This window comes from Lycium ferocissimum, chromosome 9, assembly GCF_029784015.1.
Source record: "Lycium ferocissimum isolate CSIRO_LF1 chromosome 9, AGI_CSIRO_Lferr_CH_V1, whole genome shotgun sequence".
NCBI classification, from domain to species: Eukaryota; Viridiplantae; Streptophyta; class Magnoliopsida; order Solanales; family Solanaceae; genus Lycium; species Lycium ferocissimum.
This window is the reverse complement of record NC_081350.1, coordinates 12,974,298-13,035,590: the sequence shown is the minus strand read 5'-3', so window position 1 is coordinate 13,035,590 and position 61,293 is coordinate 12,974,298. Positions and strand designations below refer to the sequence as shown.

At 35.1% G+C, this 61,293-nt stretch overlaps 1 protein-coding gene, 1 long non-coding RNA gene and 1 pseudogene across 5 annotated transcripts; 2 read left to right on the top strand and 1 right to left on the bottom strand.

Moving 5' to 3' along the window:
- Positions 1 to 14,568: 14,568 nt before the first annotated feature.
- Positions 14,569 to 29,954, top strand: LOC132031585 (lysine-specific demethylase JMJ25-like; annotated as a pseudogene).
- A 1,085-nt stretch (positions 29,955 to 31,039) lies between these two features.
- Positions 31,040 to 33,481, top strand: LOC132069226 (uncharacterized). Of its 2 annotated transcripts, XM_059462639.1 has the most exons (4): positions 31,040 to 31,175; positions 31,274 to 31,438; positions 32,288 to 32,452; positions 32,529 to 33,481. In XM_059462639.1, exons 1-4 carry the CDS (start codon positions 31,068 to 31,070, stop codon positions 33,222 to 33,224), a joined length of 1,134 nt encoding a protein of 377 aa, XP_059318622.1. In that variant the 5' UTR covers positions 31,040 to 31,067; the 3' UTR covers positions 33,225 to 33,481. The 2 variants fall into 2 exon arrangements, with proteins under 2 accessions (XP_059318622.1, XP_059318623.1); XM_059462640.1 differs by lacking the exon at positions 32,288 to 32,452.
- Positions 33,482 to 34,681: 1,200 nt separating this feature from the next.
- Positions 34,682 to 44,043, bottom strand: LOC132069225 (uncharacterized). Of its 3 annotated transcripts, none has more exons than XR_009417706.1 (4): positions 43,903 to 44,043; positions 42,379 to 42,780; positions 42,065 to 42,291; positions 34,682 to 34,772 (listed from the first exon to the last, which is right to left on the bottom strand). It is a non-coding gene; the product is annotated as an uncharacterized LOC132069225 (long non-coding RNA). The 3 variants fall into 3 exon arrangements; XR_009417705.1 differs by lacking the exon at positions 34,682 to 34,772 and adding an exon at positions 36,121 to 36,469; XR_009417707.1 differs by lacking the exon at positions 34,682 to 34,772 and adding an exon at positions 36,121 to 36,317.
- Positions 44,044 to 61,293: the final 17,250 nt, after the last annotated feature.

The following is a 61,293-nucleotide window of genomic DNA, read 5'->3' as shown; positions in this document are numbered from 1 at the left end:
CTACACAACCTTACAATAGCCCAACCAACACACAACACAACATATAATCTTAATTACCATTAATCTTCCAAGCTCAACAAGAACAACAACAACACATTAAACAAATTCCTAACTAGCAACGTAAGGATGCCTTGTATAATTTCACGAACGTCTACGGACATGCCAAACAAACCATCTACGTTTATTATACATTCCCTAATACATTCTTTTTCATCCAAATTCATGAGCTACACCAAAGAACCACACGACAACAACATCATCCATTTAAATGCAAGAAAACTATATTAACATCACATTAAGTTCTACTGACCCACAAACAAATTTAACTTCAACTTTAACCATTAGATACCTTCATTCTCATCATAAAATCCATAACAACAACAATCAAAATACTAAGCAAAATCAGTTCACCATTTTTACCTAAAACAGCCCCCTACGGCTTGGATAACTTTCCAACACCAACATACACAATTTCATACATCCAATTCACATTTACACATTCACAATACATCCAAACTCATCCTAAAACATATAGAAAATGATCAACTCTTACCTTAATAAATTGGCTCCTTAATTTGCTGAATTTAATGACTTCAATTAATTCAACCTTGCTGGCCCTAGGATCACTCCCACGTTGCTATGGACCTTCTAAGGGATTGAATTACCTTGTAATATAAATTTTCTAATCATAAAACTTGGGACCTTCCATGGTCAGCCATGGCCGAAGCTTCACCTCTCTCTATCTCTATATTTCTTGAAATGTTGAAGATGAGAAATGAGCTCTTGGTCATCAATTTTACATTATATATGCAGTCCCTAAGAGTGACAAGTGTCCCACTCAAGGCTTGAGCCAATCAAATTTGGCCATGCCATGGGTGGGGTCCACACGGCCACTAACACTTAATTAACATTAATTTAATATTAAAATAATCCCTAATCCCCACTTAATAATCTAATCATGGTTAATTAATCCCTAATCTCCATTAATATTTCCATACCAATTAAAATTTATAAGCAATTTGTGCATTAATAAAAATCGGGGATTAAAAGTTTCTATCTCATATCCCAAAATAGTCTTGTCCTTAAACTTATCGCGATTAGCTTAAAATATCCCAATGTACAAAAATACGGGATATAACAATGCGTGGAATCTTTTAGGGATATGCGACAATCACAAGAGCTCGGACGTATCCATAAGCGTGTTCCAGAGATCCCGTATCAGGTGGCGGGTGGTCGTGGTCATACTCGTAGAGGCGGTGGTGATAAAGGTGGTGGTGGCAGAAGGGGGTGGTGATAGAGGTGAGGTGAGGAGGCAGCTGAGGAGCCCTCTCAGAGCCCATCGACACACATGTTTGATTTTTTACCAAAAGATAATGTATTAATTAAATCTAAATTAAAATTAATACTAATTGTTTATATGTTATTTCAGGTTCATCCTTCTGCGCCTGTGGACTCATCTCCTGATGAGATGGACCCGTCTCCTGATGCTGATGAAATTCCGATCGTACATAGCGCACGTAAACCCCAGAAGAAGCATATTATGCTCAAGGGCGCAAGGAAGTGAAGTAATGATGATCATGGCATAAAGCGTCCTATTATTAAGAGGAAGAAGGGAGATGGAGATGATGGTGAGCATGGTGGGGATCGCCTTAGGCCTAGGGTTACTCTAAAGGCTCCCACATGTGGGACTGATTAGAGATTGTATATATGTAAATAAATTGTACATTTTATGTTAATATTATAGATTTTTTTTGTATTATTTTCTTAATGATAATTAGTTATCTTAGTCTTTATTATCGTTTATTAATAACTCGTGCGATGTTCTAAATTAATTATGAAAAAAAATCTCGACATATTCGAAATAAAGTAATGCCTTGACTAAATAATAAAACGCTTAAATAAAAACCTTACAAAATAAAACACTTAAACCTAACGATAACAAGTTTCCAAACAAAACTTACTTCGGGAGACTTTACAACCCCTAAAACGGCGATTCAAACGTTTAGGTATACTTGATGTATTGAGCCTACATTATTGTTCACAGAAAAAAAATATATCAGGTTCTATCTAAAATATTGATATTTCGGAGTTTTGAGACATGACTAATCTTTCGTCAAAGCATGAAAAAAACGTGAATTTCAAAACTTTGAAATTATACAAAGTGTGGTGAAAATAAAACTAACCCCTATTGCACACAAAATTAATGCGCAATACGACTTAACTGTAGCCGTCACAGTTAACTCCTATTGCGCACTAATTTGAGCAAAAGACACTTTTATAACTTTTTTTTTGTGGGTTATTTTGGATCAAAATCCTACTTTTGGGGTCATTTAAGTTGCGGACTCAATATCTTCACGACGAACAAGCTATTACCACAGCTTTACATCACATTTAAGAATCTCAGTAAAATAAAGGAGAGGAAGATATATACTCCATTTAGATTAAAAAAAAAAAAAGGGGTTAGTGACTTTATTTTCTTTATTTAATAATGCTAGTCAATCAATGAGATGCTTTGTTGCTTACTCTTCATGGGAGTTAATTAGTTACTCCCTCCGTTTCAAAATAAGTCCAATTTTACATAATTAAATGATGTTTTTTCCATTTTTATCCTTATATAAATAAAGAGAATTTACATAATGAATAAACTACTACTTTACTAGTAGCAAAGAGATACATTTTTTTTCAATTAATTTATTAAGGGTAAGTTAGTGAAAATACATTCTACTTTCTAGGAATAAATAGTTTTCTTAAGGGGTGCCTCCTAGCTAAAAACACAATTTATTTTGAAATGGAAGGTGTACTTAGTACTCCATCCGGTCCGACGCAAGCGTTCACTAGTCTTTTGCACATACATAAAAAAAAAAATACTAAGGTTCTGTTTGGAAAGCCACCCGGTATTTGGAATTGGTGTAATTACTCAGCCTAGTAATTTCACAGTATAGTAATTACGGCAACTTGTTTGTTTGTCATAACGTAATCATTGTTTAATTATAAGCGTACTATTCAGTTGCAGAAGCATAATTACACCATTAGAGTGAATGAAATCCTACAATTTAACTAGAAGGATTAAGTGCAAAAAAAAAAAAAAAAAAAAAAAAAAAAAAAACATAATTGCGAAAACCATACAATCGTGTTTCAATTTTAATAAAGTAATCCACGGTTGAAATTAATAAAAAATATTTATAGTGCAGCTGTTTTCTCAGACGTAAGTGGAAAATCTTTAATTATAACTTTAATAAAAATACATTAGAATAAGCAATTAAAGACTTGCAGACACGTGAATAATGAAGTTTGAAACAATGATAATTTTACATACTTAATACTTTGATAAATAAAATTTGTTACACTTAGCTCTTTTTGTTATCGACATATACGTATAAATAATAAGGTGAATTGCTTTAGTAGTCGGTAAACCTTGACTATGTACTCACACAATTTGTAAGAAATTAGAACACAAAATATATTTTTAAACGAAAACTTGAAAATTTAAAGGGTGCACATATCTTCAAAATGTATTTTAGATATTTTCCCTTCCACTTATGTTATATTAGTAGCTGAACAGATTTCTTTTCAAGTTAAACTTGTATTTCTTTTAAGATAAGATTGTCCTACTACCTATGATAATCGTTGAATTTCTCGATTTGAGGATCTGACCTGCTTTCTACTACTCCATCGGCTCATTTTGCTATGCAGGATGCTACTGCTACTGTAATATTCTAGTTATTAATGATACTCTCCTTTCTACCAAAAAAAAAAGAAAAAGAAAAAGAAACTCGTCTAATTGAAACTGTTAAAAAATGAGAATACAATTAACATGAACAAATGATTCTTTATTATTCTCTTTTTACTTTCTAATATTCTAAAACCACCATAAACTTAAACTATACCTATTTTGTTACTTGCATACTTAAATTATTAGGTGTTCACAGAACCCTTCTGAACTATAATTTTTCATAGTTAAAAACTCTATACGTGACATTTTTTTGTTATTTTCTCTTATTAATTATTTGTTTTAGTTTAAAGCTTATTAATTAATTGTTTTAGTTTAAGGCTTATTAATTACATATTTTTTGTTCTTTTTTCTTTTTCCTCTTTTGTGAAATTACTCAATTTTCTTCATTTCCTTTTTCTTCTTTTTCGAAACTCAATATCTTTTGTTGATAACAATAAATTCAGTTATAACCTCATATTCCTAAAACAACAATAAAACCAAAAGAAACTATAAATAAAAAAATTAAATTATTAAAATATATAACCAAGGAATAACTTAAGAAAAGATCTAACTCTTTAGAAGATCCAAATTTTAGATAAGCTCTATTTTATCAAAAAGCTTTACTATGTTATAAAATAATAAATTTTAATAATTTACCCCTTCAGCTATCCAAAATAATAGAATTTATTGGGTTTCAAAAAAGAGGATAAAATCAGAGAATTGAATAAGAAAATAAGAGAGAGAGAGAGAGAGAGAGAGAGAGAGAGAGAGAGAGAGAGAGGAATGAAAATAAAAAATAAATAAAAGTGTGATAAACAAGAAAAATATAGCAAGAACTAAAGAATTAACAAGATAAAATATAAACAGAATGATAATGGTAAGAGCAAAGTAAGACAGCTCTTTCTCGTCTCCAATCATTGGGTATACTAGGCAACACAAATAAGGGGTCTATGGGGCATATAAAACTTCTTAAATGAATTTGATCTATAACACGATAATATAATAGTAAGTGAAAAATAAAAATTCACGTGCTATTAAGATCTTGAAATTATATAATTGACTAGCATTTAGAACAAATTAATGACGAATTAATTTAATTTGTTCTGAATGCTAGTCAATTTTATATTTCAAGTTCTTGATAACACAGATTTTTATTTTGTCACTTTAATATTATATTATTGTGTTATAGATCAAATTGATTCGGAAGTTCTACTTGGTTATTAGAATCCAACAGATTCTTTATGTGTTCGCGAAAGGCCTTTTAGAAGCTATTGTCTCCTTCCGTTTTTTCTTTCGCAGTTACAAATACTTTCATTTGATCGCCGAACCTGCTAAAATAGTCATAATTTTTTATATATAGAAAGAATAGTTCAAATAATAAATCTTTCCTCATATTTGAAATTTAGAATTCGAGCTCTACAATATTCATTCACAAATCATAACAAAGATTCGTCAATCTTGGTCATTTTAAAGCATGTGCATAGTGATTTGCAAGATCCATACACAATTATGCTTTAATATGTAATTCTGATCAGTTGAAAGAAAAATTAAAGAGAAGTTATATATAACTACAATACAGTTTAAGAAATTAAAATTGAATCAAATTCGTATGCATACCTCCCAGAGATAATCAAATCAGAAGAGGATAAAGATTGCTACCACTATTGGGAATTACAGGAACACCAAAGCTCGGAAAGCTACATATGACGACAATATTCTTGGCATTTCAAGTAGAACTTCCTCATTCTTTTATTGATGTGAGGTACACGATATAGAGAACAAATAGCAATTTTTGGGAACAAGGATTAAATGGCTCAAATTTAAACAGGCAGGCAGAAGAATTTTTTTTACATCCCTGGCAAGATTGCAATTATGCTCTATTATTTCGTTCAATGGTTCGTGTTAGGCATATACGTGATGTGCATTTTTATAAGATTAATGAGCAAAATTTAACATATTAGGTAGATAGTAATCATTAGTGCTAATTGATAAAGGGAGAAAATAAAAACAATTATAAGCATTTAATAGGATTTCATTAAATCAAATACCCTTTATTCATATTTTAATTATCTATAATTCATTAGAATATTTCTAGAATTTTGCGTTATAGGAGTTGAAGAGCCCTGAAGATGCTAGAAAATATTCTTTCCAAATAGCTGTTTATTATAGGTATTATTTAGCATTTAATAGGATATATTTTAATATCCACTAATAAATTCGTTTTCTCAGTCATTAAAATCTTACTAAAGTTCATGAAATTATATTTATATTTTTTAATATCGAATAGTAAAATATAACCAAAAAATAAGTTATGAAAACGTAAAGTTTTACACTCACATTTATTCATTATTGTACATATAGTTTAAGTGTATTTAACAATAATTGGGGCTTTTAGTTGTAAATGCACTATGAATATTTTGTTTGTTTTGAGAAAAGTACAAATACATTTTTTTCCCTTAATCTCAAATTCTTGCATAATTTTTGGAACTCCACCAGTAAATAATGTTTTTATTCCTCGTACATTTAAAGCTTTGACCTTTTGCTTGTATACTTAAGTGTACAATTATTGACCTACATAATGTTCTTTAGTTTCAGTTGGTACTATCTGATTTTGTTACCTTAAAAGGTTGAAATTTATACTTTTGTAATTTATACTTTTGTAGCTAGTTTCAAATTTAACATGCATAAATAAATGAGCAAAAAAAGAGAAACAAATATTGTTACATTAACTGTATTTATTCCATCCTGATGAGATGCATTGAACTTTCTAAAATGATTCCTATTTCTCTCTTTCCCTTTTGTTTTGAATGGATTGAAGAACATATTTATATACTAATAATTTAATTACAATTTATCAAGCGTGTTTTTAAGGAGTCCGTATATGCATGTATACCGTATTACTTATAATCAAATGTCGTATTCTTACACGAAAGTGTCATGTATCATTAGGAATTTATTAGAGAAAATTTCATCACAATACAACCCATAAATATACATTGTAACATAGTAGCCTAAATACAACAGTTCAAATATGTAGCCCAAATACATTAGGCCCAGATTCGAAAAAAGGAGGTTCTTTCTTTCTTGGATTCTTACCAGGTGTAACTAACATTTACTAGGTATTTATCATTAGTAGCTATAGTTTAAAATAATTACAATACATAACTAACTTTGAATAGCTAATTACAATTCGCATCAAATCTGAGTGTATTTACAATTCTTCCTCCTCCACCATCTTCATTTCTCATATCTGAGTATTTCCTCCTAGCTTCAGCGTCTTTACAATTCTTCCTCCTCTCCACCATCTTCATTTATGTTACTCTATTTTTCTCCATTGTTTTCTCGTTCTTTTTTTCATCCATTCATAAACATGAACTCTTGTTCTATTAAGTACGGAATCAAGAAAATGACATCCGGGTTAATATAATTGGGACTTTCGTATGGAAATACAGAATTTTAAACTATTTTTATACAATGGGGATCGAAGGGATTCTCTCTTTTCTTGAAAATTTTTCAGGACCCATCAAAGATTTTCAATAATTGTTTGAAGTTCTTGGTTGTCATGGTTAATAAGGTGTTGAGTGTTAACTTTGGGTCAATATGTCAAGATTCTATAGATTCCGTCCATCGCGGCGGCAGACTTTGCCGTTGACGGTACGTGGAAAAGAAATGTTTGAAGGCCAGATGACGGCGCCGTTGCCGGATCTGAGGGTATTTCTCATATCTGAATGTATTTCTCAGATCTGAGTATTTGTCATTGTTGTTGCTTGAGTTGTATTTATTTTTGTGTTGAATACATAAAAAGAAATGGTTTTTGGTTGGATTCGTACCGGACGACGGCGCCGTTGCCGGCGATGGAAAATCTCCGGTGGTGTATCTCAAATCTGTATTTTTTTCTGGTATATCAAATTTGATTGTATTTTTTTTCGTGTATCTCAAATCTGAGTGTATCTTTTTTTCTTGTATCTTAGATCTGAGTGTATTTCATTGTATTCATTATTTTTTTAGTGCAAAATATAGTGTTTCTTTATGTATTTTTTGCTTGTATTTCGAAAGAGATTTTTACAAATGAACATAGTGAATTTTAAATACAGCTGAATATCCCTGTATTTTTTTGCATTTATGTTGTTTGAATACAACCGAATTTAAATACAATAAGTTGAATACAGCGTAGTTACGAATGAATACCGTCAAATTGAATACATCCGAATTGAATACATCGAAATATAACCGAATTGGAATACAATCGAATTTGAATATACGTTACTATAGCTACGAAATGTAATTAGCAAAAGTATAGCTATACCTTTAAAAATAAAAAAAATAAAAAAAGTTTAGTCATTTGTGTAAGTTCCCCTTTTTTCTTGGTTGGGCCATTTGTCCTTAGACAAAGAGTGAATACCCATTCAAGCCATTACCATTAAGATTTAATAACAATACTCCAAACATTTATTTTTAATCTTTCTAAGGAAAAGGGCCTAAAATGCCCTCGAAGTATGAAATTTGGTATAAAAATATCCTCCGTTTACCTTTGCGCTCTAAAATGCCCCTGCCATTGATAAGTTGGTATTTTACAAACTTATCTCTTCTTTAAACTTTAGTTTTTTGCTACGTTTGATTGAAAAAATAGTGCATTTAATATCGTTTACTTCCACTTTACATGTTTTATGTGATTTAGAAGTGATCGGGAGGAAACCAAGTGAAAACGATGCACAAAGGAGCCAAATTGAAGAAAATGACAAAAGTAGCTAGAAGCACAAAATGTGGTGAGAATTGCAAATCTGAAAAATCTGGAAATAGCGACTGTTTTGGTCTATCAGATTTTGATGTGGGAATATTTTTAGGGTTCTTACACCGCACTTGGGTGTTGAAGATTTGGTTGAGCAATTTTTTGAACCTTTACTTCATTTCTTTGATTCCTTTCTTTGATTCCTTTCTTTGTATTGAATATTTAAGTGTGTAGTATTTCATTCGAATGCTTGAAACTTGTTTATAGAAATATGCATAGTTAAAGTTTTGGGTTGAAACTCATGTTGTGCTTATGTATTGAATGATTTTTATTTCTAATGAAGTGGGTCTTTGTTTCTTTAATTAATCTTGTTCTTTACTGTTTCATAAGGGATTAGCTAACCCTAGAACTTGCCCATTTACTTCGATTTGAGTTCGGTAGAGAAAAATTGAGGTTGGAAAAGATTAATTAATAAGGATTTGGGGCTTTAAACCTCATCTAATAACTTGAGCTAGGAATATAAAAGTTAACTTGGGATTCAATTGGTTGTGCTTAATATCACACTCTAAGGCTTGGAAAAGTATAAACTAAAATTCATTGATTTGGTTGGAAAATCGTGAAATACATTGGATCGTTACTTGAGAGTATTTTTCCCTTGTATCCATGCTTGTGGTCATAAATAATTTTATTTGCTTTCTAGGTTAGTTTATCTTTGTTAGTTTTAAATCAAAAATCAAATATTGAAAAGTGTCTGGCTTAGCTTTACTTTCTTAATCGCCTTTATATTGTTCTCTGTGGGATTCGACCCCGACTCGTAGTTGGGTAAATTATATTGCAACGACTGTGTACACTTTCTCTTTGAGGAGTGGATTTAGACGTTACCAATTTTGAGATTCAAACTTTAACATATGAATGTTTGCATAAACAAGATTTAAAGTGATGGCTAGTTAATGGTGGCTCGATGGGCCAATTGGATGTGCGGTGTTACGGTGGTGGTTTTAATGGAGGTTTTGGGCTGTTCCCATAGAGGAAAGGACGGTGGAGATTAATGGTGGCTCACTGGTGGCGACGGATGTTGGTACAATCACCATTTTAAGTCAAGGCGGGTTAGGTGGATTCAGATTTTGTGTTGGGATATAATAATTAGTTTAGGTTAACTTTAAAACCAACCAATTAAAACGTGCCATGTAATAAATAAAAAATATAATTATTTTTTCGGAAAAGGGCCTAAAATGCCCCTGAACTATGTGATTTGGTACTCCGTCCATCTATTGGGCCAAAAACGCCCTTGCCGTTAAAAATAAGGGCAATTTAGGCCCAATAAGTTGACGGCAGGGGCATTTTAGAGCGTAAAGGTAAACGGAGGACATTTTTGTACCAAATCCCATAGCTCGAGGGCATTTTAGGCGCTTTTCCGATATTTCGAAGTTAACATACTTCTTATTTAATATACTTTTTACTGTAAAAACCTCCAATCCCTGAATCAATCAATAATTAAACAAAAACATAAATTTGTTCCTCGAGAATTAATATGCAAACCTGATCGTCTCTGAGCAAAGTCCTAATAGCAAAACATTGCAACTGACATCACCCTTCTTGGAAACCAAAAACTAGAATTTGGCAAGCATACTAAATGGATGAGACGTATGCAACTAACCCACCAAATGGATCACTAACAAAGGGGACCAAGTAAAACTCTGCATTGATAACTAGATTCCTGCTATAGGTAATGTTAGGGGAATCGTTCAAGGACCTTTGAATACCAATGAAGAATTCACCTAAGTTAGAGACCCATGCGTAAATGGTCATTGGAACTTGGACATCTCCTTCTCTCTCCCTAAATCTGTGAAGGACATTATCGAAGGAACCTTTGCCCCTGCTACCACCACTAACAACATATGCCAAATTCAGTGCCAAGAGTGATTACACTCTCCTTGACAACAAGTCAAGAAAATACCACTACCTAAATGAGAAGAGCTTTACCTGGAAATTAAAAACTCCAAACAAGATCAAAGCCTTCCTCTGACTCTTTCTCCATGGCAGACTTTCCTGCAGCCAACATCTCAACATAATAGGCCTGAACGTTGACCCACGATGCAAATTTTGCACTACTAATGAAGATTCCACCCTTCACATATTCTTCTTTTTTCCCTAATGAAAGGAAATTTTGGCTAAATCTTCATCAGAGATGCACTAACAATGCATGCAAAGCAGACATGGTTTTTAACCCCGATGATTGACAGACAACTTGGAGAAAACTTAGAAACCGAGCCTTCAATAATATACTGAACTGGGATCATATTCTCCCCTTCCGCTTCTAGCATGTTTGGATCATTAGAAACTTAACCCTTTTAACAACGAAAGAGACGATGTTCATGTTAATAACACAATTTTTAAGACACTTTAATTTCACCTGTTAATGGGAACCAATGGTCAAGACACCACCAGCACAAGCCATCTCAGTGAGATGGGAGCCCCCTCTAGAGGCACCTATAAATTGAATATTGACGGGTATGCCTTAGGCGACTCTAGTGTAGAAGGCACATGGGGAGTGATGATGAATAACACGACATTGGGTAATTGGTTTTATGCAGGGATTACCTTAGTGCACTAATAACATGGCTGAAATTCATGTATTGATGCAAGGAGGTTTGGACTTTGGATGTTACACTTTACACCACTGGAGGTGGCGACAGATTCCACTGAAGTGTTTACAATACTAAAAAATAATAACCTAATATATGAGCCAATTGCCTTTGAATATAGGTTGTCGATGACCAGAGGGGGGAATTCAGTGATCACACACATACCTTCCGCGAACAGAATAGAGCGGAGAATGTCCTAGCAAAGGAGGGAGGGATCTAGGAGAAAACTTTTTGGAAGACCAAAGATCTTTGTAGTTCCTTCGGTATTTGCTAACGGAAGTGTTTGAGCAAACATTTTAGGAACTACTTTTGAAAGAAAATTAAATATCTATAATAGTAATGTAGGAACATACGATATTGAGCAAGGGACCTCTGATCCCTAGCCTCTTTTGATCCTGGCTAGCCATAGCAGGATTGTTAATGTTTATTTATTAACCAAAAAAAAGATAGTGAAGATAATTGTGGAAAAGACAACAACCTAAAGGTCGATTTCATCGAAGAAAGACATTATAAGGGGATTTATATGTGAATGATGCGGCTATCCTTATTTAACTTTGATCGAGGGATGATGAGGAAATCTGTACTTCTATAGCTCGCGAGTTTTGAAGCCTGCTAAAGCAACGTAAAGAAATATTTGGAATTTTTTAAAAATTATACAAGTCAATGTAATATATTGCACCCACGTAATCATATTTAGTTTACATTCATATAATCAATTTTTTCGCTACATTGTTTATACATCGGTATACAGCATTATATAGTATTATGTAATTACTATAAACATTGAATCAACCTTGTATAAAAATATGAAATTGTGTATAAGAGGTGTTTATACTTTTTTACACTGTTTTATAAAATTATACAAAAAATGAGTTTCATCTCCTACGAACTTCAACCCACGAAAACATCACCAAATAACTCAAATCTTCACCGAATAGCTTCAAATTTTAACCACAACTTTAAATGACATTCCAACGAACCCCGATCATTAATTGTCAAAAATTTCAACAAATCACAAAAATATGTGAGTTTAGATGCTTTTAAAAACCCCAACAGTAGAGTTTTTAAACTCTCACTTTAATACACCCGTCAATTTTAAATTTGTGATGATAAACATGAATATTACTCTCAAACAGTTTCTAAGCATAAAAAAATGAAATTATAATCACAAATTAAGAAATTGTTATCTTTATTCTACGTATCTGAAAATATCAACAAAATGGGCAACACAGTGTAAGATCTTAAAATATGAGCTCATTTTGGTTATAAGCTCAGGCCAAGTGATATAGAGTGTAAAACTCTCAAACTATTTTATAGATTGTGACGAGTCAGTTTCAAACATAATACTTCATGGTTACTCTAAACCCCCTTTAACGCCCTTTACTACCATGCCAGGAGACTTACTTGTTTCAAGAGTGTTCAACATTTCATGATAGTAAGAAATAATAGAATTTGACGTGAATATTATTTTCGGCGAAGGGTGTTCGCTCGAACACCCTTGAATGACTGTAGCTGCTCCGTCACACTCTTCTATTGGTTCACGTGAAAGGAAAATATATATTTTCTTAAGAAACTGTAAAATGAGCAAGTTGAGTGCATTCATACATGCTACCATTACTCCATCACACTCTTCTATTGGTTCACGTGAAAGGAAAATATATATTTTCTTAAGAAAGCGTAAAATGGCTTGATTGAGTGCGTTAAATACATGCTACCATTCTTTATGTATGTCATTGAAAAACTCTTACACATCGTCCTTTGATCAACTTATAAACAACACAATAAAAAAGAAATATTATAGATAATTTCGTCGAAATTGATAATCATAAATCCGATAATGATTCAAAAAATTGAATAAGCAACAAATCATTTTACCTAATCACCAAATGAAATGCCAAAAGTGATCCTTATGATTTGGCAATTGGCATACCCAAAAACATAACATAAAAATAACATGATGGTCACCTCCCTCCCCTAGTCCTCTTTACTCTTAACTATTTACCCTTCATGCACATTTACATTTTTGTTACTAGTAGTTTCACCGAAAAAAGAGGGGGGAAAGATAAACAAGAACGATAAGAAAATGGAGGGAAAATTATACAAGAAAAAAGAAGAAGAGATTATTTTATTGAAACTGATTTTAGTGAATTTGTGCTGAGTTTATATTTTATCCATTTTGTTTTTCAGTATGTAGACTCAACTTGTTCATTGTTTTTTCAAATTATTGTCCTTCCACGTGGACCAATGTAAGAGTGTCATGTGAATCTTTATAATAGTGTGTTTTTGAGATAAATTCAATGAGTTAGGAGTATTTCTGGGCCTTTAAAGCTGATGTTGACGGTATGGTATTTATAATTGGATAATATTTAAGATAAATTCACTGTGGCTTAAGATTAGGTATAAACATGGCACGCTTTTCACTTATAAATCAAAAGTTTTAAAAGCTACTCCCTTCCGATAAAAAATAAAATCCACTTAATGATTCTTTTTTTAAGAAAATACTAACTCCTAGACAAAAATAGATAATTTAACTAAACTATCCCTAATTAAATAGACATTATGATTTGATCATATAACACTTAATAGGGGCAAATATGAAAAAACAAGATTAATCAAGATTAATTCTTTCTTGATTTCTTTAAGTAAACTCTTTTTTTTTATTAAAAAAAAGGATAAGTGGACTCTTTTTTTGATCCGGACGGAGTGTAATTTAGGAATTCTAATTTTTGACCGTTAGCTAATTTTTGTTATCTTGACTTAAAAATAAGTGTTTAATTTTTTTTTTTTTATCTCACCAAACACTATAAAAATGCTTAAAAAACCATTTTGACTTAAAAGCACACCTAAAATAAGCCAAGTTAGCAGTATGTGTTGGCCTTTGTTGGTGCAGATTATTACAAAATTAGTTTTTGAATTATGAACAATAGTTTCATGCCACAACCCAGAAAAAAGCAGTGCTCCGAACCTAACAAATCATGCGATCGATAATTGGCCGCGGGCACAGAGAGCGCATGTTAGCACCGATCCTACTTGTTTCCAAAGAATAGGCGGGAACAAACTTCCCTCCATTTCTGCATTTCCTTAAGCCCTACCCTTGTCGATTCTCTTGATTCCAACACAAAACGCCCGTTAGTCTAGGAGAGAATGGTGAAAGCGAAAGAGGAGAAATTGGTTAAAATGCGCCGTGTCGGTAGTAAGCGGGCTAGAGACAAGTTAAGTGAATATACCCAGGAAATGGCTGTCAGGGATGAAGAGTACCACAGTACAAGTAAGAAAAGAAGGGGTCAAAGTAAGAAGCTTGGCAAGAACACAAGAGAAGATGTTGAAAGTGATAAGGAAGAAAAAGCTATGGAAGATAGTGCATCAAAACCGAGTAAGAGAGCTAGAGTGAAGTTATGTGAAAAATCTTCCGAAAATGGCTGCCTGGGATGAACAAGACGGCCATACAAGTGGTGGTAAACGTAAGAAGAACACAAGAGAAAATGTTGAAACTGAAAGTAAAAGCCACAGAAGAGAGAGGTCGAAAAATGCCAAAGAGTGGTGGACAGGAGGAAAAGGAAAAAGAGATACTGCAAGATAATGCATCACAAGCCCGAAACAGAAAGAGGAAGGATGAGAATGTAAAAAAACCTCTAAATGCTTCGACTTAAAAATTGATGAAACTTTTCAAACATATACAGCTTTTGAAAATTATTTCACCACGTAGCCCAATATAGAATATTATACCTTTTTTTGACTGCTTTATCATGCCTTTTTTCGCTTTAGCTAGTTTCATTTTCATACTGCTGCGAACTGCTTGCCCTTATCTGACCTTTTTCGTCATATTTTCTCTTGAGCCGAGGGTCTTTCGGAAACAGTCTCCCTACCTTCCAAGGTAGGGGTAAGGTACCCTCCCCAGACCCCATATTGTGGGATTTCATTGAGTATGTTGTTGTTGTGGGTTGGGGTGGGGGGGTTGTGAGGGGTCAGTTGGGGTTGGGGGGGGAGCATTATACATAATGTATCAACCTTGTATAATAGTGTATAAAAAGTGTTTATACACAAATATGAGCTAAATCAGGTAACAAACTCAAAGTATGGGCTACATGGCATAAATATTTTCAAAAATAGACATAGAGCGTGAATTTCCCTTTTATTTCATCTGTCTAGAGTATTATCTTGGTTTTGAATTAAAAACATGGCAGGGGATTGAGATTGGGTCCAATATGTGTCATCAATGCCAGAGGAATGACAAAGGAAGGGTTGTTAGGTGCACCAACTGTAAAACAAAGCGATAATGTGTTCCTTGCATGACCGCATGGTACTGAAAACTTTTACTAACTATATTATTGGCTGTATTTGTTTATGTGAGTAACTTTCTGAGCTTTTAATTGTAAGTTGAACTTGCGAAGAAAGGATACTCTGCTCCTTGTGTCTTTATTTGAGAAGTTTGTCTCTTGATGAGATATTGTTATGTCACAACCAATAGGACGTTAACCATAATGAGCATTTTAACAATTTGAAGCTCTATATCTGCAATCTATTTCGCTTAATATTGTAAACTCCAACACCAATTATCATTTCATTCATGTAGTTTTCTTTTTTTTCTTCTCATGAGTGCCTTTTCACTTTATGATTAATAATAGGTACCCTGGGATGGTTGAGGAGGCTTTTGCAATGTCTTGTCCTGTTTGTCGTAAAAACTGTAATTGCAAAGCATGCTTGCGGTTGGACGGGCCAATAAGGGTTGTTTTCTTTTGCTACTCCACTTATATTAAGTTACAGTCCCATTTTGCAAGTTAACATTATATATAAAATACGCTCTTATCTCGAAATTTTCTTGCAGGATTTGAAGAACTTAAAATTTGAGATTAGCAAAGAAGAAAAGGTTCAATATTCTATTTTTATCGTGCAAAAGCTTCTGCCTTTTTTGAGAAGATTCAATGCAGAGCAAGTGATGGAGATGGAGATTGAAGCTAAGATTCAAGGTTCTATTGTCTTGTTTAAAAGATTGGATATCATAACACTTCTATATATTTCTCATTTGACATGCCATTTTCTTTTCATTTGGGCAACCGTAAGTATGAATTTAAGATTCTGTTAGGTGATCTCTTTTCACAGCTAGAAAACATTAGTAAAATAGCCCTTCTATATTTGGTCAGGGTCGATTTTGAAAGGATTTGAAATATTAAATAGAGAATGTTTTAACATATACTTGCTATTTCCTAGATAAGAAAACATAGTTTCGTGTAGTAGGTAGAGAGATACTAACTTCCTCCAAGAAAAACTGAATGCGTAATGCATCTTCACCTACTTCCTATTGTATCTAGAATTTCCTTTGTTTATTTGGGCAGGAGTACCCGTGTTAGAGTCAGAGCTTCATAAGGCAAAGTGCTGGAGTAGTGAGCGAATACACTGGTAAGCATGAAAGACCTCTTCTTTCCATGTCAATCTTTTGGAATGGTGTTCAAATTAACTGAATTGAGCAATGTTTTGTGCAGCAACAACTGCAAAACATCCATTTTTGATTTTCACAGAAAGTGTTCCTATGATCTTTGCCTTACTTGTTGCCGGGAGCTTAGAGATGGTCACTTTAAGGGAGGTAAAGAAGAAGTCATCATGAAATTCATTGACAATGGGGTTGCTTATTGCATGGTGATATGGAATTGGATACCAGAGCCAAAATTTCAAGAAAGTCTAGATTCCCCAAGAAGATGGTTGAAAATGATTCAGCGGGAGATGCCAAGTTTGCATCTGGAATGGAACCTGGGGATAATGGAGGGCATCACCCAGAGAATTCTGGTCGCCCTGCTGGTGAATGGAATCCAATGAAGATGGTAGCATTCCGTGTCCACCAGAGAATTTTGGTGGCTGTGTTAACGGAATTTTAGAGCTGAAGTGCCTTCTGGCAAAGTCAAAATATCCGGTCTCTGAGTTGTTGGCACTGGCTGAAGATATTTCCAAACCATTTGAATTGGACGACATGCCTGAAATACCTCAGGGGTCATGCTTATGTATAAAATCAGTGGATGAAAATGATATGCAGAATAGGCGTAAAGCAGCATATCGTGAAGATTCTGATGGCAATTATTTATACTGTCCAGCAGCTAAAGATCTTCAGCAGGAGGATCTGAAGCATTTCCAGTGTCATTGGCTGAAAGGTGAGCCTGCAATTGTCAGCAATGTGCTTGAGACTACGACAGGGTTGAGCTGGGAGCCCATGGTTATGTGGCGAGCGTGTCGCCAGATAAAGAGCTTAAACCAGCCGCTTCATTTGGATGTCAGTGCTATCAATTGCCTTGATTGGTGTGAGGTAAGTTTAGTCCTTGCCAATGATGCATGAAGCAAAATTCTGGGGTTGGAAGGTGTAACTCTATGCCTCTTGTTATTATTACTATCTCCATTTACTGTTTCAGTGTACTTTCTGAGGCATCGATTTATGGTTTTCCTTGCTTTAAGTTTAGCTAGACAGTAAATCATCTTAGTTAAAATTGTCCTACTCTAGTTGCATTACACTATTGAAGAATCTCTCCATCTCTGTTGTGTCAGCTCTGGTTGGATGACAATATTACTGGATTGCAAGTCGAAATACAAGTCAATTTACAGCTTAGATCAAATTCTAAGCACGTAATGCATGATACAAAGTTTTATTGCGATGATTGTAACCTTAACACTATGATTTTTAGCTCAAAGGAATTTAATGGCTCTAATTTATAGAGCCAGGGTGGGAATTTCAAGCATCCATTTTGGTGTCGTCATACTGGCAGCAATTTACTGTTGGTGCTTCCTTTTATGATGGATAATTCGTTTTGCTTTTTGTTCATTTTTTTTTTTTGGAACTAATGAAATACTATTTAATTCATTAGGTGTTTAATGGAGTAGGTAATTCTATTTATTCTGCATGATTATCTTACTCTTTCTTCAAATATAGTTTTTTCCGAGTCCAGTAAATTGATAGACTACTTTTATCCCATTATTTATTGCTTAGTACAGTTAAGCATGACTTGATTAACTTTATTTTCATTTTGAAACTTCATGAGAGGCACCACTAACCGCTCAATTCTTTAGTTAAAAAGTGCTAAAAAATAATTAACGTAGCTCGCGGTATGAAGAATTAAGTTGATGACTCTACGGATATTAACTAGATCAACTCAAATGGGATTTGAGGTAGCATAAAGGGAAGCATCTATTTGCGTTTAGTATTTTTCGCTAATGAAGTACACAGCTAGCAGCAACCTCAGCAATTTCAGACCAAGTAGCAGTGTTACTTGAGCTATAATTGAGCCTGTGAAGTGCAGTGTTTCACAAAAGCTTCTGGCCCTTTTAGCCTTCTTAAGTAAAATTTATTTGCTGTTAAGTGATACCCATATAAAACATTTTGTTATTTCTTTAATTACTGCAGGTAGAAGTTAACATGCACCAATTTTTTAAGGGATACATGGAAGGTCGACATGATAGTGCTGGCTGGCCCCAGATTTTGAAGTTGAAAGACTGGCCCTCATCTGATTTTTTCGATCAACGGTTACCTCGTCATTCTGCTGAGTTTGTTTGCAGCTTGCCCTTTAAGGAGTACACACATCCTTAAAGTGGCTATCTAAATCTTGCTGCCAAACTGCCACCAGGGTCTTTGATGCCTGACACGGGACCAAAAACATATATTGCTTATGGAGTTCCCCAGGAACTGGGGCGTGGGGACTCTGTGACTAAGCTGCATTTTGATATGTCTGATTCGGTATACTTGGTTATTTTATGTTCTTTGGCCATATTTTTCTTCTTATTGACTTGGGCTTATGCCAGTTAAGAAGTTTCTTGAACATGTGGACATACCCATGCTTTGCAGTTATTGCAAGGGACTCTATAACTTTGACTTTATTCAAGCTAATGGTAAAACAAGTAAAGTTGGAAAAACTGCTTTCCCATAAAAAAAAATAAAAAAAAATGAACATCTTGAAATGTATCCCATAAACTGAAGTGACTTTATGTTCTCTATTTTGGTTGGATATATGCTAGAGACTTGGATAATGGATGGTCATAAATTCTGTTGCACTCCCCAAAAGAGATGTTTGATCTCTGTTTGAAGAGTGCCTTCAGATACTCCTATGCAGTACTCTAGACAGAGGATATTAATGGTGAACAATGTTTGTCCTTATTATATTTTTAGGCTGCATCTTTTAATTTATCTATTATCAAATTATTTTCCAGGTGAATGTGCTGACACATACGCAAGGAATAAACCTGACACCTGAACAGCTCTCAAGAATGGAAAAATTGAAAAGACAGCATGCTGCCCAGGATAAAAAGGAATTACAAATGGCTGAGGAGGAGCAAAAATGTGAAAACAAAGTATCATCTAAGCTGAACAAGGACCAGTGTTTGCTAGGTGAGATACCTGATCTAACTGAAGTTCAAGACTTCATGAACTACATATCCAAACAAGAAAAAGAAAGCAATATTGGTGAACTAAATTGTGACAATCAATCAATTGATGCATCTGCTTCCTGTGTGGAACCAGGGAGAGATACTGCTGCTAAGTTGGTAAAAATGGTGCAATCAATTTTACTAGTGGTTTTGAAGCAAGTGGTTGGATTAAGAATGATGAAATTGATGAGTGCAAAGAAACCCCAGCGGTTGGAAAAAGTGAAATGTTTGAGGATATAGACGGAGGTGCAGTATGGGACATCTTTAGAAGGCAAGATGTTCCGAAGTTAGAAGAATATCTCCGGAAGCACTTCAAGGAATTCAGGCATATTCATTGTTGCCCTATACCACAGGCATGGATCAAATTTGATACGCTTTCGTACTTTGGAATGTGTGTTCAGTCCTTTTTTTTGCTTGGCATGGGGGTAAAATTAATTGATTTTAGAATGTTTCTTTCATTAATGAGGTTCTTTTGATGGCCGAGAAATCCGTCTGAGACAGCCTGTAGGACCAACCACAACTTTTGGAACTCGGGGATAATGGGCCCGCCCCTCTACCCTTCTCCACTTAAATACCAGGCTTAGTTCTTGTCCCGGAGCTTGTACCTGTGACCTGAGTCATTAGTCCCTCAACTTTTTGATGTGGTATCTTCGAATTAACAAAGAACCAATCGACCAGGATCTTGTTCTTGAAGCGATTTGATGGGCAGATTCAAGAAACAGATGTATCTCAAGTTATAGGCGTCGGATTAAAGTGATTCAAAAACTATGTGAAAGATGACGATTTGAACTATAAAAATAACTATTGAATCGTTTAAATCTAGTAAGTATTGAGGGCAAAACGATGGAAAGAAAATTAAGGTTCTGGGTATGAACTAGAACGAATTTTAATCAAGAAACGCGTTCTTGAATGATCAAGAACCAACTAAGTTCCCAAGTCACCACTTGAAATCAAATTACGTGATAAAGAAACACCACACGCTATTGAAAACAAGATAAAGACTATCACCACCTTGCTTGGAACCAAAAACAAGGATAAAGAACAAGAAATAGAGAAAATAACACTCTATTGCAAAATTTAGGTTTATGCTAAAAACGTGAATAGTATATTTACAAGTCATGAGAACCCTTTATATAGACCTAGGGTCTCTTCTTTTATGACTACAAATCCCTATTCTACTCTACAAAGGAAATAGCTAAAAACAAGGAAAGTAAAATCCCTATTCTATAAGGAAAAGAATAAAGAAAACTAGAATCCTACTAGAACTAGGATAGAGATCCTACTAATGATAGGAAATTAAATCCTACTATAATATAAATCAAGAAACAAGAAACCTAATTAGAAATGGATTCAAGAAACAAGAATGGGAAATAATCTTCAAACTTGAGCTTCTTGGACTTTTCTTTTTCTTGAATTTTAGTCTTGTGTTTCTTGATTTTCTTGGGTTTCTTGATCTTCTTCATCTTTCATCACTTTTGCCACTTGAACTAAGCTTGGGTTGGGGGGGGGGGGGTGTTCTTTCATAGATGAGGTTTTGATGGTGTTATTTATGATTGAGCCTGAAATACATAAAATGTAGGCTAAAATCATGCCAAAGCTAGTTTGTGGCAGGGCATAAAAGAGAAGCCCAGATAATCTGCAGTTTCAGCAAGAAGGCAAGAAATTAAGTTTCCCCTATTGAAGTGCTCATGATATTCTCCCAATTCCAGTCTGAGATAAAGGGAGATAGGAATGCTACAAGCCTAAAAAAGATCCCTTAGTATGACATTGTTAACTGCTTCCTTTTTGTATATGCAGCGCAGTATTTCACTTACTCACCTAGGAGACCAGGACCTATAATGTCACACTTTGTGCCATTTTTTAAATCTTGAACAAGATTTTCCAATATGAGACATTTCCAACCTAGACATAAAACATATTGTTAAATCTCCCATGTTTGCCTTTTAACTCATTATTCAAGCACAGAGTAGGGGATAAGTTCTAGACACAATCTTCTAGAGTTGTAGATAATGAAACAATCAAAAAGAAAATATTGCTTGTGATCTTGACATCCACAAACACGATGAAGCTTGTTTTTGGTCTATTGTGAAATTTACCATGAAGATGTTTTTGGTAGATTTGGGCTTATTAAGAAAATAAATATCACTCTATTTCTTCTAATGTTTAAAATATTTTGCATTGTCTTTTCCAGATCTTTATAATTCAATACAAGAATGATAACTGTGGAACACTTCATGCTTTGTTTTTTTGTCTTATTATTTACAACAGAGAGTTTTTCTGCATGTACCAACTCCATTTTGTCTTGCATGGGAGGTTATTCGCCCTGTACATGATCAAACATTTTACTTGACTAAGGATCACAAAAGTAAGCTTAAGGAAGAATATGGTGAGTGTTTCATGCATGGATCTCATAGCTTGAATGTTTCCTACTTTCCTATTTCCATATGGAACTCTTTGTCTTTTACCTTCTTACATTTTATTATAATTATTTTCTGTTTCGCAGGAATTGAACCATGGACCTTTGTTCAAAAACTAGGGGATGCAGTTTTCATACCGGCAGGCTGCCCTTATCAAGTTAGAAATTTGAAGGTGCAGTCTCTCTCTCGGTCTCCCTCCCCTTTTCAACTTTTTAAATTCTTTCTTTTTAGATAACTTTGTACGTCAATTCAATTTTAACATAATAGTCGGAGCTATTGCAACTTAAATTAAAAAAATTACAATAGTTGAAGCTACAGTGATTATATTTTATTTTTTCTTGTCTTGTCAAAAGAAAAAGTTACTTGTTTTCTACTCAATCCTTAGTGGTTGTGAAGGATAAAATTTCTTGTACCAGCACATATTGGGTAAGTTTTAGGATGATCAAACGTTTGCCATTTTATTTAGAATTTAACTATATGACATTCTGCAGCCAAAGTGACTAAAACAACTTAAAGACCGAAGCATATTACAGGTGCCTTTCGAAGTGCCAACTTGTGAATAGGCTGTCAGCTATTCTAGGTTTAGTTGAAAAGTGGATCTAGGTTACTCTAGCTACTTATATGCTATAGAAGATGTTCCAAAGTAAACCCGATTTTTTATACTCTCTCCGTTTCATTTTGTGTTGTAGTTTGACTGTTATTATAGAAGCAACAATCCTAATGGCTGAGAAGTTGGAAGAGTAAAAATACTCTCTATTAGTTCTGAAATATCTGATCTTGGTCTTTGAGATAGAGGGGATGAGTAAGCAATAAAAAGCTATAGACGATGACTAATTGATACTTTTGATAAGGGAAATTGGGTATTAGCAATAAGTTGCTACATTGAAGATAATGAATAAATCTAAGTGCTAACTAGTAAACTATGCTTCAATGCTCTCTCATAGATGAACAACTAAGTTTTCTTCCCACTTTTTTTCCACAGCTTTAGGTATGCATATCTTTTGTTGTTAAGTGAGCATCCAAGGAAGTGTATAGTTTAAAACTGGTGTTAGGTGTTTTTAATTGTGTTGGAATGTGAAGAAAAATTGGGCAAACTTCTTTTTCGCATAATTTTTGCGGAACTCTTTTGGGTTTTGTAACCTTTTTGATTTTCCCTGTATACAAACAATTCTTTTTTGGTTGCATGCACAGACAAGCAGATAATCATAATTAAGCAACTCCTATAAGATCTGCTTATAGTAAACTTTCATATAAATTTTGTCTCCTGGAGACATCGGAGGGGATCGTCTTGTGAGGCTTCAATATTTGCAAGGTTGCTCTTTTGCCACATCAATCATAGCAAGTCAATGTTGTCCTCTCTTGGCCTCTTCTGAGTACATCTTACAGCAAGATTTTAGAAATCTTTTAATTGTTGTCCTATAATCTCATCGACTCCATTCCCTTCTAAAATAGCAGGATCAACTATTTGATTCAATTGGAAGTCCTTAATATCTGGTATTTCAGATACTAGCTGTCTTGATGGAAAAATATCCAAGAACTTGTCAACCAAATTTAACCTATCTCGGTCTAATGAACTCCTTGCTCAACAAGTCGTGCAATTGCTCCTTCAACTCCACAGGTGCCATCCTGTATTGTGGAACAGATATAGGCTGGGTGCCCGACACCAAATCAATACCAAATTCAATGTCAGATCAGGTGGAATGCAAGGTAAATCTGTAGATAACACCTTTGAGAGCTCTCTCATCACTGTTACTAAATCAAGAGTAGGAGTCTCCACACCAGTATCCTCGATAAAGGCCAAATAAGCCAAGCACCCCTTCTCTACCACCCCCTGTGCCTTCAAGAAAGACATTACTTTCCCTGTGGAGTGGCTAGGTGTCCCCTTCAACTTTACTATAGGAACCCGGCATAGCCAATGTAACAGTCTTGGCGTGACAATCCAAGACCGCATGATACAAAGATAGCCAATCCATGTGCAACATAAAATCTACCACATCGAGCAATAAAAGATCAACTAGGGTGACACCTGAGAATAGTATCCACACAAGACCGATAAACTCGATCAACAATACTAGAATCCTCGACAGGTGTAGATACATGTACAGGAACATCAAGTGACACACACGATGACACATAAGAATATGCAGAACCCGGGTCAAATAATTCTGAAGCATCCCGGTGACAGACCGAAACAATACCTGTGATAACAACATCTAATGCATCAGCCTCAGGCTTACTTGAAAAAGCATAACAAAGGGCCTGGTCTCCCCAATCTGACCACCAACTCTAGCTTGTCTCCTACCAGCTTGGGAACCACCCCTAGCTAGCTGTGTAGCCGCTATAGCTATTGGAGTATGAACAACTGCCTGAGTACCCTGCTAAGGTGTACCTTTATTTAACCTGGGGTTGTTCTTCTTGATGTGCCCTATCTCGCCACTCAAAGGCAAGCAACTCCTGCCACTACCTCCACGTGGCTAAGACTGCTGCAAATGGCCTGGATAACCAAAATTCCCACCATAGGCCATTGCCTTAAAGAGGCAATATAAGATGCCTATCCCGAAGGAGCACTGTAGGTACTATACCCTGAATGAGCATCGTAAGAAGTCTGTGAAGCGGACTGCACCGGTCTGCTGGATATGAGGGGACATCTGCTGTGAAAACCCTTGCCTTTAGATGAGGCACCACTGAAACCGCCTGAGTTTCAAGGCTTCTTGCCCTCACGCTCCTCCCTCTCCTAGTGTCTAATGCACTCAATCCTTCTCGATATGTCAATAGCGAAGAAACCTCAGACTTGACTTAACGAGCCATATCCAGTCCGATAGCATAAGTAAGCCCCTCTATGAACCTTCTCACCTTCTCTGTCTCCGTGGAAATCAAGAAAGCAGCATGACGGGACAACTCAGTGAACCTCATCTCATACTCAGTGACTGTCATATCACCCTAGCGCAAGTGCTCTATGTGGCCCATCAACTCATCTCTCCTGCTGGATGGAATGAACTTCTCAAGACATGTGGGAGATGTGCCCAAGTGATAGGAAGAGACCTTGCTGGCGGGCTCTGCGCATATCTCCTCCATCACTGTCCGGTCTGATCCCCCAATCGAAACGCAGTGAAGTCAACACCATTAGACTTCACTAGGCCTAAGTTGTGCAACATCTCATGACAACGATCTAGAAACTCCTGAGAATCCGCTAATGGATCCCCATTGTAATGCGGGAGATACAACCTCTTCTGCTCCTCGGAAAACATAGCAGGTTGGCCGCTGGCTGCGGTGCAATAATAGGCTGTGGGGCACCCATAGTTTGTGGTACTGCAGCTGGCTGGACTCCCTGAGTCTGATACATAGGTGCATACTGATGCATGTGCAGTTCAGGTCTGTGCTCCCCCTCCATCGTGTGATGTAGCTGGTGTCACGGGTACCACTTCGACCTGATCTATACTCTCAAGAACCTCATAATACGAATCAAGGTCTCGTGCAGCAAGGATGTAACAATGAAGCCCTCAGGAACCTGAGTTAGGCCTGTCTGAATGGCCGGAACCTGATCATCCTCGTGAGCTGCAGGTGGATCAGTTGAAGCAGCTCTGGCACGACCTCGAGCAACAGCTGATGCTCTATCCCTTATAAAATTAACTGTTTCATGTGGTTGGTGGCTCATGATGCATGCCTTACACACAATAATCTACAAAGACGAGGAGTGTTGTTACACTTGGGTGTTTCATGTGTAACAGAAAAATGGAGAGTGGCAGCCACCTATTTTTGCATTGCTTGGTGGCTGGACAGGTTTGGACATTATTCGTCCAGCTTTTCAAGATTACCGCTGCTATTCCATACAGTCAAAGAGTTACCAAATTGTTGGAACTCCAGGGGTATTTGTAAACCATTAAAGAAGATTTGGTGCACCATCCCTATATGTTTATGCTGGAATATATGGAAGGAAAGAAATGTGAGATGCTTTGAAGGGAAGAAAGGTAGTGTACAAAAACTTAAATACAAATGTTTATGGCTTTTTGGTGTAATCTACATGATGTATTGGATGAAGATAGTATGTTAGACTTCATAGAATTTTTACAAGAATAAGATCTTTACTGCAGATATCCTTATTTTTTGTTTTTGTACAGAAGGATTATTAACTCTTGTATCTTAGCACCAAAGCGGTGCTAAGTTTCTACATTTTTAATACATAATCTACTTACCTTCTGAAGTGGAGCCTTGGCGTAACTGGTAAAGTTCTTTGTCATGTGACCAGAAGGTCACGGTTTTGAGCCATGGAAACAGCCTCTTGCAAAAATGCAGGGTAAGGCTGCGTACAACAGACCTTTGTGGTCCGGCCCTTCCCTGAACCCTGCGCATAGCGAGGGCTTAGTGCACCAGGCTGCCCTTTAATCTACTTACCTTTTGAAAAAAAGGCCTCGTGAAAGTCATAATCACTAGGGTATAGTTCTTTCAAGCTCTCAAATCCCATTAACCTAAATGTTAAGGTATTCGTTAAAGCATGCCTCTTAGAAAATGCACCCGCCACAACATTGTCCGTGCTTTGCTTATAGTGGATCACATATGGAAAACTCTCTACAAACTCAACCCACTTAGCATGTCTCTTGTTGAACTTACCTTAACTCTTATGATACCTCAAAGACTATGATCGGTCTTAATGACAAATTCCTTAGGCTAGTGTAGCCAATTAGCGAAGGTCCTAATCAATGCGTAAAGCTCTTTATCATAAGTAGAGTAATTCAATGAAGCCCCCTTCAACTTTTGACTAAAATTGGGTATAGGCTTTTGATCTTACATTAGGACCGCTGCTATACCTAAATCCACCCTTCTTGTTCCCTGCTTTCCTCCCCATACCTACCTACTTGTTTTTCCCTTTTCCTCTCCCCTTGTCTTCCCCTTCCTACGACGAGAAAACCTCAGGTTGAAGTTCTGGGTGCATCCAAATTCTATATCCCATTACCCCTTCATCCACCACTGCAGATACAAGAACCCTTCCCCCTTCCTAACCATGATTCTCACCCTAGACATATTATGCATACTACAAACATCAACTAAACCCGAAGATCCTCAACCTTCTTGAATTAGTCAACACACCACTGATGAACGCATAACCTGCCAAATTTATCACCATAGCATCGCCAGAAAATTGTTGGTCAACAGACCCATCTTCTTCCACCCACCAAACCAGCTTTTGCCTCCATGAAAAATCTTGGTAATTTGTTCCTCCTTCGCAGAGAGTAGGAATTTCATGTCACCAAGCTGCATAATCTTCATACCATCTGCTACTCCCATTCTTCGGCAGCCCAATTTTTGATTGCCTCCAGGGAACCTACCCATTTTGAAAAAGACCCCACTAAGCAGGTGCTGAAAAGACCTTTTCTTTTCAATGTGTGTTCTCCTGACAGAGAGAACCAAGGTTCCTTGACCGGTTCCTGTCTTTGACAGCTCCACCTAGTTCTCAGACTGACCATGCTAATGCTTCTTCGTGCTACATGCGCTCTAACTTCCTAGATTCTAGAGAAAAGTAGGAGCTTCTCTCTCTAGCCATGATGGGGGAGTGCATGAATAAAGGTTAGCTACTTCGGAGCATGTATAAGTATAACCGAAGCTAATGGAGCTGTGGTATTGAAAAAAGAGCAAGGAACACAAACTCGAGGTCACAGGTAACATAGTTCGATTTATTTCTGTAATCTTACCTTCTCTAAACATAATTCTAGAGAAGTTGACAGTGTATAAACGTTTTGCAATTTGCTGAGACTTTGCACAATGTTCTTCAAAGATATCTCATAGTGTGTGAAATCTAAAATAATCATATTTGACAGTTTTGGCTTTAACTTAATAATTCTGTCTTGTCAGCAGGTGGTTGTCGATAACTGAATATAAGATGGTTTTCCAATCATACTAAAAGGCTATTGAATAACTAACTGGCTTGCCTATTAGAACAGAGTGTTTCTTTTGGACAATAGTTACCTCTCCAATACCAACAAAACCAGATTAGTAATTTGGGTGATTGTGGCACGGTTTAGAATGAGGCCATCAGATGTCTGTTAAGACTAGTTGTTCGATAAGCCTGGGTGAACCAATTATATTGATCATTATTTTGGTCTTTTTTATCAAAAAAATAAATAATAGTATTAGTCTTGTTAGTTTGGTTATTCTAAATTGTTTCTTGCCTTGACAGTCGTGCATAAATGTTGCTCTTTGCTTCTTTTCACCTGAAAATGTTGGTGAATGCATTCGTTTGACTGAGGAATGCCGCAAACTTCCCCAAGGTCATGTTGCTAAAGAAGACAAATTAGAGGTACATCTCTTGTTTCATGTTTCTCAGAGCTGTTTATGTGCTTTTGTTTTTTTATGGCCATGTTCCCTAACACACATAATTCTCTTTGCACTGTACGGCATCTCATTCCTTATTAAGTAGATCACTCCATCTCCCATATAACACCATTATTATTTTGGGGAGTCAAAACAGTCTTTAAAACGTCTCTAATTGTTTTTAGTTGTAAAAGAGTTTTGACTTGGACCACTTTTTATATAGTTTCGACTTTCAAGTATGTAAATTTTATTACAATTTACCAGTTTCAAAAAAAAAGTATGTAAATTTTATTTAAAAGTTTTGAGGAATTATGTTCGAATTCACAGCGAGAATTAGATGTTTGACTCTAATTCCCTGGACCTCGCTATCAATTTCAGGACAGAGGGAGTATTATTTATAGGCTCTTCAATTATTCTAGACATATATAGCTAACTATAACATGCATCTATGTGTAAGCTATATTTGAAACTCAAAGGGAAGTTTAATTATTTATGCTTGAGGAACATCTTTCTTCTAATACGTTTTAACTGTCTGGGGACATTTTTGAATCTCGTAAGGGGAATGTGTATAATGCAAGACCACAAAAGTTCCCTGGCCTGGCAACAACAATATCTGTCTTTGAAGTCGCCTAATGGGTCCTCACTGCCCAGTGAGTCCACCGAACCTCTATATTTAATTAAACACTTAAGGTTTGCTATAGTGAAAGTTCTTCCAGAGTCGGATAGTCTGAAACGCAGGCCGCTATTTCTTCGGTAAAGATATTAGTGTTTTTTCTATCATACCACAAAAATCGCATTTTTCCCACTTTGTTCAAATAAGAGCTGTGCCTTGGTATTTTTATGACAAGACAATACCTTCATTGAAACCAAAGAAATGAAGAGGCTTTCAATAGTCAAGTAATGTTTAATGCTGCCATACAGTTTGAGCGATAAACAAGTTCTGTCTTTAGCACGATTAATAAATCCTTGGATTTCTCCGTCCTGGATTGGATACTGTACTCTATGCTCCTCAATAATTGCTTGTGGATAGAACACAACTTAATACAACCTCCCATAAGATAATACTTTCTTATTACATCAATATAACAGCTCATTTTGCTAACTTATCCGGATCAAGTGTTTGTGCAAATAGTTGACAACTTGACATAGTTTCATCACTGGAAGCCCTTATATTAGATGTTTATTATTCTACACTTTTTGGTGGATATTGCTTAGATGATGCCTTTTAAATCTTTCAGTTACTTTATTTAGGAGTGGAAACTTTTGCAGAAATCCTCTATTTAGTTTGCTTGAACGTAATTTTGGTAAAGGTGATAATCTGCTTTCCTTACTACAGGTAAAAAAGATGGTTCTTCATGCCATGATGGAAGCTCTTAAGAACCTGGGAGTGATAAGACTGAGTTAGTTTCACCTGAAACTGCACTGATCTCCTTAGTCCCTCTCTTTGTTGCCAACTTGCCATCTATATTTTCATCTGTAGACGTAAACAAATTGTGTTATTGATGGCAGTTTGTTTATCAAAGTAGGTCCTGGTGATGTGTGCTGCACGTGTGAATCTCTTCTCTATAAGATTGTCTTTTTAATTTTTCTCTTGCTTGGAAGATGGATTAACATGTAAAGCTTTGATCAACGGTGGTACTGACTATGACGTGGTTAGAGTAGAGGCATCATTGTCTAGCTTGAAGTCATCTTGCAAGAGGCTGGTCTTGCTATTAATAATAACTGTTATTTCTTTTTCAGTTAAATAACTTGTCACTAAAAGTTCTCTTTTAACTCCTAGCACTAACAGAAAGTTTGTAATCATATTTGTTTCCTGATTTTTTTTTTTTTTTTTAAATTCTTATCTCTTTGAGAAAAGTGCATCAGACTCCTGTAAACTGTTGCATTTTTGGCAACCTAACCCTTAAAGCTGCTTCAATGGCAACTATTTTACTGAATATATAGTTTTACCCTTTCAAATTTGATAATTAGAAGGATGACTTCCATATCCACCTCCCTTCCCCCAGATTTTTAAAAACTTAGTGGCCCTCTATTAGTGCACCCCAGCGGTTAGCTATCTTCCTTTTTGATTTCTTCCTCTGTAGTTGTGTTCCTTCATGGCCAGCAGATAGTAATTTTTTATGTTTTATATTTAGCGGTTATACCCCAAAAGGAACATTTGGTGATTTGGACATTTGCCATGTCAATTCCCAGTCTCAACCTATCACAAATTAATTTTGTAATTTTGTTACCACCTGTCCTATTTTACAGGACACCTTGGACGTTCCAAAATGTTTGAGACCTTTTTATTAATCCTACTATATATACAAATTTCACAACTTTCAAGAATTAAGATTCATTTTACTATTTAAATTTTAAATTTCAATGTTATGTTTTCTCTAACTAACTTTTGAAATTATTAGTACTTAATATTTTCTTCCACTTCCACTGATTTAATGTGCAAATATACTTAACGTCTTAAACTATGCGTTCATTCACTGGGACAAGAGGGAGTATAAGTTTAGCATTGAGCTGCCAAGAACGCAAAAGTAGGGCTTTGTTGAACTTTTACTTTTTCCATAATTTCTCTAGTTTCTGCTCAAAGTCCAAACTTCACAAACAAGGGGATAAAACTGCCACTTTTTTATAATTATCATCTTGATTTAGAAGATACAATTCAATGGATGGTGTCAAATTTGCGTCATCAATGTCATCATCAAATCCAGTCAACAAAGTGCGAGACGTAAGTGAAATATGAAGGCATGCCTTTCCTCCAAAACCAGCTTCTGTCTAGATGTGTAACAATATAGATCTTCTCTTTTTAGGCCGTGCCACAAGCAACTCAGCGAAGATCCTCGGACATTGTGAGACAGTCAGAGGACATGGCACCAGCCAGAAGGAAATCTTCTGCTATCGAAAATGAGCTGGTTAGAACCGCTCAAACTGATTGTCAAAGTCCTGTTTCAAGTCATCGTCTTTCTGCAGAAAAGGTATTAAAGTCATCATCCTGAATTCCTGATAGCTTCTTGTATATGGTTTTCCTGGATTTATCTTTGGATGTGCTACAATCTTTATCTCCTCTTCTTAGGCCTTGCCACAAGCAAGTCCGACAACATTCCCGGACACTGTGAAACAGTCAAAGGACATGGCACCAGCCGGAAGGAAAATATGTTCTATCGAAGATGAGCTGGTTAGAACCGCTCAAGCTGATTGTCGAAGTCCTGTTTCAAGTCATCTTCTTTCTGCAGAAAAGGTAGTAAAGTTATCCTGACAGCTCCTTTAGTATGGTTTTCCTGGATTTATCTTTAGCTGTGCTACAATCTATATCTTCTCCTTCTTAGGCCATGCCACAAGCAACTCCGTCAACATCCTCCGGCATTGTCGGACAGTCAGAGGACATGGCACTAGCCAGCAGGAAAATATGTTCTTCTATTGAAGATGAACTGGTTAGAACCGCTCAAGCTGATTATCGGTGTCCTGTTTCTTGTCATCTTCTTTCTGCAGAAAAGGTAGTACAGTTGTTCTGGAAGCTTCTCTAGTATGGTTTTCCTGGATTTATCTTTAGATGTGCTACAATCTATATCTTCTCCTTCTTAGGCCATGCCACAAGCAACTCCGTCAACATCAGCCGGAAGGAAAATATGTTCTATCGGAGATGAGCTGGTTAGGAACGCTCAAGCTGATTGTGGAAGTCCTGTTTCAAGCCATCTTTTTTCTGCAAAAGAGGTAGTAAAGTTATCCTGACAGCTTCTTTTGATAACCAAAAGAGTGAATCCTGATTTTGGATTGGGGGTATGGTTTTCCTGGATTTATCTTAGATGTGTTACAATCTATATCTTCTCCTTTTTAGGCCATGCCACAAGCAGCTCCACCAATATCCTCGGACATTGTCGGACTGTTAGAGGACATGGCATCAGCCAGAAGGAAAGTATCTTCTGCAATTGAGAATGAGCTGGTTAGAACCCCTCAAGCTGATTGTCAAAGTCCTGTTGCAAGTCTTCTTTCTGTGGAAAAGGTAGTAAAGTAATCCTGACAGCTTCTTTAATATGGTTTTCCTGGATTTATCTTTAGATGTGTAACAATCTATGTCTTCTCTTTTCAGGCTATGCTGCAAGCAACTCCTCCAGCATCTTCAGACATTGTGGGACAGCCAGAGGACATGGCACCAACCAGAAGGAAAATATCTTTTGCTATTAAAAATGCCACTACCCCTCAGGCTGATTGTTGTCGAAGTCCTGTTTGTAGTCATTTTCTTTCTTTGGAAAAGGTAGTAAAGTTGTACTGAAGCTTCTTTAATATGGTTATCCTGGATTTATCTTCTTCTCTACCTATGCATGAAGCAGGATCTACCCGAGGAAAGCACATCTGTACCTAATGAGCATCGCAATCCAACAATAATTCAAGATGTGAACTCAACTTTCCACAAAGTAGAATCATTCCTCAAGTCTATCCCGGAGGAGCATTTTCTTTCTTTATCAGGTACACCAATTTCTAATTTAGAGTCTGCAAAGGAAATAGTCAGACATTTTGTTGGAGGACCGTTGAAGATGTTGGCAGACCCAGCTAATGAAAAGGCATTGAAGGAAGCGATTAACTTACTGAACGAAAATCTCTTGTCATTCACTCACGAACAAGCCAGGCTGTTGGTAAAGATCAAATATATATTCCCTTCAATGGTTCAAGACCTGAGGGACTCAAGCCAGACCGAGTCTAGTTGCCAAGACTTCTTCACTGATCTTGAGAAGGACAGGAAAACTTTAGATGACTTGAGGAACACAGACATGGAATTGAAGTTGAAGTATGATCAAGAAGAGGCTGAAGAGAAAGAAATGGAAACTATGCTTATGTTCCTTAGGAAGAGGAAGGCTGAAATTCTGGATAAAAGACATGAATTATCTGTAAAGGTTAACGACATTATGTCTTTAGCAGACGAAAAAACAGGTAAGTTTAAAGACACCAAGATACTGTTGGTCAAGGCAAAAGATAAAATCGATAGCTTAAAGAGGCAATGGTCTAGTCTTAAGTCTGTGCATCTGTAGCTTCCTTCCCAGATTACAATACGAATTTCAACTGACAAAAGACATTGTTTATGTGCTCTTGGATTAGAATTTTAGCTCTTGTAACTGTTGTATAGGGCAGGCAATGTTTGTGCTAAACCGTGCATACTCTTGGGGAAAAACGAAAAAGAAAAGGGATTGCCTTGAAGGGACATCTTGAGTAGTCTAGTTTTTGCAGTCAACGGCTGAGTTAAGGGTTCGGCGTGATGACTATGATTAATATCTGTTATGTTGGAAAACATTATATACACTTCTCAATACTTTTCGATTTCAAAGGGTGTTGCTAACTTTCAAATTTACCCTGGGTGAAAGTTGATGTATATTTTTTTGTAAAGAGCAAGTTTTATTTTTGTTCTTAATTTATAAGTTTCGTGTATTGTTGTCCTTTCTAAGTTCTATCCATTTATGCACGGACTCTAGTTTTGTTACAATTTTCAGTGGTACCTTGGGTTGAATCCGTATACTTTTTATGAATAATTGCGTTACACGATCTGTTGGTGACACAAGGGAACAAGAAATATAAAGTTTTTTATTAATCAAGATTAGAGTTTGGGTGATCTGTTTTAGATCTAATGTGTGCAAGTTGACATCAGTTCACGTAGCAATTACCTTGAAGGGCTTATTTACAATTGGTTCCTTCGAGTGTAAAATATTATAGGGGTTTTCTCACCCAATCTTCCAACTAAACGTGATTTTGTTGTCTGAAGCAGTATAATTTTTGTTTACGAAAAAATAGGATCTTTGTTATGAATATTGTAAATGTACATATGCGTTCTTGATTCTGATACAAATATTCATGACAATCATAGCTCGTACTACTTATCTCCAAAATAGCCATAAAGGGTTACAAAGTTTATCTTGATTGCGAAATCCTAGCTTTGGAGAGAAGACCTTGTTCTGAATTCTTGATGAAAATCTAGTGATTTCAAGATGAAATCTTGTTGGGATCTTTATTTGGGAGTAATAGTTTAACTTTAATAGCATTAAGAACTCACCGTGGGTATTGGAGAATTAGTCGGGTCATTTTGTAGTTGGGAAAGACGTCTTGCACTTGATCCTCTGGAACTAATCTTCTTTATTTCCGATTTTTCCCATTTTATACCATTTTTCTACCGCCCAACGCCATGTCACAACCACCCCGCCGTTCCCATTTTTCTAACATGAAAATCCTTCCGTAAAACACCCATAATGTCTGGTAGGAATATAAACAGTTTGAAGCATCGAAAACTAACCTTCAAGGCTTTAATTTATACTAGTTTCTCGACACGTGGGTTGCACGTGGATGTCGAGTCATGTAATACATGATATTGTAAATAATATTAATATTATTATAACACAGTGCTGAGTAAATAATTATACATTAATGAATGAAGTACAACACATTTTAAATGTGATCAACATGAGTAATATTGACCATTGGTGCATAAATTTGACGTCTTAAAGTTACTCCCTTGTCTTTAAGGAACTGTGGCCTCCTCCTTTTTACCATCGCATATATGTCAAGAAATTGTTTGCGAATGAAAGTAGTATCTTGTAGAAGTTGTACAAAAATTTGATCAACATATTTCTTCTATAGAATGGCTAATAGACCATTGTTCATTTCATAGTGTTCCTACAAATGAGCACATGGTAATCATTTATGATCGAGAAACTTCACATATACCAATAAATATAAAAAATATTATGACAAATAATATAATATACGCACATCTACATGCACACGCATACACAACGTATTTATATCATACATGTGGAGGTGATTTTGGTTTACTTTTTATTATGTATAAGTAAAACCAAAATCAAACCAATTTAGTCAGTTTATAAATTATTAAAATCAAACCAAACCAAATATAATACACAACCATCGGTTTGGTTCACTTTGGTTTGATTTTTTAAGAAACTTAATGGTACTTTTCTCTTTCATTCTTTCCTATAATTAGGAAAGAATTTTTCATCATTTTCCAACTTATAATTTGCTATTGCTAATGATAAGACAGAAAGGCATTCCAAAATGTTGTAAATGACATATACTTACACATAGTTTAAGAAAAGAAAATCAAAAGCATAGTAATACATATGTTATACAAAACTCACAATGCAACTTCTGCTGGCAGTAGGCTTGTAAATGCCGTGAGCAAATTGATATAGCTTTATTAGGGAGTTTGAGTATTACCACTTTTGAGAGGGAAGATGCTAATAACTTGTTAGAAGAGGGGGTAATTAGATCTTCTGACAATCGTAAACAAATGAGGGAGATACTAATCGGTAAACAAGCATTGCACGATAAATTAGTAGAATGGAAACCATTGCGTGAAATAGGCGGCGAACTTAAATTTATTAGTAGACAGGAAGTTTATTTAAAAGATGTTCTAACACATTGTGTTTATAATCAAAGATTTTGTATATTGATAATGCCAAGAGTTACATGGAGATACTTATACAATTAAGACGTGGTATAGGGAGTAACATTCTGGATACATATGTCGGTTATAATGCTACAACAGCAGAAACACATTTTGACACTCAAGGTTGTAACATGTTCCCGGATGGACAGTTGAATTTCATGCATAAGTTTTATTGGGCAAACAAATTTCGGCACCGGTAAGATTTTTGTTTTAGCAGACCTTTTTTTCTAATCCCAAGAACTTGGTTCTATTATCCCTTTGTTGCAAATTATAATAATGTTCGACTGCTTGTTCACACATGTAAGGATTCTTCCGAAAGCCTTCATCTATCACTAGATGGACAATGACACCGGGAAAAGAGTTGTCCAGTTTATTTTGCTGGAAAATGTGGTTGGAAATTGTATTCGTCGTCTCAGCCAAATCTTCGCAAAAATGTATGAAGGAAATTTCGCAGTGTTTCTTACTCATGAACGCACGAAAAAGGGGGTTCAATTGATTCGCATTAACCATGCTACCCATTTGACACATAGATTTTTATTAGAAACATCATAAGGGACAAAGCAGTGGTATTCACCAGACACATAATTTAATTGCATTCATGAATTTAAGCAGAACCCATAAATATGAACAACATTTATTTTTCAATCGATCCAGCAGTTAAAGGCTCATCCTATGACATAAACGGAATCTCCCAAATAAGTTAATTTAAAAAGCAAGTTCTCACACATCAAACTGGAAATAGATGATTGTACTTGTCTTATACAAAAATGTCTCAGTGAACAATTTAAACTCATGAGCGAAAGATCCTAAGTATCCTGTAAGCTGCAATGAGACATGTCGAAAGTTAGACGTGTAAAAGTTTTGATGGACTGCGTCATCAAGATAAATATAATGTTAGAACTGAAAGTTAAATCGAGAAGATAAATACATTTTATTGGCATCATCAAAGAATTAGAGTTACAAAAAAAAAAAAAAAAAAACAGAGTAATGCAGACTGTTAATCAGTAAGAAATCATTGAATTTTGATTAGTTTTATGCTGCCCGTTAAACTAACGAATCCCTCCCTCTAGAATGGGCTATGATTTGAAGATAATGCATAAAATACCGGCTACCGAGACGAACCGCAATTCGGTTCGGTATTCGGTACTAAAATATAAAATTTAGAATTTTGGTTTCGGTATTCGTATTTACAATTATACATTCGGTAAAGTAAATACCGAATAAAAAATGAAAATACCAATGCGTACGGGGTAAGGGCTGAATAAAACATTATATCCAATAGCCAATAGCCCAAATCCGGAAATCCAATATCCGTAAAAATCCCTAAGACCGTCCCCTAACACGATGGGTAACACCTTCAATCAGTCGATCGGTTCCTATTCATCCCTAAATGGCGACATCGTCTCGTAATCTCGTCGTCGTCGCATCACTTCAACTTCATCCCTAACCCTTAACCAGACATCGTTTCATGTCACGGCCGAACACCCCTTTAAGAAGGCGTTGGCATTGTTTGCGTGAACACAGTCACGGTTTCGCGTGGACTTGACTCACATTAGGTTTTCTCATTCACCCTCGAGGAGAAAACAATGGTGCTTCTTTTTTATTGTATTTTTTGATTTTGTTTTACACTTCCAATGTTTCGTTGTTGTTGTTTTTGGGAGAAAAGATATAAATGGATAAGTATCCATCGATAGTATTTAGAGAGAAAAGAAAGATATTTGTTAAAGAAAATAAGTTATGTTAAGCCTTGCAATTTATGTCTTATAACATTTGTAATTTCTTTTATGTTTAGATGGAAGATGAAACAAGTCCATTTCAGTCTCTTGATCAACACGGAAGTTGAACAACATCCATGTTGTGAAGAGGAAAGCTATAAACAAGATCATTCATTATGATAAGCTCATAGAAGATGAAATTAATAAAGCGGTAAAGTTCTCTTAGGTGATGCAACTAAAAATGGAACAAGTTAATTTGAATAAACATTTGAAAACTTGTTCTAAAAATCCAAATAAGGTTAACACTTCAATTCTAAGTACAAACAATCAAATTTAAACTTTCCATTAGAAGGTGAAACGGGTGATGGGGCAACTTGGACTTTTGATGTATCTCGGAGGGCTTTAGTTGAGATGTTAATCCTTGATGAGCTTCCTTTTCGTTTTGTTGAAAAGGAAGGATTTATAACCTTTATTGTTCGCTGACTAGGGATTGTTATGTAGTTTTTGGTGAAGAGAGACAAAAGTTTATGAAGTATTTGAAAGAAACATAAGTTTGTCTTAAACACATGGAATTCTATCGAGAGAATAAATTATATGTGTTTGACGGTACACTTTATTGATAGTGATTGGCTCTTGCATAAAAACGAATTTTTAAACTTTCAGGTTGTTCTTTAAGGGGTGACGAAATGGCCCATTGTATTAGATGATTTAAATTGGAGAAAATAATCACTATAATAGATAATGCTTCTTCTAATGATGTCACGGTGAAAGAGTTACACAAACAAATGGTTAATTGGGATCTAACATGAAATGTGTAACCATCTTCACGTGAGATGTATGGCTCACATTTTGAATCTTATTGTGCAAGATGGCATGAAAGAAGTTGGACTTCAAACGTGTTAGGCAAATGGTGAAATATGTTAGACAATGCTTGACAAGGATTAGAAAATTTGCGGAATGTTGTGAACTAAAAACATGAGAGTCATTATGTTTAGATGTTTCAACTTGGGGTGGAACGACCTCTTAATGTTGGATACATTTTGAGTGCATTTGATAGGTTTGATCTTGAAGATGGTGGATTGTCAACTTATCTTGCTACTACAGAAATATTGTAATATTTCTTAAAAGGTTTATCAGAAGGTTTCGGGTTGACGTCACTTCTAATGGTCACTTTGAAGATATAGTTGAAATCATTTAAGAGAGTGTATGGAAGACGATGATCCTTCTTTGCTTAAAAATGGGAGAAAAAATGAAAGAAAAAGTTTGTCAAGTATTGGGGTGCTGACCCTTTTTATTGATCAAACGACCGGGGATATGTTTGGAGATGAAAATGAAATAAAAAATAAAGTGGTGACTTAGAAATCTATGTTTGAAGAGTATTAAGCAAAATTCTCTAATGCATCTTCTTCTCTCTACGATTTATCGGAAACGGATTCATCTAGCTCTAACAACAGCACAAAATCAACAAAAGTGAGAAATAGGATCCAAATCAAGATGGTACGGGTTTGGGTGGTAAGTTGGAGTTGGAAAAGTATCTTAGTGAAGAACTAGAGCAGATGATGATGAGGACAATTTTGATATCTTGTCATGGTGGAAAGCTCATTCTCCTAGATATAAAATTCTTTCCGAGATGGCTCGTGATGTGTTGGCAATTCCAATTTCTAGTGTGGCATCGGAAAACATTGATTTCGTTTAGGAGTTCTTTGACTGAAACGTTATTTGTCTTCAAGATTGGCGTCGAAATGAGCCTTATCCCATAAATGTTGAAGAAGATTTTAATGATCTTATGAAACTTGAACTTGGTATGTTTTTCGGTTTTTTGTATTTTTTTTTTTATATTTTTTTACTTAGTTTAAGACACATTTTAAATTCTTTTTAGATATGGTCCGATAGCTCAAAAGATTCCTCGTTCTTGATTTGTAATACATGCCTCAGGTATAAGGCTGCGACAAAGTGTTAAAATGTGTCCATGTTAGAGTTAAAATGTTCATTTTTCTCTGATTGCTAACTTTTGATAATGCTTCATTTCTTCTTGCTTATGATGACGATAGCCCCGTAGCATCCTTCTTGCCATTTGTTTCCTGGTCGCCCATGAGTTTAACTTGTGATCACCTTGATACATTTTCTTGTATATAGTCACTTCTTAGGAATCATTGATTTTTTCCTTGTCTTTAATGCTTTTATTTAGTTTTGTGTATTTTCGATTTAGCGGAGATTAGTTTTAATTTCGTTTAAACTAGATAAGTAGTTTTTGCTATGTAATTTAGCATTTGTCTGCTTTTCAATCTGTTTTGAGATCGATGTGGTCTTTAGTATTTTCTTTTGTTTTTGTTCTTCCTCCGTGTTTAATATGTAGTTTTATTCGTTGCTTCACAATAGTTGAAGTTAAAATTTTTTAAACATAGATGATTTTGTTAAGTTTATTGAATTAATTTTGATGCATGTGCCATTTGTGGATTCTCTCAATGTGTCCTTGTACATTTATATTGAGTTTAGTTTAAGTCTTTGTCTTTGTTAAGATTGTGTTCCGCATGTCGGATATGTTATTTTCCTTTATGACTTCACTTTCTACAAAAATAGGTGTTTAGGATCAAAATGACGTTTGTTCTCGAGTGTTGTATACATCCAGATTTTAATCATCTTCCCCGTTCTGTTTTCCATTTGTTTAAATTTAGTATGAGTTAGTAGTTTAATTCTATTTCGTGTAAGTTAATCTCAGTTTCAATCTTGCTCAAATTAATGGGTTAGTTTCTTTTAGTTCTTCATCCATTTTAACAAAGAGTCATGTTTGACATCTGTTGCTATTGATATTTGCTATATATAAGTTCAAATGGTTGCCAAGTATTTAAATGTCTTGCCTAGGAGTTTAACTTTGTTGAGAAGAAGTTTATTATTTATGGGTAATGAGATATGTTAAACATGCTTTCTCTGTCCTTTTTCTCAAATTGTTTTCCCCTCTAGTTTTATACTTAAGCATTAGCGGCTTGAAGTTTTATGATCCCTTTCTCCATTTTTTGCTTGAGTATATGCATCGAGGTGTCGAAAGTGGCTTAGAGATTTAATTTTCCTTGTCTAAGTTGGTCTATTTTCCCAGAATGATTCCTAAGGGCTAGCATACTATTTAGTTATTAATGTTATCTGTAGAGTTGGCACCATTATCTTTGCAAGGACCCATGCTTTTCATTTCCCATGTAGTATCTCCGTGTATTTACTCTCTCCACATCAAGGCTTTTTTTATAACGAGAATCCCCACGGGCCAGCTAGACCAAAGCCCTTGGGGCTATTCACATCAAGCCTTTTTAGCATTCATTTTCTTTTCAAAAAGGCTTAACTATACAAAATCGACAAGCTTTTGATGTTTTGCGATTATGCTAGTTTAGAAATTAAAGTCCTTGCAGCTCTCGGTACATAATCATGGAAAAATTGCCACTCGGTGGTTGCATAGTGTTCATTTTCTTGCTAGAATGCTAGTTACGTGAGTACATGTTCTAGTGCGATCATGTAGGCGAACGCGTATTAGTGAAAAAGCTCATTATCTTCTCGAGTCTTTAAGAAGCTTAGCAACATTAATATACGTGTCTTTGCTAGTTCATTCATGTGTTCTGTTATGCTCAAGTAGTGAATCTTGTTAGGCATTTGATTTACATTTAATTAGGCTTCAATGCCTTGCGGAATAGCGTTCAAGAGCTATATTTGTATCGAAGAGTGAACCAAGATTGATTGCTTGAACGATGAAACGTTGTGCCAAGAAACCATCTTTCATGGCGGCTTGCGTCTCATTGTTTGGGCTTTGAAGTGCGGATTTCAACGCTAATGATTTGATTGAGTGATTGGTTTGTTAACCCGAGATGAGAAAAGTTGGTTAGAGATGATCATCAATGATTCAATGGGGTTGAAATAGTTTGCACTTTCAGTGGACAAGATCTTTTCTTTTCTTGGATTGCCACAAATGCCCTTTCTTGTTGTTGTTCTCTGTATTATGACTTATGAGATCTTGGACTAAGAATTTATAAGTAGCTACTTTTTGGGGTTGTCGTTTGTTATTGAAATAACTTAAGGATTTTTAAAGATCTAACTAGAATGTCTTCAATTCTGGAACTTTTGTCCAGTTTGGTATACAATTTACAATTTATTTTAAGAATATGCTGTTGTTACTAATTACATTGACCCCTTGCATAGTATACTTGCATTCTAATACGGGGACTTTGACAATATGGTATTACCCAATACCGGAGTTTGATTTGGGTGCATCGAATTAGAACGGTTTGAAATATTTGGTATATGCTGAATTAATAGTAATTACGAACCCGAACTTTGAAAATACCGAACCGAATACCGAACGCCCAGCCTTAGAAGATAGGCCGATCTTACTGTAAAGTTCATGAATTATAAATTATACGTCGAACCAGAGATGTACGGCCTATCACTCTCAAACTGTATGAATGTTAGCATATTTAACTATGAACGTCTTTCGGAAAGTTGTTTCTCGAAGACGCAGTCCATCATATCAAAACTTTTAAACGTCTAACTCTCAAGATTTCTCATTGATGCTTATGGGATACTCAGGATCCGTCACCCATGAGTTTAAATTGTTCGCTATTACATTTTTGTATATGATAATTACAGTCATCTTTTTCCAGTTTGATGTGTGAATTATGCATGAAACAAATTGGACTCTGTAAACGAAAATCAAAGGACTTACTTCGTGAATTAAGGGACATATGAGAATTTGTTGTGGGAACGTCATGTACGGACTCCTTTACAATTGTGTTATCGGTGAAAGCCAATTCAACTTCTTTGTGCACGGAGGAGTAGTTGGGGCTGACCCGATCCAAACGACCATGATAATGTAGTAGCTCTTATTTGGTTTCAGGAACTCTTTCCATGTTTCAACATGTTTTTTAAATAGGGTTCCTGGATCTTTGTCCCCTGTCAAAAGTTCAGAAACATTAGATGACATGAACAAAGGCAATATGAATGATAAAATAAAATAATACAAAGTCTTAATGGCTTTACCTCCTCATCGACTAATATGACAGTTCTGAAAATGCCTTCATGATGCGGATTCTTGTAAGGTATTATTGAACCCCTTCTAGTGACCAATACTTTCATGACCCATTGCAATGGATACTTTGCTTATAGGTACATATTGTTTTGATAATTCTTTTTCAGTCGCCATGTGCGCTGAATCTGGACGGTTATAGGGACAAAGAAGAAATAAAAGAATAGTAATACAATTTGTGGTTCCAAGTTTGTTTGTAACATGCATATCAAACGGACAGTAGCGTATAACATTTCAAAAAAGCATATGCAACTTGTGCTGGCAGTAGCTTTGTAAATTTACTCAGCAAATGGAAATAACTTTAATAAGAAAGAGTTCGAGTATTACCACTTTTTGAGAGGGAAGATGCTAATAACCTGTTAGAAAAGGCGATAATTAGATTCAGATAGGCGTAACCTATTGTGTTAAATAGTAATTGGTATAAAAACATTGCACGAAAAGCCAGTAGTAATGGAAACCCTTGCGTATTATGCGGTCAACTTAAATTAGTAGACAGAGAGCATATTTGATGCATCTTCAAACACATTGTGTTCGTAACCAAAGAATATGTATATTGACATGCATATACAACTAAGAGGGGGTACAGGGAGTGGATTCTACATACATATATCGGTTGTAAAGCTACAACACCAGTGAAAACATTTTGACACTCAAGGTTGTAACATGTTGACGGATGGACGGTTGAATATTGTCATAAATTTTACTGGGAAAACAAATTTCAGATTAACCATGCTAACCGTTGGATACATAGATTTTAAAAAGAAACATCATAAGGGACAAAGCAGTAGTATAGACAGGACATAGTATATATGGTATTCATATGTAAGAAGTTTTATTCTCTAGCAATGCATTGATATAGTTAAAGAACATTCTAATCGATACTGGCGATAAGTTTTTTTTTTTTCCCCAGCGATGCAATGATAGAGTTAAACAGCGATAGAGTGACATAGTATATATTGTATTCATAAATGTAAGTATTTTTTTTTCTAGCGATGCATTGATAGAGTTAAACAACATTCTAAACGATACTGTCGAGGTTTTTTTTTTCCAGCGATCAATTGATAGAGTTAAAAAGCATTCTAATCGATGCAGGCGAGAGGTTGCTTTCGTCCAAAGTGTCAAGCAATAGGAACTACAACATTGCTAGCGCAGTAACTTGATTGAAGTACAATGGAACAATCTCTAAAATCAGGAAATCTAAGAACGAATACATAGGGGAACTTACTGCGCGAAGGAAGGGGCGAACGATTTGGCCAAGGATTTGGTCGAGCTTTTTATTGCGGGGCAAAAATGTATGAAATTTGTACATAAATTAATACGACATTGGTATTTAGCGGAAAAACATTAAATTAAATTCATGAATTTGAACAGAATTATTCCTTGAACAGAATGTGAAAATATAATCCAATTGCATAAAGTATTTGAAAAAGAGGGCAATAGGGATTTGATTAGAACATTGGTAAAGGAGAGGAGCATACCTGTTTGCCAGAAGATGGAAGGGTGAGATTGTTGGAACCCTAGATTGTTTCTGATTCTTGAAGAGACTAAACAGTGCAATTTTCTTGAGGCATCTCTCCAGAAGCGGTGTTGGTGTCTAATGGCGAGTTGCAGCTCCTGGGGATTTTGAAGCGCCATGATGTAGCATTAGAAAAATAAATTTTAACTAATTGGTTGGGGGTATAAGCGTAAATTCATAATTTCATTTTAAATTAATGGATTAGGGGTATTTACGTAATTTAACTTTCAGGTTAGGGAGTTCATGCTTTTAATATAATATAGATCATAGCTCAATTTATGTTCGGTCATGTGCGACTATGGTTGTATTCTTCCCCTAAACATTTCCAACTTGTTTCAAGTTACCTTTATTCTCTTATAAATGGACACAACCTCATAAATATAAGATTTTTAGGTATTATATATCTTTACAACCTTTTGAACATCCCTTATTCCCAACTTAGAGACTGAGCGAGGACGTAATACTTGATGAAAAGTTTCTGGGGCTTTCTTGAAACATCTTATGGAGCTTGAATATCAATTTTGGAGTGGTTTGGAGATGATTTGAGGCATATTTGAGCAGATTTTCTTATTGAAAACTCGAGGTTGAAAACAATTCTATCTGTGTATATTTCCTATATATCCATGTATATTTCTTTGTATCTCTCAGTGAATATACATGAAAACAAGTGTGTGATTTTCAATGTTATACATGAGGTACACGCATGATATACATTGTTGTTGTGTTTGTGACATGTCGACTTCTAGTTTTGGGTTTTTGATTTTTTTGAACGTTCAGTGACAAGAAGTGGGTTCTTTTTGTTTGATGAATGTGGTGGAGATGATTCTTGATGATGAAGTTGACCAAAGAATATATATCATAGTAGGCTTAAGTCATCGGGCGCCCCCTAAAGTTGTCCACATATTCCACTTAGACACCTTAATCCAGACATGTACTTATTGAGCACCTGTAACACTTAGACACTTTTTGCTGACATGATAAAATGTGTGTAATGCACACAAGACAGGCGCGTGAGAGGTTTTTTTTGGCCAATTTTCCTTTCTTTTTTTTGTCTTCTTCTTCTTGCAACTCTTTCTGCCACCTTCTTTGGCGGAAAAAAAAATGGAGCAATTAGTTATAGGGAAGATTGATAGAGCATTAAAGGGATACACGACCAAAAAGACAAAAACAAAAAAGGATCAGGGTCGTCTTCTTGATGGAAGCAGGTCGCATTTTTGACGGAGGACTCACACTCAAAACATAGCACCATCATCGAAACTCCGTCCAAAGACTACCATCGTCTTTGGCGCACCGTGACCCCCCCCCCCCCTTTTTTTTTTTTTTCATCTACTCCACATGATCTCCACCTTAAACTATCGTGAACCACCTTTCTCAGCCTTCATCATCATCTTAAACACCCGAATCCCCACCAATGAATCAAATCGAGCCAATAACACCTCCCCCTCTCGTCTTCCCAACAAAACTAAATCTGAAACAAAGAAAAATACATATCTGAAACAAGAAAAAGATACAGATTTGAAACAAAAAAATAGATCTGCAATGGGAAAGAAGACGTAAAATGGGACATTAAATGGAAGTGGGGAAGAAAGATGCTTCGGCCAGCCAAAGTGGCGACGACGGTGATGTAGCGACTGATGGAGGGGGCGGCGGCGGCTGGTTAGGTTAGGTTTAGGGTATAATTTTAAAAATAATATATATTTTTTTTTTACTCAATTCTTTTTTAATTATTTTTTTGGACCCATCTGCCACATGTCCTCGTGTAATTGCTCATTTTGTCACGTCACCGCGAGTGTATTGCACACATTTTTTATTTTGTGCTAATTGTCAAATAAGTGTCTAGATGGTTCAAATTCAGAGTGGTAGAGGTGTTCAATAGGTACAAGTCTGAGTTGAGGTGTCTAAGTGAATTCTGCGACAACTTTAAGGACCGTCAATGACTTAGGCCATCATAGTACTAGAGGTCTTAGCCCGTGTCAGTATAGGCCCAAGCCCAACGTAGTGCTTCCTTTTTAGTTATTTTAGTATTTTATGTGTTTTTTGTAAGTTATTCTTTGCAATAGCAGAAATGGAAAACTTAAATAGAAATTTTTAAAAAAGAAAAGAGATATACAGTATTTCAAATTTTTTATTTGAATATTTTAAGAACCAATAATTTCAATTATATTTCTAATAGCAATAACCAACACTACATTTAGGACCTGTTTGGCCATGAGAACTTTTCACTTTTTCGCGGAAATTTTCTCACTTTATTTGAAAATCAACATTTGATCATAAAAATTGAATTTGAACATAAAATCTTGTTTTCACTTTTTTCACTTTCAGTACATTCAAACAATCAAATATTCTAACACAACTCCAACTCCAATATTTCAAAAAAGGTGAAAAATATTTGATTTTCATGACCAAACGCCTACTTAACTGCAACTGTATACTTAAATTGATGGGAAAATAGCTTTTTTAGTCCTTGTGTTATTGGATTTTCCTATTTTAGTCCTTGTGAGATTCGGTTGAGCGCATTCGACCTTCAATTAAACAATTTGTGTGATTTTAGTCCTTCAACGAAAGGACATCAAATAAAATAACGGTCTGTTAAATTGCAGAGGGGCAAATCAGATCTTTGATGTTATTTTGAATGCATACACTTAAAAGAATAAAATAAAGAAAAAGACCCTTTCTTTGCGTTCTAATTCTCCAGTTTCTCCGATCCTCGTTGTCTACCCCAACGGACAGTTTTTCTCTATTAATCATTTTCTTCAAGAAAAAGTAAATATTTGCAGTTGGGATTGTTATCCGCAAGTGGGGGTAATCTCCATTTCTTCTTCTTTCTCTTTTGGATCTTGCAAAGAAGGTTGGTACTATCATACTAATGGTTGCCTTGGCATGGACCCTTACACACGATGCAGCCCTGCACCCCACCACCCTGATTACTAAGACACTCATTTAGAGAAATTTGAGATTAATAAGAAACATGTTGCATTACACGACAAAGAAGAAATGACGAATCAAACCGACAAAGAAGAATACCGATACCCTACATGATCTACAGATCAATCTTGAAGATAACAAATGGAAGTTAGTGTACGTAGAGTGTTTTGTGATGTTTTCAACATTCTGCCATGCGTAATGATTAACCTACTAGAATATATTGCTAGAAACAATTCATGGAATTGAACCACATTAAAAATTTAAATACCCAGATTTTCCCCTCTGCAATTTAACAGACCGTTATGTTATTAGATGTCCATTAGGTGAAGGACTAAAATCACATGCATTGCTTAATTGAAGGTTGAATGCGCTTAACCGAATATCACAAAGACTAAAATAGGAATATCGCAATAACACAAGGACTAAAAGTGCTATTTTCCCTAAATTGATAGGTAAGTATCAATGAAGATATTAAGGGGTCTTTCTTGAGAGACTCGATTTAATCACTCTAATTATATTTTACTGTCATATTGTTAATCTTATTTTAAGCAACTGTATATGAAAGTTCTTTCAATAGTCATGCCTTTGAAGTTGGGAATGCAAATATCCGATTTTGAATATACAAATAGTCCATTCAATAGACCTAATCCACGTCAATAAAAAAAAAAACCAAGGAAATAATCATTTTGTTATGAAATATATTAATGTGGATGTCCATGTAGTTCCCTCCACTTCTCTTCACCATTATGTCTCACCTCCTTCATGTTCATAACTCTTGTAGAAGTAACTCCCATTACTTCATGACCAATACTCCCACACTTTATTTCTATAACTCTCCAAATGTTATTGCCCATGTTTATGACACACCCTTCGTGTTCTCAATGTATTCCTATAAATAGTAGGATTGAATGTAATGGTTGTACACTTGAACAATACTTGACACTTGAAAGAAATAAGAAATTCTCTCCTCTCTTTGTCACTTTGTTGCTTTTGCTTTCATCTTTTGATATATTGTACTAAATCTTTTAGGTTAATTTTACAAAACATTATCAGCACGAGTCTCTAACCATAGGCAGACTGATTTTAATTTCCTTCTAGATCTCTGTTGAGGTATATATGTCACTCTCTCGATTTTTTAAACTATGGTTGCAATCATACTTAGTTATTTTGGCAGACTAACTTGTACTCTCTGTTGAGTAATAGATGAAGGATTTTAAATGCATGGTAATAGATGAAGGATTTTAGATGCATGGTAATGGTAACTAGCATAAATTACCGTGCTTCTGTTTTGAAGGTACTTGGAAAATTGAATTCACATATTTCATCACTTGGTCTCCCAAAGGTTGGTATTAGACATTAGTTTTTCCTTGCACTGCATGCATGTACATATGATTTCCAATAGATTTAATATTTTTTTTAAAAATCAATGACAAATTGAATCAACATTTAATATGTTAGTGCTATGTATGCACACAGTAACATTGGTACTTTTGTGCATAGTTTTGTATAGTCATAAATTATGATGCCTTTTAACTTTACAAAATATGTGAATCTATCATCACTGATTGTGCACCTGTAAATGAGTATTCTGAATGTATACAAGCATTCTTGGAATATGTGAAGACCGCAATTTACTACCAACATGAGGCGTCTTTATGTGGTACTTAAACACGCATTGATAATATTAAGCGAGATGGTTTGTCTAAATTATGTCATTTATATTTTGTTTCTGTAATGTTTCTCTATACTCCATTATAGTGAGACTGTCTGACTACAACTCTCTTTACATATTTTTGACTATTCAAGTTTTCTTTTTAAAATCAAATGATGAGAAGAGAATTTTAGCTGGTGTTTTCATGATTTGCACTACCGTTTGCACTAAATTATTTTGTTGAGGTGGTGCAGGAACTTCTAAGAACTTAAATAAGATCCAATTGGCATTGCTAAGAGCATATCCGAAAGGCTCGAGGGGGAGTGTTAGTACATTATGACATTAGTTGAGGGTAAGATGATGGATTCAAGTCCTATCGCACCAAGAGGGTATGACAATGGGTTTGAGTCCCGGTGCATTATGATGATAATATAAGATATTGGGTTCAAGTCCCATCGATTTATGGCCTAACACGCCTTTATATGAATAAGACGTTGGGTTTAAGTCCAATGTACTATGTTGATGATATAATGATGACTAAGGCAAAATAATATGCTTTTGGCAAAATAATATGCTTTTGATGAAAAATTATGAAGCCCGTTCCACTTAATATGCTCCATTCCATGAGGGGAATGTGGTAGCAGTGCATAATAAGTCTAAATGAAAATAAGTGGTTAAACGAATGAACGTGGATGTGGCAAAGGACAAAATAATGTTAACCATCATTGTGGTAATATAAGAGGAAGAACATTATGGGTTCTTAAAATGGTCCTTCTAAAGGTGAAGGTAATTTTTTTCATCAATATGGTATGAAAGATCATTGGGCATGTGGTCGTCGTGCAACCTAATTTAATAAAATTTTATAAATCCTCCATCAAAGGAAAGAAATACAATTTCAGAGTGATGTTGATGTGAGTATAAATATGATAAATACAATGGGCTTATAATAAAAAAAAAATTTGGAGCACGTATATATGATTATAGTCCGTTTCTTGAAGAGAATGTGACTTGTGATAAGCATCGTGAATGCTCGCCCATTTTTGAAAGTGAAATGTGTAAAATTATGGATAAGGACATGCTCATGTATGGTTGAATAAATACCACAACTCACCTCTACGGGAGGTTTGAGAGAAATAAAGAAATTGTATTCAGCATAAACGGTCATTGATCACGTACTTTTAGTGCGTCATAAATATTGTGGTATGTCTTATCATGAATTGCCGAAAGGTAAATGTAAGGAATAAGTCTTGGTTATAAAGGTTTTGGCCATGACCATAATGACAATAATTTTCTCCTTAAAAGGAGATGTTCACCTTATGGTGTTATGAAATATGTGGTAGTACATAATCAATTGGGAGCTACGGAAGAGCTAATTACTAACTGGAGGAATGAAATTGTTTATAATAATGGTATTGTAGTAAGTCTCAGAAGAAACTTATTAAGTTTCAAAGGAATTGGTCAAACATACATTATATTGAGACTATAAATTATGAAAAGATTTAATATCTTTATATTACTACAATCGAAGCGGGTTATAAATATTTATGTAAAAGGTTACCCGTTTTTCCTCCTGGTTGTAATCACAAATATGGGCATGATGATGGAATCACATGTGATAGTAAACTAGAAGTTTACTGAAAGAAATATGTGTTGGCATGACCGGTTGGCCATCCCGGGTTCAAATGTGATGCGAAAATGATTGAGAATTCACGTGGTTATATATTGCAGAAATAAAAGATTTTCAAGAATTCTCTTGTGCTGCTTGTTCTTGTTGACACCTAATTTTCACCTCGTAAGATGCGTATTTTAATTTTTAAATTTCCCGAGTCAAAGACGGAGTAAGGATACCTCTTTTCAATTTCAAAATTTTAAAAATCCAGAGAAAATTGCAAAAATGACGTTTTATTTTATTTCATAAAAATTGACAATTACAAGAAAATTACAAGTTATTTACTTTCACAAATATGATTTGAAAAGAAGATATATATCCCGCTCCGTCTAATTCGAGAAAATTACTAATTAAAACGACGTATGAATTACGGCTCATTTTGACCGCATTTTTTCACATTTAAAATAATGCCTGGAATTATGTCAATATTAGACTTGTTTTAAAGCTAATATTTTGAATCTGCGAGTTTTAAATTTTGATTAGCCTAAATAATTATTTTACGTAGTAATACGCGTATTTATAATATATAGTCTTTAATTGATTTAAATTTGGGGGGGGGGGGGGGGTTAACTTAAATGATTTTAAAACTTAGGAGAGGATTTTTTTTTTTTAAAAACGGGGGCGATATTGGCGATTAGGTTTTTGCCGCCTCTGGTGGTGTTTCACGGTGAGTTTTTGGTCATTTTGACCCGAATTAAGAGGGCTTTTATGTCCTGTCATGTGTTCTTGTGATTACCAGGTTTAATTTCGTTTAATTTTAGTTATTTACGTCGTTTTGAGCCGTGTTTTATGGATGTTGCTCGGGTTTATCCACGCGTGATGGTTGCCGTAGGCGGGACCTCGAGTCCCTAGCCATCTTGTGCACCACACACATTTGTGTGGAAGACCTAGGGCAATTTCCACGAATTTACACCGTTTGAGTACGAATTTGGGGATTTTATCCGTTTGGTACAATTCTTGTACAATTGCACCGTTGGAATTGTACCATGAGGTGGTTTGTGCTGGCGAGTGTACTATTCCTTGTATTTATCTGATTTTTGTGAATTTTATTTGAATTTTAGGGTACAAGTTTGTTAGTTTTTAGTTTGGTCCTATTTGTTTTGATTTTGAAATCAGAATGAGGTACAAATTTTGGGGGGGGGGGGGGAGTGGCCAGGTGTCCTTCTATTTTGTCCTAGGATTCCTATAGATTTTGGCTATAAATAGCAAGTTGGAAAACGAGTTAAGGGTCCAGATTTTATTCCCTAAAAAAAAAACCTATGTCTCATCTACACTAGCTATACAATTGATAAATAAATACAAATAATACAATATAGAAAGAAGAATATAAAAATATAAGAAGCAAAAGGTGATTTTAAGGATTGAAGAAGGGTTTTGTGGCTTGGAGTGTTGAATCAATCCCCTTTTGATCTTTAAGTTGCCCCAATAAAAGGTAAATTCTTATTTCAATCTTTGTTCTTATTTCAAGTTATGATTATCTATTGTTTGTGATGTTTATCAGTTAGAAAATGATTACACATTGGTTTGGTTTCTGTTTAAGTGATTAAGTGAGTATTCTGTGTCCTTATTGTTGTTTTGAAATAGAAAAAATGAACTAGGAAGCCTACACTTAGATAATGTTATGTAATTTTGAGTTGCTTAAGTTAATAAAATGAAGAAAAGATAGTTTAGGTTAGGTTTCTTGATACTAAGTTAAGTAGAGTTGATATTTTGGTCTAAGTTAGCTACTTTTAATGTCTCTTGTTAAATATTATTAGTTTGCTTGAAAATCTATCTTAGTTTGTGCTCTTATATCTTCTTAAACACTGTTTGATGGTTTGAAATTATGAGTTAGATTAGGAAAACTGTTTGAATAGTTTGAAAGGTAGATATGATCAAGTTGAAAATGCTTCTAGGATTAGGAATATGCCTTTTTTGAACCTGTTTTAGTCTTAAGTATAAAAAATAACCTTTTCCTTCATTACTGAGTAGATGTTAAATTGCTTAAGTAAGTTTGGTCCATTTTAAGAATATGTGATTGTTTGAAGTATTGGAACTGTTTTAAATAAGTTAGTTCTTAAAATAGATTATGAAACCTTGTTTTAAATTTTTAAACGAAATTCTTGAAAGTTGAGTGTCTTGTGTAAGTTGGAATTTGAAAAACAGAGCTTGTAATTCATTTTAACTACTAAAACTGTTAAAACTTGATACTTAGTGAAGTTATAAGACCTTAAAGTTGATTGTAATTTGTAAAGTTTCTAGTTTTTTTGTCAAAAAATGATTTTTAAGGAGGTACAAGTTATTTTGGAATGTCGTTTATAGATTTTGAGATTTCAAAAGTGTATAAGTGTAGGTTAGAGTCTAAAATGAAAGTTAGATGCCTTTGATGATTCTTAACTTTTCCTAGTAGTTTAATAGGAGTATAAGTTTGTCTTATGTGTGGTTTGTAGAATTTTTGAGATCCTGAAATTGACTAAGTCTAAAAATTGAAACCTGTTTTGCTAAACTATAGTCCTATAAGTCTATGCAGTCTTATGTGTGTTTTTGTTTGAAAATTTTAAAAGCTTAAGTAACAAACTAGGCCAGAAATACCCTTTGTTTCAATATTTGTTTTGTTTGAAGTCATTTAAATCATAAAAAGTTGGAAAATTGAATTGTGTTTTCAAAAAATAAGTATAAGGGGGTTTAAGCCAGTGTTAAAGTTGAATATGATTCTTGAATTTGTAGAAGTTGCCTTTTCCTTCTTTGTGTGTCTTAAATGTGTTAAACTTACTTGTTTCATAATGTGTATTCTTTTAAGTCTAATTAGTTTGATCGCAGTTTAAAACATTTAGTACTATAAGGTTGAATATTAAGAAAGCTTAGGAATTGAGTTAAGAAATGATTTAGAAATCATGTTTTTCCTTTGTTAGTTCAGTTTACCTCCCCTCCTTATTTTAGAATAAGCTTCAATATGTGTATTGTCCATTTTGCCTTTTTGTGTATTGCCTTGACTGTGTTGATCACTATTTGCCTTTGATAATCCTAGGATGAGTACCATGTATCCTCTATGAGTTCTTTCTAGTTCCTTTTGAACTGCTGAATCTTTTGTTTGTAACTGCCTTTGATTGTGCGACTTGTTCTTTCTTTACATTGTTGTTGCTTACCGCTTGTTTAGTTCTTCTTGTTTAACATGATCACCTAAAGACTAAGTGCATGAAGATTAAAATAAGACTAAAAGCTGTTTTAAGAAGATTAGGTTTGGTCCTTGTTTTGTGATATCCCTCCCTTTGCTGTTCATTTGTAAAATCTGAGATTGCCTCATGTCTATTCTTGTTCCCTATTTGCTTGTTTGAAACTGAACCATGTCTGATACATTGTTGAAAGACTTAAGATAGTATCATGCTCCCTTTTGCCCTTGTTGTGGCCCTGTTGGATCCTATTTGGATTTCTATCTGTGTTTTTGGCTTCTTTGTGTAGTTCTGGGAATGAGATCAGTTAGACCATCTTTTGAGACTCTGTTAGTGCCCCCATAAGACTCACTATGTGTTGAGATGATTTTTGTGACTAGTTGAGACCACTCTGTGACCATGCTGGACCTTGACTGAATTTGAAAGCCTGGGAGTATTGATGAACTTGTGGCTAGCATAACTTGATACCTTGACCTGTTTAAACTAAAACTAGCCTGAAAATGACTTTGGACCTATTATTTGCTACTATGACCTTTGGATGAGTGCAGATTAGTTTAAGAATGGTTCATGGCATTGATTCAGGCTCTTGCTAACTAAAAAATGAACTCATGGTTGGCCAATTTATCACTCTGTCTTCTTTGATTGCTGAATTTCTCCCAGAAAGTTTAAAAACAAAGACTATGAGTATGGCCCCTGGCCTGGTTTCTGTTTCCTTTACCTCAATCTTGTACTGCTTCACTTTCTTCCCTTTCCACTATCAACACTACTTGTGTTATCATCTGAAAAGTGTGCCATGCCCTCTTTGATTATGCTATGTTTGGTTTTGAACTCAATGCCATGCTAAAACTGAAAATCAAAACTACTCTTACAAGAACAAATGTAGTACCTGCTTGCTTGTACCTGCCTTTGTAGTTGGTGTCACGCCCCAATTTCCAAGGGACGTGATGGGCACCCGACCCTTATTTAGGGCCGAGCGAACCCTCGGACTCTTGCCACACACATAAGATCCGTCAAACTATTTAAATCAAATAAAATAAAATACATAGCAAATCGAAAAACATTTTTTTTCGTAGCCTCCGAATCAAACAAACTCGTAATCATACAAAATTTCATTACATAAATACGGACCGACATATCTATGGCGGAGCCGCATACCAACCGACAAACACACCCACGACGGATATCGCAAAGCCTCTAACATAACTCCGTAACTCATAACAAACGAACTCCGACTTGGCGGCCCTCCGAAGAATGGAGCTTGCGTTTTTTGCCGGAACATCTTTCGTAATAATCTCGGCTATGAGTAGGCTTGAAACCCTTTTAAGATGCGGGTCGCATGTTGACGAATACCCATGTAAAGCCGTAAATAAGTGCAACAAAATCATAAACCAACACAAATGTACGGAATGCGACTAACAAATCATAATCGAAATCGAACGTGCAAAAGTGTATCGGACGAGCCTTATTATGACCTAGTAGGTGCGGGAGATTGCGTAATCTTCGAAATGACTTGTAAAAAATACGTACCTTATCCGCAGTATCAAACGCTTACTTTCGGATCATAAATAGTGCAAATCAAAAGCATGCATAGGCATAGAAATATGTCGACAGACCATAATCGTTTTGCTCTTCATAATTTTAAACGTAATCGTAGGTACAGAGGATCATCGGACGTAATCGTAGTGATCGGGGATATCAAGGCATAAAATACGTAAAAACAGATCATAACCGTAACAAACAAAGATAAGCAAAAGAAGTACACTATCCTTAATACCAAAATACTTGTTTATCGGACACGAAACGTGTATACCAAAGCCATGTATTAAATTACTTACTTCTCCGACACAAGCCTCGTATTCCTATGTTATATGTTAGAAGGAGAATCGAAAAATGCCGAATGCTCCCCTTCGACACAAATCATATCGTGTATATCGTGTAGACGTACGTAATGTCAGCGCAAGTCACATAGATGTACGAAATTTCAGAATACTTATTTATCCGTACGATAATTCGTAGCATATCATATCAAACGGCATATCGTAACCGAACGTTAAAGCGTAACCGGTTTTTGCAGCCTCCCGGATCGCGCATCGCCCCCGGGACCCCTCGGATATGCCTCCCGAGCGCGTTTTTCTTTTGGGACCCCGGACTATCGAAGCTCTCCCGAAACGCATTTTTGTCTTTGGGACCCTCGGACCATCGAGTAGCTTTAACGCGTTTTCAAATATTAGTACGAACCAAATCAAACGGAACTTTTGGAATCTTACATTGTGGATGTGGAACAAACTTCTAAGTCAAAGACATTTTGGTATAGAAACTTTTACAATTATTTCGTATATCGTATCGCACGGACGGATAGACAACCAACATTCCATCACGGATCATGACATCATCACACATATACGGCACCCGGAGGCGGACAGATACCACTCGCACTCCGAGCCCTACGACATACACACAAATCATCACATCACACATATACAATTCATTTCTCCCCGGGGAAGCAATTCGTGTTCAATGACGAATAATCATCAACAAATAACCATCATATCCTATACCTTTCTAATGTTTATATCAGGTTAATTATGTCGAATATTTTACCATTTATTTGAGTAGGCCTACGAATCGTATCAAAATAATCCTTCTAGGATCGCTTTATACTTCAAACTGTGTCATAAGAATTAGGGATAATCAAAACACTTACCGTTATTTATCGAGGGAGTATCTAAAAGTTTCCTTTACTTATTGCTCAAAACTTCGCGCGTAATATTGAGAAAGATTCGGAATTAGCGGGCCCACCTCGGGTATATATTTCACGAATATTAGATGTCTATGGGAGCACTTGAAAAGCAATCCGGGTTGATTGGGAAAGTTATGGAAGTTTAAACATTTGTCCAACAAAATGTAAGGAAAGTAATTCAATTAGAATGAATAGTAACCAAAATTAAACTCGAATTTCGATGATAACCTTTCCCGAGGCTTACTCCAACCTAATATAGCTAAGACATGCCATAAGAAGGAAAGGAAGGGCTTTACATAGTCTCCAAAATCAAGTCTCAAGTTCACCCAAAATCTACAATTTGGTCACAATTACCAAATGTTAATCGTAAGGCTTTAAGACTTCAATCAACCAATACTTGCCTATAAAAATGAAACATTCTATACATACAACATCCCCGAGATTCAAATCGTAACAACAACAACCATACCAACAAAAATATAATTAACATGACCATCGACTAGAAATTATAGCGTAAATAGTCTTATTTCCCAAATAATGCAACCACTCCAAAACTAACTTTGCATTTTCAAATCAATGTCGATGTTTTCATACTCATTTGTTACTCAAGATCATTCCAATGCAATTCAAAGTCATTTCATATCATTCTTACAAAATATTCGCAATTATGCAAAATATACAAAATATGCAAATTTTTCCACCAAAACCATAATTCATCCAAAACTTCTAATCTTCAACATACATATTCGCAACTCATTTCCATCTTCCTATTTCATCAACCATAATCATAACTTGCACCTTGAACACTTCATTTCCATAATATCATAAAATCATCCTAAAGCGACATAATTTCCTACATTTTACCCCAACGTCAATTTGAACCATTTCACCTTCATTCACATTATAAGGGTTACAACAACACAACTAACACATTAAACAAAATATAAACCATCATTATTCACCACCAATACACCACATGCTAACATGACAATTCTCCAATTTCATCCAATTTTCATTCAACTTTCATTTTCAATACGAATTCCATAATAACCACAACTAAAATACAACATAGAATTCAACTCATCCCACTACACAACATAGCACATATACACGGCTCCATGCACACATGCACGCCTACTTTCATCATGCAAACTTCCTTATTCTCATGTATTCTACTCATTTCTACATACCCCAATATAAACAAACCATCATAACATGATAGAAAGGAATTAATTCTTACCTTTTTCTCCAAAGTTCTTCACTTGGCTTAGATGTCAAATTGATGAAACAAGCCCTCTATCTTCCAAACCAACCCCACCAAGTTGTAGAGGAGCCTTGAATTAGTAGGAGTATAACAAGAAAATAATTTTTAGAAGAAGATTTTGTGGAGTCAAAATCTCATGGCCATGGCCGAATGCCATGCCTTCTTTCACTCTTCATCTTTTTTTTTTTTTCTCTCTTCTAACTTTCTTGAAATTTCCATATGTTTCAAGACAACCAAATGGCCCCTTTTATTTAATTATCACATGGGTAATTTATTGGCTTGGGTCCTTCTTTTGGACCATGGCCGGCCCTCTATTGGGCCTTCATTTTTTTTTTTTTTTTTTTTTTTTTTTTTGAGCCCAATTGGTTATAAATCTCGTTTGCAAATTCACACTAATTTCTAAAATTCCAATTTTGCCCTTGGCCATCCTCAATACTTCACACATATTTTTCAAAAACTACAACATACATATCGACCTAAATCAAAATATTGCCTTATTCTTAGAATCACAATTATTCTCAAATTACCCGAACATGCAAAATGTAGGATATACCGCAGTGATTTATGAATTTCTTTGGTCCATATACATGATTTCCCAGTGCTTGTGACCATGACATATTCATTATGGTATTTTGAAACAAGAATGAACCCAAATGCATTAGGACTCTTTTTGGATATGTAATTGCTCTCATATAAGTCTCCTATCATTTGTGAACGCCATTTGAACTATGTTTGACTCATGTTAGGCCACCCTTTAAGGAATCCCGTCTTGACTAATCCATTACACCCTAGTATGATCCTACATTCATGTTAACAAATTTATATCGTGATTATTTTTACGAATATGGAAGAGTAAAGGTTAATCGAATGCATAGTTGTATAAAGTGTATATGGAGGGTATAATTCAAATCTCTTCATATTTTAATAGATACCGGTAGTATATCATGGGACAAAAAAACTTGACACTTAGAAATTTAAGAAGAAAGTAATATTATTTTTAACATATCAATAGAAAATTAAGAGAGTTAATAAGTATAGGGCCATAAATGAAGAAATACTTAGTCATGGGAACATAATGTTATATTTCGATGGGCTTTTTGAATAAGTTAGAATATTTTAGAGCTATAATAATTACTACGCCCAAAAGCATTGACGATTGTAGAGGGTATTTTAATTTTGTTATTCGAGTTTTGTTAATGTATTCTAATGTTATGTATATTGTGTATCCTTGTCCACCCAAATGATCGGGGCCCCCTAAAAGATCGAGTCAAAAAAGGAGCATAAAAGGCCTTAAAGATATCCTGCTGCATATTTATTTCTATTTGGGCTTGGTCGGCCCAATATCCTTATCTCTTTATTTATGCATTTAAATTCTATACTTATGTATTTATTTATAAATTGGAACCCTTAAGGTTATCCCACATTTAAAGTCGCCTAAACTTGATTTTGAAACTGTACAAAACCGATTTTGGAAACTTCAAATATTACTTGTGAGTTGAAATGGACTGATTTAGTATAATTTGGACTAAAATGATCAATTTCATAAATTATGGGACTGATTTGAACGTTTTTGAAACCTGTGGACCGATATGAACCTGTGGACTATGCGGACTGATTTAAAGACTTTATGGACTGTTTTGACCATCTTAAATAAACTTGGACTATTTTGGACTAAGATTGGCTAAAAATCTAAAAAATATAAAATATGATTAAAATATGGATAATAATAGTATGCCAAAAAATGATTTTATAAAAAAACTAAAATCCTTTTTCTAAACTCGGGTGGGCTAACGTAGTGTTCTACTTAGGTTAACGCCTTCGGATTTTAACCTAGGTGTTCTAATTCGAAACCCAAAATGCCCAATTTTGGGCAAAACTTTACCACTTTTGTTTCTTGAAAGTATTGTATTTTTGCATGAATGACTAACCTTTTATTGTGGGAATCTAAAACAAAAGCAGTTTTTTTATCAAAAATAATTTATATTCTCAAGGCATACTATTAGAACCCGTAGGTCAACCGTATTTTATGGATCCTTAATACCGGGGTGCCTAACACCTTCCCCGGGGGATCACCAGAACCCTTACCCATACTTTGGTATAGATTGGTTTCTTTTAAAATTTAACCGTTTTAAATGAACCCTTTCGAACTAGTTTTCCTAACTTACCTATAAGTTAGGTGGCGACTCTAAAGCGATGTCCATTTAGAGCACCATCCACGTAGAAGTTTATTTTTTCCTTTTCCCGGTACGATTGACAACCGTACTTTTCTAAGACTCTTTCCTTTTTAAATGAGGCAAGTGCAAATACGAATCGAAAAAAATACGACCCGCTACAGTTCTCATGATGACAAATTAATTAATTTACCAGCTAAGGTTGAGATTGTATCCCATGATTTTGGAACATATAAAAGGTGATATATATATATATATATATATATATATATCACCTGCCATGTGGACCGGTTTACTATTATATAGTTTTAATAGATGCATCTATGTTTTGGTCACATGTGCATTTGGTATCAACTTGTAATTTGATTTTTGCAAGGTTGTTAGCTCAAATTTTTAAATTAAGAGTACGATTCCAAATTATGAAATAATGTTGATAATGCTAGTTTATATCCAAGTTGATTTAGCGTAAAATTGTATGCCTCCAATTATAGCTAAACAATTGGTTATGAGAACAAAACTCCCAAAAATAAATTTGGGATGAGATATGTGTTATACCTCATTTTAACCAGGGTCAAAATGGTTTACAACATTTCGGTAATTCCGAGGATAATTAAAGTTATGGAGCCGCCACCTAATTATTATGGTGAATTAGAACACCTAAAGTTAAAGTTATTATCCAAAGTTAACTCCATTTATGGTCTACTTAACGTAAAAATTCTAAGTAAGAGTTCAATTAATATAAAGGAAAGGTATTAAACATCCTCAGGATCCATTAACAATGGTTAACCGGCCGGACTTAGAGTTAATTTAAAAGGTAGGTAACTAAGTTAATTTTGGAAAAAAAGAATTAATTTGTATTCCTTAGATTGATTAAAGTAACAAACACTTTAACAAAATGACTCATGATTAAGAGTTAAAAAAGTAAAAAAAAAAAAAAAAAAAAAAAAAAAAGAAGCTTCAGATTAGTTAAGATTAAAAAATGGGCTAAAGCTAAGACGTCATTTTTAGATCAAAAATAGGTCTACTAATCATTCTGGTTGTTTTTAAAGAAAATGTTATCCTCGAGTTTGAAGTTAAAGTTGGTAGAGCAAAACTGCTGATTTTAAGCAATTAAGACTTAGAGGAGAAATCACATTCTTGACTAAAGGCAACACATAGCCGATCAAATAAGTGTTAATTAAAAGAGAGACTCTACATGATTAAGCAAAGTAAAGCTATTAGCAACTAACTACCAAACACAAATAAAATTGCAATCACACCAGCAAATAAGCAACATTAGGGAATAAAATGAGATGAATTAAAGCCATATTTGGCTACTGCAGAAGGACAAAGTGTTTTAGCGGTTCGCCGTTTGGCTCGCCACTCTCTTCGGTTTCAGTTTGACTATGTTTCGAGGGAGCGAGAGACACAAACGAAGATGTAGATGCAGGTTCCTGATTTAGCAACATCACGGGGTCTTGTATTAAGACTCCTTGCGATATCGGCGTCATTGAGTCTCAAGTGAAACTTTTCGGCTCCGGTATTCATGCAAACAAAGAAACGAATTGAAGGAGGTTAAAGTTGGAATCTATTCCTTTAACATTATATATTCAAAAGTAAATGAAGCAAAATTAACAATCATTTAATTCTCAACACCATATTCAAAGAGGCATTTTGATCTTTACATATATTACTAAAGAACTGTTTTGCACCACTAGCATTTGGTAATGGTAACATATCATTTGATGTTGATATAAATGTACAAGATACTTAGTAGAATCATAAGAATCTCTAGTCTATGATTT

Excerpts from the sequence above, each read along its gene's own strand:
- LOC132069226 (XM_059462639.1), top strand. The coding sequence starts at position 31,068 with ATGGCACCAGCCAGAAGGAAATCTTCTGCTATCGAAAATGAGCTGGTT. Across the intron at positions 31,176-31,273 it reads ATCGTCTTTCTGCAGAAAAG|GCCTTGCCACAAGCAAGTCC; the intron begins GTATTAAAGTCA and ends TCCTCTTCTTAG. Across the intron at positions 31,439-32,287 it reads ATCTTCTTTCTGCAGAAAAG|GCTATGCTGCAAGCAACTCC; the intron begins GTAGTAAAGTTA and ends TTCTCTTTTCAG.